The sequence below is a fragment of the Triticum urartu genome, chromosome 7 (assembly GCF_003073215.2).
Source record: "Triticum urartu cultivar G1812 chromosome 7, Tu2.1, whole genome shotgun sequence".
NCBI lineage: Eukaryota > Viridiplantae > Streptophyta > Magnoliopsida > Poales > Poaceae > Triticum > Triticum urartu.
In genome coordinates, this window is record NC_053028.1 from 144,889,922 (window position 1) to 144,960,973 (window position 71,052).

The 71,052-nt window shown below is 46.1% G+C and overlaps 3 protein-coding genes across 3 annotated transcripts; 1 reads left to right on the forward strand and 2 right to left on the reverse strand.

Moving 5' to 3' along the window:
- Window positions 1-6,261: 6,261 nt before the first annotated feature.
- On the forward strand, window positions 6,262-9,930 carry LOC125523530. Its single transcript, XM_048688555.1, has 5 exons — window positions 6,262-6,844; window positions 7,838-8,613; window positions 8,706-8,927; window positions 9,015-9,133; window positions 9,212-9,930. Exons 2-5 carry the CDS (start codon window positions 7,840-7,842, stop codon window positions 9,255-9,257), a joined length of 1,161 nt encoding a protein of 386 aa, XP_048544512.1. The 5' UTR covers window positions 6,262-6,844; window positions 7,838-7,839; the 3' UTR covers window positions 9,258-9,930.
- A 22,813-nt stretch (window positions 9,931-32,743) lies between these two features.
- LOC125521641 lies at window positions 32,744-33,533 on the reverse strand. Its single transcript, XM_048686702.1, has 2 exons — window positions 33,290-33,533; window positions 32,744-33,223 (listed from the first exon to the last, which is right to left on the reverse strand). Exons 1-2 carry the CDS (start codon window positions 33,527-33,529, stop codon window positions 33,023-33,025), a joined length of 441 nt encoding a protein of 146 aa, XP_048542659.1. The 5' UTR covers window positions 33,530-33,533; the 3' UTR covers window positions 32,744-33,022.
- Window positions 33,534-34,885: 1,352 nt separating this feature from the next.
- On the reverse strand, window positions 34,886-37,498 carry LOC125521640 (sphinganine C4-monooxygenase 1-like). Its single transcript, XM_048686701.1, has 3 exons — window positions 37,132-37,498; window positions 36,604-36,899; window positions 34,886-35,709 (listed from the first exon to the last, which is right to left on the reverse strand). Exons 2-3 carry the CDS (start codon window positions 36,829-36,831, stop codon window positions 35,143-35,145), a joined length of 795 nt encoding a protein of 264 aa, XP_048542658.1. The 5' UTR covers window positions 36,832-36,899; window positions 37,132-37,498; the 3' UTR covers window positions 34,886-35,142.
- Window positions 37,499-71,052: the final 33,554 nt, after the last annotated feature.

The window sequence follows — 71,052 nt, forward strand, 5'->3', positions numbered from 1 at the left end:
TTTTTAGGAAGTCGTGCAACAAACTAATCTAGACATCCGATTGCTACAACAACCTCCAAATAGCCCTGAGTTTAATTGTTTGGACCTCTGCTTTCATAACTCCCTCCAGTATCTAACCGACTGCAAGTCACCTACAAACATCCAGGAACTGGTACAGGGTGTGGAAGAGGAATTCGAGAACTATGATCCCCACAAGTTGTACAGAAGCTTTATCACATTAGAAGCAGTTATGTTTGAAGTTATGAAAGACAAAGGAGGAAATTGTCACACCCTGATTTTCATGCCACAACACTTAAGCTAATAAATCATGATAAAATGTGGTTTGACAAAAACTTTTGAGTGTTTTGGACCTTACCTTGATTGGATTTTGTATGTTGTTTGCAAGTGCTCTAAAAATCAAATAAATCCTCCAACTCCTATACTTCATCTCCTTTCTCCAAACTCTTGAAACAATGATCATGCCATGTGTATAGGACATAAAAATAATTTCTTACAAAAATAATTTGGCCAAAAAGTATTTTCTAAAATTAGTTTTCCAAAAACCCTTGAATTGAGATTTGCACTGCAAGTACTTGATTTGAGGTGTGAAAAATATTTCAAAAGGTATATTTGAAACCTATTAGATATAGGATTCCCAGAAACCACAAAAATATAATTTTAAAAGTTATTTTCCTATTTTATTTAAAAGCTTTTTCTTAAGGCCAGAAATGGTCTTTAATAGGGAAAAATTATTTAATTGTTTCAAAAATATTTGACAAAATCAGGGAAACTCAGGGGGCATATATTTCCCATATATAAGAGTTTCAACACATGGTCATGTTCAAAATATTGGTCAAATCCCTCAAAAACCCTTTCTGGATATTTCAAGCTTTTGAAATATTTACAAAGGAAATATTCCCCAAAAATTCCAAGAAAATTCTATCATGTCTCATATGACATGTTTGATGAGCTTGCCAAGCCTCATGTCATGGAGAATAGTATAACCCCATGGAATCCCCTCAAAACCATTTCTGCCCATTTCAAGGATTTGAAATATTTCTACAGGAAATATTTTCATAAAAATCCAAGAAAAATCCATCAAGTCAAAAATGCATACTGTGATCACCCTGCAAAGCCTCATGTCAATCAAGGTCATTTTGGTTCACCAAAATGCCCCAAAACCCTCTCTGACCAGAATCAAGTTTGAACAAGTTTGTACTACCAACTTTCTCTCCTTGACCTCACCTTTTGTGAGCATGTTCATATGCCCAAATGAGGCCACTACACCAAGTAGTGCATCAAGGAGAAGTGTTATGCTCAACTAGATCTACACAAGTCTATTTCTGCTCATTCCTAGGGTTTACAAAAGTTGCATTGGCAACTTTGCCCAAATAAGCTCCAAATTGGTGGAAGGCCCTAATTTTATGTGTCATTTCACCCTGTGGAGTCTCATGGCAATTGGAAATCATTTGCTTGCCAAAACCTTTATCAAACACCTTCTGCCACTTATCAAAAATCACCATTTTGACCACTAAAACTATTCTCCTTGAGCTCCACTTTTTACCACAGCTCCTCCTAGACCTCTTCTACCTCCAGTAGCAATGGCTGCAGCTCAGGTCAATAATTGAGGGGTGAAACCACCTCTTTTACCTCTCTGAACAGCCCTTGCACCCCTCTTCCTCAGCTCCCTCCTCACTCCAGTGGCCACCCAAGGCATCCAAGGCTTTCCCCACATTCTTTACTCCTCCCTAGAGCTACCAGACACACTTTGTCGTGCCCACTTTGCCAAAAAAATGGCATGCCGGCCATTTGCACGCTCTGGAGCGCGCTACAGTGCGCTCCCGCACTGTAGCCGCCCCCTGCCAACCGCCTCCGGCCACCTCGGGCCTCCCCAGCGTGTCTCACGAGGCCGCCTCGGCGTCTGGGACATGGCAAGCTGCCGGCCCCCTCCTAAACCTCTCCCCTCTCTCCTCCATGGAGCTCGCCCGAGTGCGCCGTAGGCCGCGTCCATGGTGCACCACGGCCCCTCTATTTAGAGGCCCTCCCGAGCTCTCCTACGGCTTCTTCCCGCTCTCCCTCTTCCCCAGCAATCTCCCAGACAAGACACCTCTACCCCTCGCGCCCTCCTGCCCCCTCCATGGCTGCCATGGTCGCCGTCGGCCTCCACCCGGCTCCAGCGAACCACTTCGGTGACGAACATGCGAGCTAGGACGCTTCCAAGTCAGAATGCCTGTAGGGTTAAGGAAGATGGCATGGGTCCAAGTTGTCAACGAAGATTTCCGCTGCGATGCTATACTCAAGACTTGACCATAATGGTCCTACTTGTGTAATACGGTATGTATGGATGTAAGACTCTTGTTATTCAGCTTCTGTGTGTTCAGTGAGCATTAATCTCTGGGATCACTGTACACATGCATTCGGTGATCACGACTTATGAGTCGGGGTCCCCACAGAAATCAATATAAGTTACCACACTTGCACAAGGATCGTATTCAGAATGCTGGCAGGGAAATAATCAGTGTATATTGCGACAGTCAGGTAGTTGTTGATACCAGGGCCATTATAGAAGAAATTGAAATTGCAATAGGAAAAGAAAAGGGAAGTAAAGAAGTAGTTGTAGAAGGGAAAAGAAGGAAAAGTAAAGGGAATGGAAGAACTAGCAATAGAAGGGAAAAGAAAGAAACATGAAGAGAAGGGAAGTGAAGTGTATGTCTTGTGAATGTCATGTGTATTGGATTATTGTAATTATTTGAATCTATTGGATTTATTTGAATTTATTTCAATTATCTGGATTTATTTGAATTATTTCAACTTATTTGAATTTATTTGTTGCTCGTCTACCCGTACTAGTATTAGTCCTACCAGTCACCTGTTTTGCAGAGGGTGACTGCACTTTTTGTTTAATATGGACATGTGTAGGGTGCTTGCTTGCATCAGGACATCAGAAAAGAACATACTCTCTTGTCTCTCTTGGGAGAGATTAACTTTAGTTAATCCATTTCTCTTGCGAAGCAAGTGCCCTGTTTTACTGACTGTCAAAAAGCCATAGTACCCCCAAAATAACTTCTGCTTAGTGCTAGAGCAGATCTTCTCAGCTAAGATCCTAATTACTCCTACTAATGATGATATCTCCTTGGGGCCAAGTGGTTGGCAGTATTACTCCTACTAGTATTTTCATGATTCAGCGCCATGCAAATGTATTCCATCAAAAACAGAATCAAAGACATAATGTGGGAGTAGTAGTGGATATTTATTGCCCATGCTGATTATTCACTTCACAAGGTTACCTAGTACTCCATCAAAAATAGAATCAAAGATGGCATGGCATGCTTGACGTGATGTAACTAATCTTTGTGCCATAATCTTTCCCATTTTAGAAATGCACTAATCTTTGCCATGGAGTACTATAGATATAGATTGAGTAACTAACGGTGTTACTAATCTTTGCCATGGAGTATTTCTAAAATGCATGAAGGTTATGTATAGTGAAGTGAAACTACAATTTTGTCATGGATTGGTGATGGTACTGAAATTTGTTGGTAAATCCTTCTGATTTGGCAGGATCCACTACTCACCAAGGCTTTTACTGCCCTTCAGGAAGCCAGCTGCTTTCCAGATCATCATTTAACAGGGGAGGAGGACACAGGATAGTGGTTGCCCAATGCTTTATCATCAACACAGCTGGTGCCAGATCATCTACTTTCCATGGCAATCCGTGATGGGAAGACCATTTTAGTGAGTTCAAGAGAATAAATAAGTTACAGATTTCATGCACAAAGTGCTAGACAGTAGACATATGGAGTGAGTTTTTTGCTCGTAAATCTGCTCTTGCTTAAGCAAGTTTTTGACTGAAACACCTTCAGTAGTGTAACGCCCCGGACACACCCGTTGGTGGTCGTTACTCCTGGTGGGATTTAGACTGGCCCCACAGATCAATACTAGTCTTTTCTACGCACTTTGTCCTCACTCGTGCGCACCCGGGAGCAACTTCCCGGTCGGTCACTCATCCTGAAACTACTCCAAGCTGAGCACGCTTAACTTTGGAGTTCTGTCCGAATGGGCTCCCCAAAAAAGGAGGAATTCCTTATTGATATGAGTAGTCTATCATCCCTAATAAGCCAGGCTATCACATACACCCCCACTCAGAGGAACCAACGTCCTCGTCGAGCCACAGGAACGTTCCCTCTTGGCACATACGTCTGTGCATCCAGTCCGGTACATGTACCATGCCGTGTGCCACGACGGGTCAAAAACGTCATGAACAACATGACCGCGCACCTGTCCGCAAACATCCGTGTAACCGCGAGGGTCGGCTCTGATACCAACTTGTAATGCCCCGGACACACCCGCCGGTGTCCTTACTCCTGGCGGGATTTAGACTGGCCCCATAGATTAATACTAGTCTTTTCTACGGACTTTTGTCCTCATTCGTGCGCACTCGGGAGCAACTTCCCGGCCGGTCACCCATCCTGAAACTACTCCAAGCTGAGCACGCTTAACTTTGGAGTTATGTCCGAATGGGCTCCCAGAAAAGAAGGAATTCCTTATTGATATGAGTAGTCTATCATCCCTAATAAGCCAGGCTATCACAAGTAGACACCACAAATCATGGCCTCACCTTTGCTTGTTGGTGCATTTCGAGCATCCTGCGGCAGTCCAGCCTTGCGACAAGGGCAAGCAATGATAGCCGATACCCTCGAAACAGCCTCACTGACAGCTATTTCCACTCTTTCCTTGCGGAAAACCTTGACGATGTCTTCTTCCTTGTCTTGGTCGATTGGCATCGTCCTGCCATTGATTCCTCGCAGACCAACGCCTTTTCGGGACCACCTCAGCATAATATTCTCAAGGATGCCAACACTTTGAAGTAACTTCTTGTACTTGTTTCTTTCTTGGTGAGCTCTGAACCGTGCCTATCAGAATAAACAGGTGGACATGCTTATGGACTGAACAAAATCCTCAAAACATTAAGGATGCACTAGTACACATCACATAATTACTCCACGCGTAATACAATGTTCTGTTCTGACACAAAGATTAGTTACTAAATCTAGCATTTTAGAATTAGTGTATATTTAAAATGCTGTTGAGACAGTACTAATTTCAGAGTTCATAGTTCATGACTGAATTTAGAGACAGTAAAAATCTTACTAAAAACAAAATTGTTCAGAGATCGAATGCTTGCAAAATTGTTCAGTTAACTGTGCACAATTGTTCAATTAATTGTGCAAAATACTCCAAAATCTAAACTAGCAGAACTAGTGCAAATATTCAGTAAATTTAGTAAATATGGAGTAGAGAAGGGAGGTTGACCCAGGCTGTAGGACTTGGGGTTGATCTACAGCAGTGCAGAAAACTTGTAGCCGCCGCTGCTGCTGCCAAGTGAGCAGGCGCAACCCACTGGACAGCCCAGCCGTGGTGTTGCAGGCGCGGGTCTTCCACCAGAGAAACAACAAAGAAGACCCAGCCGCCATCGTATTCCTCGTGGATTTGTCGTCGCCGTCTTCCACACTCGCAAATCCACGACCTTTAGCTTGCCGTTGTCGTCGGGCTCGTCAGCATTTAGCTTGCTGCATCTCCTGTCGTCGTTGGGCTCGTCAGCCTCTATGTTGTTGTTGGTGGTCCGGATCCAGCGCCTCCGGGATCTCCGATGGCGGTTCCGACGCAGCCGGAGTAGAGCACGGCAGTAGCTGGGGAAATCCAAGATTCTTTTCAGGAAGGAGGGTGCTTGGGCAGGCAGGCGAGCGGTAGCTGCGGCGGCGGAGCAGGAGGCAACCGCGGCAGGAGAGTGGGGGAGCAGGGGAGCTGCGGCGGCGGGGAGAAGGGCAGCTGCTGCTTCTATCGGAGGAGAACGACGAGGAGCACGGGTTTGGTCGGGAGAAACCAGATTTTTTTTGCAAAATTGCCCTCGCGACAAGAATTACAGGATGGAGGGAGTGTACTAGAGTAACAATTTTTGTACATTTCATTAACATATTTCAAAATTATGGGTTTTAAAATCATAATTAAATTATGTTTTAAATATATGTATTAATTTTTAAGCATTTTTGAAATTTAATCAGGTCTACAAAAGGAACAAAGTGCATTCTTTCGTTTTTAAGGTTCTTTTGAAAGGCTTAATTCTTCATTCACAGCCTACTGCGGGCCTCTGGTCTCAAATTTAGCCCAGGGGATCGAAATTTATTCCGAGCGGTATAGAAACTTAGAGCCCACTAGCCCAGCAAACCCTATTATCCCGTATATAACCCCCCCCCCCCAGCCGGCTCCCAGTCACTCCAGTCCCGCACCCCGCAGCCGCCGCGCGGGCGCGCACGCACTATCCAGCCCCTCACCCTCTCCTCTACACGCGGCAAACCCTAATCCAGCCCCGTCGCCCAAAGCCCCAAACCCTAACCCAGCTGCGGCGGGCGACGGTCGAATCTCCCAGCTTGCCGCGCATCCGGTCGATCTCCCACCTCTCGACACCTCGCGTGCGTCCACGGCGGCGCGAACAAGGCGTTGGCAGCGAAGCGAAGGCAAGGGCGCCCATCGAGCGACGGTCGGATCTCCCAGCTTGCCGCGCATCCGGTCGACCTCCCACCTCTCGGCACCTCCCGTCCACGGCGGCGCAAACAAGGCGGCAGCAGCTAAGCGAAGGCAAGGGCGCCCATCGGGCGACGCTCGGGTCTCCCATCTTGTCGCGCATCTGGTCGATCTCATACCTCTCAACACCTCGCGTCCACGGCGGCGTGAACAGACGGTGGCAGCAAAGCGAGTGCAAGGGGGGCGGCGGCGGAGCTCTCAGCCGTTCCCACATATCCGACCTGAACCACCCTCCTTGGCTCTCCAGCATTTCATCTCATCCGACTCAGTCCACGGCGTCGGGGTATGCTATTTTATCCTCATTCCTCATTATATCAATCTCTATCCTCTGATGTATAATTTGTAACGTGATGGGCAAATGCCTACAAGCAATTCCTTAGATTGATTTAGTATCTTTTAGTCCTTCTAATTTGTTATATGAGCCTCTCTATGTATTTGTATGTTGAGTTGCTGACAGAATGGATGATTGTATGTGTGCTTTACTTCTGTTAAGTGCAAACTATGATATGATTAAGTAATCTGTTATGAGGCCATTCTATGCATAGTTCCAGAGCTATGGCTTCACAAATTAAAGTAAGTTAATCGAAAGTAAATGGTACTCCCTCCGTCCGGAAATACTTGTCATAGAAATGGATACAAATGGGTGTATCCAGAACTAAAATACATCTAGATACATCCATTCCTTGGACAAGTATTTCCGGATGGAGGGAGTATTTATGAAAAAATCAGGTGTGCATTTGGTAGTCCTTTCGCTCAGAAAACGTTATCTGTTGGGTGAGCACTTGTATGTGCCTATGTGCTTAAGTTGTTTTTTTCTATGATTATGCAAGTTTCTGTACATGTTGACATGATGAAAATAACTTGGTTAATTTCATATACTTAGTAACAGTATTGTCCTGGTTCATTTTATTCTTGTCCACAAATAGTACTAGATGTAGGTGTTATACCGCGGCATTATCAACAACCCTATCCTGGTAATTGCTGTTAAGCTGTGTTTTTCCCCATGGACTATCAAATCTTGAATTGCTGCTTTAATATGTGGTATACTTTAGCTGTAGTTTACAGCTTTTTTAGTTTGTTCTAATTCTGGCTTTTGAGTATATTTTGATACTGATTGGAAAATTTGTGTTGATTGTTTGATTTCAAATATGTGCTGACTGTCAATGTGTGTTGATTGTTTTATTTAAAATAAGTGTTGTCTGCCTGCATTCGGGTTACTTGTTTTTTTGCTTATGTCTGATAATATAAGAATAACATTACGTTTTCTGCTTTTAAGGAATGGATCAAGCCCAAGCCTTGTTCTTCTTGCAATGGATCGGCGCCCACCGGACCCAATTGACTGAATTTTTTGATCTTTACTTTGGAGATGCTGCTGTCATATGCAGCAACATTGGTCGCAACTATCTGAAGAGTGCCTACCGGTTTGTCATTGATACATTCAATCGAGGGTATTGCTGGCATGGATCATTTTCTGTACGCAATTTCCTGGTCGCTGGTGAATTATTTATGATGGGCATACCTGCACTCCACAAGACTCTTGGTTTTCATGACCTCCTTATTGATCTTAGAGCCTTGAGCAATGCTTTGCTGCCATACTACTGTGAAGGAAACCAACCTGGAAACGTGCCTGCACTATTCACATACCATCTTCATTATATTACCACTAATGTCCCATTAGGAATTGGACCATCAATTGTGTTCCAATCTAGGTTCATTCGTCTGATATACCATCACTTCTCGTTCTCATTGCCGGATCATACGTATTCGCTGTTTTCAGCACTTGCAACAGCAAAAAATCATCTTGGGCAGGATGACGTATGCGCATTTAATACTCTCCTTCGACAAGCTTGGAATGATTTACTGATTGACCAGATTGCAGTAGTTGGTCAAAATTGGCCTGATCAAGCCGAACAAAATCCGATCTTTTATGAAATTATGTGGTGGCAGAGCAGGCAGGCAGGGGTACCTCCAAGGACAGGATATACAGGTACACCTGAGTCATTATACAATTTTGGAAGAAAAAACAGAGTTCATGCACCTGAAAAAACAAAGGTATACATATTACTATGTTTGTTGTAAAAAAATGTCACATTTGGGCTGGAGACAAAGCAACGTTGTAAATTTTACCTCTTCTGTCATTTCAGGGGCCAAGGGGAGCTCCGCTAGGGGAGATTCAGCAAGTGCCACCCCATGGTGCAGGGCGTTGGCGATGGATGATCATTACTCCTGAGGGGGAATGGGGCTGGGTGTGGCAGCCTGCTCAAGGGCAGTGGTTCTGGCCGACGGTTCCAGGTGATACCCAGTGGCGAATGACCAAGTGGCCAAATGCTGCACCAGTGCTGCCTCTACTACCATTATCTGCCCAGGTAGTGTGATGAGATCCCTTGGTTTCATGGATACATAAAATTTGAGGCATATACATTAAACAGTGTCTTTACATGCAAACTACACAGGACCAGAAAATGGATAATCTAGAGAATGTGGGCCATATGGTAGGGAAGGAGTTTGGGATGTTCTTTGCTCATGCCACGGCCTTTGTCCTCCTATTCTTACAGTGTGGAACTCCAGAGTAGTAAGTTTTTTCTTCATATTTGTTCAAATTTGGCAAAGAAAGTGCATAGAAAATAATCAAAATTTCTTCTGAATACAGTATTGATCAGCCTCATCAGAGATACAAAGAGGCAATGGATAGTTAACTGCAGAGTAAGTACCTTGTACACACTTGTATTTTCCGACCAGTGAAGCTTGATGTTATGGTCTGATGCCATTTTTTACACTTGTACATGTGAACATAAATCACATATGTATTTTACATCATGGATTTATATTCTTGTCATTCAATCTGCTAGAGCCAATTTTTAGTTGCGAAACAGGCCTGAGATAATGTCCTATTTTATGTGAGTTTGAATAGGGAACATGAAGTTTACTAGCACACAATTACTAGAGTTTAAAGTGTATTGTCAGGTCTATGCTTCTCTCGGTGTTAGTTTTTTTGTTAGCTAAAGCTTGCCATTCTGATGGAACTTTGTACGGCACATATATTTTGAGTAAATTACTTGAATTACAGACTCAATGTACATACTATACCTCACTTACCACTACGAGCTACTATTTTGGGAGAATTTGTGTTGCTAAAATTCCACGTGTAAAGACATGTTTCGTAGATCTACATGTCTAGATTCTATTTGTTTTTAAAAAGTGCAGTTTTATGTTGCACTTCTTTATTGAATCCAGGCCTGCGTAGCATACCCCGAAAGTCTTAAATCTGCAGCTATGTGGAATTGGCTCTTAATTTCGTAGCTCTGTAATTTTTGTACTTAAACAAGTACTCCCTCCTTAAACTAATATAAGAGCATTTAGATTACTACTTTAGTGATCTAAACACACTTATATTAGTTTACAGAGGGAGTAGTTTAGTAATGCTTTGTACTTTGGGGATGGGGACACATTTCACATGATACATGTAGGGATCCAAGTTACGGCCCTGCTAGAACCTGCTTTATTTCCTTCCATCACGCTAATCCTTTGTTAAGAAAGTTTGATCTTAACATTTGCCTTTTAGGCTCTGTTTTAGGGTGTTCTCCTTTTTGGGAATATGCAACCTGGGCTGCCCAAGCAGTTTGGGTATAGATGGGACCTTGGAAAGGGTGATTCAATGTTTTGGGAGGATAAATGGATAACTGACTATCCTTTATGCACCACTTATTTGAATCTTTATAATATCTGTAATGAGAAGAACCATTCAACTTGTCTATGATGAACAATTTCTCTTTGGATAATGGTTTCTGCTGTTGGTTCACATTTCTCTTTGGATAATGATCCCCCCAGGAGGATGTTGCATTCTGCTGGGGTGTATACTGTGCAATTTATTTAGAAGAAATAGTTTGGCTTGTCGTTTATAACCCATCTGCTCTACAGGTCATGCTATTTTCTCCCATTGCCGAGGCACAGCTGAGAGGAGTTTCGATGTTCCAATGCTGGCAAGATTTAAGTTGAAGGCTGCGGCTACGAGCTTGTGGGCTGATTCGCAATGCGTTCCAGTTTGATCAAATTCTCCAAAAGTTGCACTAATGAGCCAATGCATTGCTGAGTGAATCTTTTTGTAATTTTCTGTTGCTTAGGTCTACTTACTGAATCAGTGAATCTTATTGATTCATGTTGCTCATGACTTCCTTGTAAAAAATTAACATACTATAGCATCTTACCGGATCTTTTTTTATCAATTGGCGTGTACTGTTTTGTACTGCCTCCTTTTGGAAATATTTGTCGGATAAATGGATGTATCTATAGGTATTTCAGTTCTAGATACATCCATTTTTATTCATTTCCCGGACAAGTATTTTCGGATGGAGGGAGTATTATGTTTGAGTTTTGGAATGGTAGTGTTTTCTTCAAGTAGGAAACTGATAGCTCCTACTCCCTCTGTCTGAAAAAGCTTGTCCCAAGCTTGTTTCTCAAATGGATGTATCTAGAACTAACTTGGTGCTAGATACATCAATTTGAGGGACAAGTTTTTTCTGACGAAGGGAGTAATAAGGATTTCAATTGCAAAACAGCAGTTTAGACTGAGTTTGGTTGCTGCATTCGTTTAAGATCATTATGATGCGTTTGGATGTTTGTATTTGGGCTTGGAAACGTGATTTGGTTTTGGTAGGGGTTTAATTCAGATGATCGAATGTGCTTTGTGGTAGAGCCTGGTAACCGAGTAAAATGCAGGTATGGTATACATATCACGTATGCCACGTCGGCCAAGGGCCCGCAGTCAGACGACTTGGTCATCACTAGAAGAGGGTGAGATAACGAAGTTGTTTCCTACCCTAGCCGCCGCCACCAGCCAAGCGACTAGGGAGGCGATCTCTTTCCTCCTATCTCCACCGGCCGAGGCGCTGGTCCCCTCTCCCCTCGACCGCTGCTCCGGCGGGAGGGGGGACCCGTTCCTCCGCTTTTTAAATATATTTAAAAAATAAAGTATGCTATGTCGACACTTCTCACTGCACCACTTTTTCTGTGAGGTGCTTGGGCACTTTGGCCTGGAATTTTATGAGACCATGTTCATCATCTATTATTTCAGTGAAATCAGCTGATTTGTCTGTGCACTCGATTGCCCAGCCCAGGGCCTAAGCAAACAACACAGGTCCTTTATCTATGAAACTGCCGTCATGGCCACGTTCTCCTTGGCGAAATGGCCTATCCACCAATGATGCTCATCGTTTGGGACCCCATAGTGAAATCTATGAGTACCAGGTCAACTGATCAGTAATTTTAGTGAAAGATGGCAGTCACAAGACTTCTTTCGACATAATATGTTGATCAGCCAAGTGGATCGTTCATTACTGAGTGATGGAGTTCCAGAATGATTATGGGCCGAGCAGGTCGTTCAATCCTAATACCGTGGTGGAATTCTCAAAAGCGGAAAACCCGAGAGTAACCGCTCATCTGAAGAAGCCTCAATCTCCTCAAAATTATGATAGTCTGCTTGAAGTGACCTAACCATTGGCGAAAGACTCTGTTCTGAAGGTTTTGACCTCGTGCCTTGGCTCGTTTACTCCTTCCTCCGCCTCGGTGTGGCTTTAAATATATTAAAAAAACATGCTATGTCGACACTTCTCACTGCACCGCTTTTTCTTTGTTCTGCCTTTAGCTCGGAACCAGCCGCCGTTGGCGAGCTTGCTGAAGCTATCGAGGAGGGGGGGCATTGATATGAAATATAATTAGTCTTCGAGCAGGACCGAACAAGGTGTCCCCTTGTGAGCTGATCTAGTATCTCCAAAAAAACTAAATGCAGGAAAATAGACCCAGTTGGTATTACTTTCTCAAGCAGGTGCAAATTTGCTACATCTTATAGGCGCAATCTTCAGGCCATCGTCGGAACATCAACAAGCGGTACTCCGGTAGGGGGTGAGGGTACATCCCGAGAGGAACGAATCCCCCCTTGAGCTGGTGGAGAGGAGTGTACTGCCGGGTTGCAGATGCAGCGGTTGAACGTCTCGGAGCGGGGGTGGTAGAAGAGGAGGAGGCCGTCGCAGGAGGCCTCAGTTTCCAAGCAGTGATTACAGATGAACGAACCCTCTAGTCGCGCCACGGACTAGAACAGGTCGGCCGGGGTGACTCCTGCACGGTGGTCGAATGGGACAATGTCTAGGAACCAACCGCTGTTGGTGAGTTTGCTGAAAGCTATCGAGGTAATGGTCGCTCTCGACTTTGTTCTTCGGAACAATGGAGCGAGTTAATAACTTATTGGAAATGATACATACCGATGTATGTGGTCCGATGAGTGTTGAAGCACGTGGCGGGTATCGTTATTTTCTGATCTTCACAGATGATTTGAGTAGCTATGGGTATATCTACTTAATGAAATACAAGTCTGAAACATTTGAAAAGTTTAAAGAATTTCAGAGTGAAGTGGAGAATCATCATAGAAAGAAAATAAAGTTTCTACGATCTGATCACGGAGGCGAATATTTGAGTTACGAGTTTGGCCTTCATTTAAAATAATTTGAAATTGTTTCACAACTCACGCCACCTGGAACACCACAACATAATGGTGTGTCCTAACGTCGTAACCGCACTTTATCAGATATGATGTGATCTATGATGTCTCTTACCGATTTACCACTATCGTTTGGGGGTTATGCATTAGAGACAGCCGCATTAGGTTTTGGATTTATAGGTCGTGGTGTGTCGTTGGGGTGGTGGGGCCAACGCTCGGACGAATAAATCTGCTTCAACTCCACTCCCACACCAGTGATGCCTTTTATGACGGTGTCTCGGAGTTGATGGCATCGTGTCTGCCGATCGCTCATATCGTCAGCATCTGGGTTCATGGATGGTGTTGGTGAGGCGGCGGCGACTCCATCAGGTGTGTCTCTCCTTTTGCTCTGTCCTCGTTGCTGTGGCGTTGTCTCCGACGTCATGGTGGAGCAGAGAGGTTTGTCATTCAGGAGTACGCGCAGGCGGTTGTCTACGCAAGTGATAGCTGGAAGATGGAGTATCTTGTGCTGGGTCTGTGGTTGAAGGTTGACAGTTCTGTTTTCCTCCTCCGACGTCGTCGTCATGCGGGGGTGTCAGTTCTGAAGTACGATGACGTGTCCGGGGACATGTTGCCCCGTCTGGTTCTTTCAACGGCTATGATTTTGCTTCTGGCAAACTACTTTGGAGGTCCACAAAGCTGTTGATCAACGAAGGAGTCGCGTCGAGCTTGGGTGAAGAGGTGATCTGTCTTTTACCCTTTGGTGGTCGCTTCGGCGGTGTCGAAGGAGAGGGACAAACGCTTGTACTTTGCATATGATTTTCCTATCTTTTCAGTCATTGTTGGTGTTTACATGCCATGCAACTTGATCTTTATTCTATATATAAATGAGACATGTATTACCATGAAAAAAAAAGACAACTTGCTCATCCCCTGGTCAAATCGCAGTCGCTATCCCCAATCATCACGGCGTCAACGTTGCAGACAGTTCGATCTTCGGCGAACCTCCCATCGCCGTTGGCATCCTAACCGCGCCTCCCCCTTCCGTTGCCGGCGGTGGATCGCGCCGCGGCTTGCTGGGGCAAGCTTTCCGCATGAGGCGTGACAGCGGGGAGAGCCCTGACGGCTCCTAGAGGCGGGCCACGTGCGTTCCGCTTCCATGGATGAGCAGATGGTCGTGCGGGCACGTCCTCCTGGCGACGGCTGTCAGAGACTGTAGCGACGATGTGACGCCCGCTGCTCTACTGACCGCCATGGAGGTAAAGTGCAGCTTCCTGCCGTCGGATGTTTAAGATTGCAATGCTATTCTGAATTTGAAGGGTTGTGTCTGTCGACCATTGCTATGCAGGGTTATGACATGGATTTGTTATGAAACGAAATTTCTTTGTGTACTGCAAGTAATTGGTGGAGTTCTGAGACCGCTTTTGCTGTGAGAGTGCTTGTGCTGTGTAGTATAACTGTGCCCTTTTGCTGAATCATGAACTGAGAGTACTTGTCTTGTGTATGGCTCTCTCCATTGCACATATTTATTTGAGTATGACTGTGCATTTTTGCTGAATGAAAATAAACAGTTTGAGACTACTTTTGCACATACTTTTGCACAGTTTATGACATGGCTGAGCTGAGAGTTCTTGTGCATGAAAAGATATCAATACATGTGCAAGAATATTGCAATTGAGACTGAACTGAACTTGTGCATTTGTAATATCAGCGCAACAGTACTTGTGCTCAAATGATCTGAATTTGACCAAATCTGCATGAACCACAACACATCTGAAATGAAGATAATAGAAGTTCATATATATGACTGAATCCGCATCGAATAGAACATTGTTTAACTGAATTTGCCTGAACCGCACCACACATGTAGGTCCTGGATAGTACATAAGCCATAATTTAGGAAATAAAAGAGAGATCCAACAGCCTGATCATAAGCAGAACACAGCCATTACAAGCTCTGTAGGTGATCATAAGCAAAAGACAGAAACACTTCTAGTAGTTCATTAACAAAAGACTGAAGCACGTGCATTTTACTCCTGCAAACCTCACCCAATACAGAGCCGAGGTGAAATCCGCGCGGCCAGCCGAGGTCGACGCCTCTCCTCTGCCCGCAGGAGAGATTCTATCTGTTTGACCGGTCGTCATCATGTTCTTCTAGCTAATCTGGTTGCCTTCCTAGTTAAATGTTGTATCTTCTGATTCTTCTATGCTATCCGATGTGCCATTGGATTGATCTCCAAGAAGGTAACAGCACTAGTTTGGACTTTGGAGGCCATCAAGATTCCCCCTATGCATTGCCACCTCTGCGTTCACCCACTCTAGATCCACTGAAGATCTCAAAAGAAGAAGAAAATGTGACGCGAATTTTGAGGACATGCGGCCACGCGAGGTCGTTATCTCGTGGGTCGGCAGCGCGTCGCGATCGGCAGCTAATATAGCAACTCCTCCCCACTAGCAAATACGGCACAGTGTTTTATTTGTTCTTAGCCGGGATACGCCCGCTATACGCTCTCATTTATGGGCCAATATGCATTTACTTTTGTACAAATACAGCGTTGTCCGTTAGCTAGTCGACACGCTAGGACACCCGTTCGGTGGTGTGGTCATAAACACCCTGACGTCGGGTCCACCATCATTTAGCAAGCGGGCGAGCCGTCTCCGACCAGTAGCACTGTACATCTTCTTGAAGCTGCGCACTGGAGGAGGCGCAAAGGGGGGGAGATGGCATGGCTTCAGCAGAAACAGAGAAATCCAGGTAATCCCCGGCAAGATCCATATGAATACCCTTGTTTTCTCAGCATCATAGTACTAGACGAACTGTAATCGACCCCCCTGTCTTACATAGCATGCCGCCGATTATGGGGGAAAGCAACGGATCTGTGTGCTCGCAATTATCGTGGGCGAGTGCTAGTTACCCCGATTCTGCTGTTTTTGGCGTCGATTCGGAGAGGCTGAGCATGCTGCGAGAGGTTACCGAGGACGACCCCAGTGGCAGATTTGCGGATTTGATGGATTCTGTTGACGTTAGGTCAGAAACAGGCAATGTGGATCTAGATGACAATAGGGCTTCGAGGATGGAGAATAGATATATGACTCTTGATGACAAAGTTGGATGGGTTACAAGGTAACTAGTTCCTGCCACAAGTTATCGTTTTCCTTCACGCCTCTTTAGATAAATCATACATGGGCTCACTTTCCTTGCCGTGTTCAGGAACAGGAAGGTGGCAATGCCAGACGAGAGAGCAACAAGTGCTGAAAGGGTGACAGCCCTGGAAACAGCACTCACAGGATTTGCCGAAAGAAAAACAGACACGGTGGTGACACCATCGGTTGGGCTGACTTTTGACTCTATAATCGAGGCCTACGATTTTTACAATCTTTATTCCTGGGAGACAGGGTTTGGCATCAGATATGCAAAGAGCAGAACCAATGTCAAAGGAACGAGATGCATGCAGGAGTTTGTGTGCTGCTGCTCAGTGAGTAACCACAATATCATGCTGATTCTTGCTTCATGTTCAGAAAGGTCGGACATGTCACTTACCAGCTTTTGTTTTTTTTTGATAAAATCAGGGCAAGCCAAAAGAGGCGAACTCAACATCATCACGGTGTCAATGCCAAGCCATGATAAGACTCTTGTGTACAGATGACAATGGCTGGTACATCAACGAATTAAGGTCCAGCCACAATCACTCGATGTTGAACACATGTGCTGAGAAACTCCACTTCCCTTCACATAGGCATATTGACAAATATACGAGAGAGCTAGTATCTCAGCTTAGAGAGAATAATGTGAACCTGAGCAAAGTTTACAGCATTCTTGCAACTTCTTTTGGAAGGGTAGAAAACGTTCCGTTCACCAAAAGATGCTTGAGGACACTGTGTGGGAAGCTGAGTAGGGAGCAGGCGGACGATGATGTGCAGAAGACTATGGCCATCTTTTCAGAATTGAAAGTCCAAGACGGCGAGTTTACTTACAATGTGCAGGTAGACGATGAAAGTAGGATACGCACTCTCATGTGGACAAATGGGCGTAGCAAAAAACAATACCATCACTTTGGCGATGTGGTCACATTCGACACAACATACAAGACCAATCTATACGATATGCCATTCGGAATTTTTGTTGGCGTGAACAACCACTTCCAGAGTGTGTTGTATGCTGGTGTGCTCATGCGAGATGAGACGGTCGACACTTTCAAATGGATTTTTGATGAGTTTGTGAAGATGATGGGAGGGAAAAGACCAATTACAATTTTGACAGGTAAAATGAAATGCATCTGTGTTATTCCCTTTTAGTTGCGTGAAGATCTATGATTGACTTGTATGTCGTGTTGTGTAGACCAAGCCAGGGCGATGGAATTCGCTATTGAGGAAATATATCCAGATGCAACACACAGATGGTGCAAGTGGCACATCCTGAAGAAGGCCAAAGAGAGCCTGGGGTCTAATTACACAAAGAAGTCTGATTTCAGGGCAGAATTCCACAAGTTGGTCCACGAGATGCTCACCATCGAGGAGTTCGAGGACGGGTGGGCAGCGTTGCTTGAGAAGTACTCACTGACTAAGAACACGTACCTGACGCAAATTTACGAAACAAGGCAGAAATGGGCCAAACCATACTTTGCAGGAAAATTCTGTGCCAGGCAAACCAGTACTGGAAGGAGTGAGAGCGCAAATCACATGTTGAAACAATATGTTCCACCTTCTTGCTCAATGAATCTTTTTGTCAAGCAATATAACAAGCTGCAGTTTGACCGTGAACAAGAAGAAGGGTTCCAGGAGAAACGAACCAGGCTGGTATGACAAATTCCACATAATGTCCGCCCGACAACCAAAAACTCGTGGGGCATTTAACGACATATATTTTCTCTCTTGTTGTTTTACTGCAGAGTGGAGCTGTCTTGAAGGTCAACACCCCACTAGAAGTGCACGCTAGCAAGATTTACACCAGGAAGATGTTTGAGATTTTTGGAGGAATATTGTATGAATCCGGAAGCTATGATGTAGAAGAGATCATACCAAAGCAGAAATACATGGTGACCCACGTCAAGGCTGAAAAGCGAGAGAAATGGTTCAAATGCCGATATGAGGTCAATGTGTTTGATAATCTGGGGTATTTCTCGTGCATATGCGGCCTGTTCGAGCACATGGGTATGGTCTGCTGTCACTCGCTGCAGGTTAGCAAGGTGGCAATTCTACACCTAGGGATTTCATCTCACCTCCAATATCTGAATAAGCGGGAAACTGACTACCTAGGTTTTTTATCATGCATATGTAGCTCCCCTACTACTTGGGCGATGCACCTTCTGATATTATATGTTCTTCACAGGTCATGAATGTGCTCCGGCTTAGGGAGATTCCCCACAGGCACATCTTGAAGAGGTGGAGCATACATGGCAGAGATAATTTGCCGGATCATCTCAAACATTACCAACAGGACATGGGCCCGCCGGACGCACCCACTTATAGACATTCTGCTTTGTACATCACTGCCCTGGAGGTGGTTAAAATGGGCGACAGAAACCTAGAAGCATACAAATTCATGTTGGATGGATTGGTGGATCTTAGGGAGAGAGGAGCTGAGATTAGCGCACCAAATGATGGCCTAGGCATCGTTGAGCAGCAGGTCTCGAACAATGGAGTTGCGGGTGGTTGCAGCAAGAAAACCAAGACTTGTAAGGCGGCGTGCTCTGTAAGAAGTGTTGAAGGGAATCACATAACGGCCATAGGAGAAACATCGGTGTCGGTTCATCCACCAGCAAACCAAGGCGAGGGGGCACCGACGTCCAAAGACATGGCATCAGAAGGATCCTGTCCAAATGCAGATAGCTACAATTCAGACTTTTCTGAGGCTGCATCCAGGTTTACTGTCAATCTGGATGAGAGTCTGCTTGCACCAGAAAGGAAAAAGAAACGTGGCCGGCCAACAACAAGCAGGGACAAGGCTCCATATGAGAAGGGAAGCAACAAAAGATCAAGGTTTTGTTCGATCTGTAGGGGCAAAGGCCACAAGTCAAGCACCTGCCCCGACCGTGGTGACGCCCCTAGAAAAGAAAGGAAAGTGGGCACATGCAGCAAGTGTGGAGTGCCTAGGCATAGGAAAACAACATGCAGCAAGCCGCTCTTGTCCTCGATGGCCGGTGTTCCTCCATCTCATTAGTTTTTCCAAAATGTTTGTCTGAACTTCTCGTCCCCTGTATTTGGCTGTTCTATTAATAAAAGTTCTCGAACATTGTTGACTTCAAAATGCATCTCGGTAGGTGCCATGTTTTTTTGTACAGTCACCCATCATCCAACTGGAGCACATTGTTTTGCCACAAGGTTGGCTGTGTCCATGCGTGTCTGGCTAGAGCACGTCTGTAACCTGGTGCGCCATGGGTAAATTTGAAAATGGCATTTAAGCCCGCGTCAGGTCGCGGAGGTAAATGAAGCATTCAAGCTTACAGCTATGTGGGGTCTGCAGATTTCAAAATTCAAACATATCCGCCTGCGCCTAGAGCGGGGGCTATATAAACACCTCGTGCATGTGCTAGATGGGCACAGCAAGCATCATGTCGAGCTCGTCTTCAGCTAGCTCATACTCAGGAGGCAGCACAGAAACAATTCAGGTGCTCGTTCGCCTCTTCTTTGTTTCTTTCAGCGCGCACGTTTTGTTCCCCCTCCTCATGCATTACGTTTTTTATGTATACAGCGCGAGGTGCGTGCAGTTAGTACAGAAGGGCAGTTGGGGAGACAAGGTGTTGCTCAACCTCAGAACGATGTAAGCTTTTTCCGATGGTTGCATTCTCAATGAACACGATGCTGGCTTTCATGGAGTCTTACAGTTGGGATGCACAAACTCTATGATTTCAGGGTAGCGTGCGTGCGGCAGATATCGGAGGTGAGAATGAAGAATGCGTGGCAGCAAATGCATCCCTGGATGCAGAAGTTTATGATTTAACAGAAGGGTCGGGCGAGAACGACCCTCATGAGTCTGCAGAGCTAGCGCAAGAGATAAAACCTGAACCTGCTGGGGATCGACTATTTCACGCTGTAGTATACAGGTGGGCGTGGGCTTCATGGGAAGACGACGACGAGGTCGACAGCGTTGCATGTAAAAGGCCCAAACTGTATTGATGCCCAATGGGCCAGCTGTGGTAACCGGTTCGCGTGCGCCCAGGTGTATGACGCTTGTACGACTCATGAATAAAAAATGTCCGACGGCGCAAAAATTCATTTCTTGCCTATGGTTTTCTGAACACAGCGAATGCATCGTACAGGCCTACCGTCTGATCCTAGGATTTAGGGTTTGAAAAAAAATGTAAACAGGCTGTCTGTATATCCGTTGGGTGTGTGTAAAAGACGGTGTGATATTGCAAAAGGCAAAAAAATAAAAACTGCATTATAGACAACACACAAAAAGTTGGAAATGAAATGGCGTCGTTCGTTAAATAAAAGTTGTAATGAATGGCGTCGGTTCGTTTTAAAAAAAAGTCGGAATGAATAGCGCCGTTATGTTTGTAGCTTTCAACATAAAAGAAAACCTAATTTGAAAGATCTATTAATTCTGGGGGAAAGACAAACCCTGGTGACGCACGTTAGGCGTAAATTAGCCAGGGCGAGTTTTCCGCAAAGAAGAAATGACTACACCCACCTTTTGCGTTGGTTTCGAAAAGGAAGGGGAGAACCTAAATCGAATAATCCAGATGTCGCTCTTCAACGAATCGACAAGAAAATTCCGCGTAGGAGTGGGTGCACGTCAAGATAGAAAAGGAGAACATAATTTGAACGGTCCATTCTTTCTGGGAAAAAGCCGATCCATGGTCACCCACGTGAAGCAGAAAAAATGCGCTGGTGAGATTTTCCGAAACACGAACAAATGTGTGTTCCCACACATGACTTGCACTCGTGAAAAACCTAAAGTCGAATAGTTCATTTGTCGCTCTTCAGCGAATCCACAATAAGTTCTATTGGGCACAAAACAGCCGCGTAGGAGTGGGTGTATTCTAACCACATGCAATTCTCGGAGGCTCGAAGGCGACATTTTCAGTTCTCGGTGTAAAAAAAGAAAGCCCGAGCCTACCACAATGTTTACGAGAGGGCTTGTCCTTTTTTCGGACAATAGGTTTGAATCTAAACTGCCCGCATGTTTTATGAATGCTAGCGTGGGGCATTTTATTTGATATGGCAGTTGACACAACCGCCACCAGCGAGAGTGTCGACGGCCGATCATCAGACACGAATCTCAGCGGGACGAGAAATCGATGATACGACCGGGGCACGTACACCACCACCCTCCCCCCCCCCCCCCCCCCCACCCCCGGCGTCACCGGTTCCACTCCGGAAGAGATGAAGAAAGAGGAAACTAAATGTTGCTGCATAAAATGAATAACCCCAACTTTCTACTCTCTCATACATCTTCACGGGTCGGAAACCAACTGAAGATTACCAATGACATGGACCCAGAATGTCCAATATAAATAAAAAAAGTGTGCCTCCCCGAAGGAAAGGTTAGTCAAAATGTGAACAGTGGTGTGCTATGGGGGGGTGGGTGGGTGATCTTGCGCTAGGATTGCGTGACCTGCATCCGTCATCACAACAGTGGCTCTGGTTTTACAAATATGAGCGGGGGTACGGGTTTTGATGGGTGGCCATGCTTCCTCCGGTTCGCTGTGTCTTGGGCTGCCTAGCAATTTAGTCCCCGGTTGTCATCTTGCGCTTGATCGCGCGATGGGTGGTTTGCATACATAAAGAGGCGTCGACCTGTATAGTGCTGTGAGAATTGATTAGGCCGATTTACTCCGTAATTCTTTTTTTTCATATGGATTGGTGTGAACGATTTTCAAACTCGCCGCAGCGGTGCTCAATGCGTGCATGTGTGACCGGATCACGTGTGGCCGCGTGTGTAGTGGCCCTGGACAGCCGGCTACGTGCTTGCAAAAGGTTCTTCGTACCGAGCGTGTAGTTTAGTTTAATACATAGACATGGTATGCTAGGAGATCCCGGTCGGATAGAGGACGTACCACGCCTTGAAGCCATGCTCAGCCAGCGAGCACAGGCCATCATCGCGCTTTGCCGCCCTGGCAGTCCGATTTGACGCGAGTAGACAGAGCTGTTTAGTCAGGCATTACTCTTCTGTACTCTCTACCCCCTCCCCTCCGCGTGCATAAGAAAGAGCTTGCCCGAGGGGGAGTCGTCTGAGGGAAGCCATTCATCTATCCAAGAACTAGAGTACTCTACCACTGCGAGAGCTCTGCTACTGGAGCGAGCGCGTCGCTGGAGCGGCGGCCAACTACGAGGTGAGAAAAAATCCCTTTGCTAGATGTAATACTTTCTCGCATTTGCTTGGATGTATACTGATGGGGCGCTCTTGTTTCTTGTTCCCTGTTCTCTTTTGCTCTCCTATCCTTTGTTTCGTTTAGATGTCCGGGTCTAGCCGTCCACGTTGTAGCAAGGTTTATGAGTCTAGGAAGAAAGCCGCGCAGCCAAAATGCACAGTAGACAGTAGTTTCGCTCCCAAAGATGTGTACGAAGCGGCTGTTCTTTTTACTGATGAACAGAGAGATGCTATAAGGGAGATTGGTCTCGGGGGGATGCTAGCTATAGGCAACATAACCCATGTGGATCGGGAGAACTGCTGGAGTTTATTCCTAGATGTAGACCTTGAGCGTGGTGCACTCAAGATAGATGATGGCGTTTACGTCACATTCAATGAGGTTGACATCCACAACATCTTAGGAATTGCACTAGGCGGAGATATAGAAATAGAAAAGAGAGATGTTGCGCCTTCAACGGCATAGCTAGCGCAGATCAGAGAGTATCTAGGGTTGCACCCGTCGAGCTTTTACATAACTGTCGGTGACATTAGATGGGCGTTGAAGAAACCATGCCAGACCACCCTGTCTGAAGAGGACAAGATCAGGATCCAGGTCGGTTTTGCCATGCTTTGCATGGCAACTTGTTTTAGTCCTAGGGAGAGGAGGCACACTGTCCCAACGGAGGCGTATGCTATTTGCATGGAGCCGGCTAACCTGCACAGGGTGAACTGGGGAAGATACGTTCATTCTGAGCTCATCGGCGCAGCCCAGGCGGCCCATGCAATACACAGTGAAGGGAAGAGGCCGCAGTTGTACGGGTGCCCGCTAGTGTTGCAGGTGAGGTGCCTGTTTCCATCGTGCGTAGGAATTTGAATTAATATTATGTTTGTTCAGGGCTTGAACTAAATTGAGTCGGTTTGCTTCCGTGGCAGGCATTGTATTTCGACTCGGTCGACACTTCTGCATCTGTCTAGCCTGACCCGCTTGTGCGCCCCAGAATAAAGTTCTACACTGCCTCCAACTTGTCAAAACTGATACTCAAAGATACAGCCATAGGCAGCGTTCCGAAGAGATACGGTGTGATGAAGGTGATCATCGGCCTTCATCCCATGTTTCTTTTTTTGTGCACACCACCCTTGTTCTGACCCATGCATGCAACAGGCCAGGCGTATGACGGATCAAAGCTTGCCATGGAACAGAGAAAGTGTCAGGAGACAAATCCAGGAGGTGATTTCATTAAACCCATTCTTTTTAGCCACCTGCAGAAGTGGTGCGCACTAACCATTGTGTTTGGTTTCAGGCAAAAGCTTTCATAGATCGCTCACTGAAAGAGCACGCGCTGGCTAGTGCTGAGCGCAATACTTTGTTCTTTCGCAACTTAACTGCACTTAACGACGGGACAATCACCTGCATGAACGAGAACATGCACAGAGAGATTGAAAGGCACCTTGCTAACGAGAGGGTGATGACAACGCGGGACATGCAAGCTTTGCTCAAGTACGTGGATGGGTTGGGCCTGGGTGATTCAGTAAACGAGCTTAAAAACCAAGTGATTGTAGTCGCTGCGCAATCAGGTAACTAGGACAACGCACGTACTCTGTATCTACCGTTGCATTAATTCAGTGTCTGTTCATTTTTGGCAAAAAAAACAAATGATTGTTGGTTTTAATGCGCAGGTGCGTACCAGGGGGTGCTTCCGGGGAAGGATGCAGTGGAGCACAAGCAGGAGAGCCTGACGAAATGATCCCCACGGCAGGCGTCCTTCGTCCTGGTAAGTTTTCCTCTTGCAGTGTGATAGATGCGGTAGATGTTACCAATTTATTGATGCCTGCTGAACAAGGAGTACGCGATGCAGTTGCCGTCCGTCCAGTGCCAGTTGCTCCCGCGAGCTCTGCCCATGGCCACATTGAGCACGCCGAGACAGGTGAGACCCAGCATTTATGCATATACCAACAGCGCCGATGCTTACTTCAGTGAATTAAATGAGAAACTGGTTGCTTCCCCTCCAGGTCCGTTCCTTTTGCTGCCTGGGCATCCACGCGACACCCACCACCCCGGTTCCGTTCTGCCGGGTGTGCCAATATTCATGTCCATGGGGTCTTTTGGCCAGTTGTATCTAGATGGTGGATTAGAGAATGTGGTGCAGCCTGTCCGGTGTGGCCAGCATGATGCAGGGGCTGGGCGGCCGATTGGTGAAAATATGGCTTCGTGCAACTGGGGAAGAGGAAAGAAAGGGAGGTGGAGGACAGCAACGAGATCATTGTTTACCAAGGTAGACGTAAGTGGTTCCTGTGAATGGAATTTACTTATGTCAGGATACTGAATTTGTAGTCGCAGCTGAACGACGCTTGTCAATGCAGGTGCAGCTATTCGTGAGTTAAACTTGTTGGCAAGGTTTGGTGAGGAGGGAGATGGGAGGAAGATCGTTATCTCCACGGAGAATGGTGTCTCACCATTCAACATCCCGGAGTTCAATTACGAATTCGTGTCGCCTCTAGTCGCCCACGCCGCTTGGGTACAAATACAACAGTTAGCCCCAGATGTATTGAACAGGTACTGTTGGTCCCAGTGCGTTTTGAGAAAACACTGAATTTATCGCATGTTGTCTGTTCAGCAGCTAGCGTTATATCTAACTGATCGCATCCCCGCCTTTTTACAGTGTCTGGGTCGATCAACAGGGTCCGCCTCATGTGAAAATGACTGGCTATGAAATTTATGAAAACTTTTGTCAGACACTGGATGACAAGGGTTTCGAAGTCGCAAACATGATGATGAGGGAACAGGATGCAAGGTGGTACGATCCTTCAGACAGGGCGCGTTTCCATCACCCAATGCCGCCTTACTTTGCGGTACGTAATTCGAATCGGCGATGTTTAGTTCAATGATCCATACATGATTGTCGTGGCCTGAGCGTCTTGTTCCTTGTTTCGTGCAGTCCCGGATCATGGAGGTGGGCGACGGTTTCTTGAGCGATCCTTACATAAAAAACTTGTTTGTTGGGGAGCACCTGGGATACGATGTGGAGACATGCCGCCTGGTAATCCCCAGCTGATCCGTAGATCGTTAGTTCATAACCATGTTTTAGCATGTTACGTGACAGCTGCATGTATGTGCTTTTTTCAGATAACCGTGCCGTTCAAGGACGAGGGAGGTTTCTATGTGCTCTATGTTTTCGACATGCTGAAGAAAATTGCTCACGTGATGGATCCGAGACGTACCCAGTGGAACCTTCTAGAGCTGGAGAGGCAGCACGCACGGGTCCTCGACAGGATGCTCTATGGGCTGTGCAAGTGCATTGACAAGTTTTTCAAAGGGTGGCATGTCCGAGAAGATGAATTCAAAAGGGCGGCTCACCGCCTGATGCATGAGCCATCGAACAGGTATGCGCCCCCCGTCCATCCGCTTTGGTGTTTGATCTGCAGCTTAGAATATCAAATTTACGTATAACTTGTGCTCGGATGCAGCGGTGACACTCCGTTCTACACTCTACACTACACTATGTGCTTTGATGGGGAGTTCATGACAGAAGGGATGTGGGCGGTGCGTGCATTATCCTAGCAACTATTTATTCTCGGAGTGATGAACTCTTTCTGAATATTTGTTTGGTTTGTGTTGTCAGGACAAGATGCTGCGGTTTAAGCAGAAGCTCATGATGCTGGTGCTTACTATGCCAAGAAACAACGCCCTGCCTCCAGCCATCGTGTTAAACCCACCTGCCTGAAGCCTCTAAGGTTGTCAATTGTTCGGACTCCAAAAATGACTGCTGGATCTACTTTGTAATATGAACTCCAAATATTATTTGTATAATTAGAACTACCCATGCCAAGGGCTTTAGTTGTCAGTGCACTCATCTTCGTTGTGGAAGGCGCCTATCGGGCGCAAAGTTTCGTATCTTCAACTTGTAGACCTGAACACCGAATATTATATGTATAATTAATTTTATGTCATGTTGTCGGAAGCATCGGGACGAAAGCGTGTGTTTGGTTTGTTTCTTTGAATATGTTTTAGACAAAGTCGTGTGACCGCGTCTTCTTTTGGGTTATTGGGCGGTTTAGCTTCAAAGCTTTTTTCCTTGGAAGAACATCCACTCAAACACCAATCATCAACGGGAGTGGCACTCGTTTTAATAGAAACAGGAATGGTTTATGCAAGAGACCATGCAATTAGTTAGAAAACCAGATAATTCAGTGTATGTTTTGGGGCTCATTTGTTGTTTGAGAAGTTAAAAAATCCTCTTTGGTTCAATTCGTGTACGGCCAAACCGGTTTACGTAGAAACCGCTCATCCGGTTCATCGACGGGAGTGAAGCTCATCTTGATATAAACGGAAACGGTTTACGTAGAAAACCACGCGATTAGTTAGAAAACCGATGAATTCGATGTATGTTTTCTTTCTCTCTTCACCGCTATCATGGTGCCGGAGGTGTCGCGAAGAAAAGATGTTTGGTTTTCTCTTTGCTTATGTTTTAGATAAAGGCGTGAAACGTGTGACCGCACCAAGGGGTTAAGTCATCAGTGCACTCATCTTCATGGTGGAATGCACCTATCGGGCGGGACTTCTGTTTCTTCAACTTGTATAATTAATTTTATGGTGTAAGACAAGTGCCGGTCATTTGTAAAACTATGGTGTATGACGAATGCCCCATGTTTGGTTTTTTAATACTTTTAGAAATCCTCTTTGGATTGTTTTCTTGTAAACATCACGAGGCATGTCCCACCATTTTTGTGTGTACCTATAGACTAGAGCTATGTTGTACGCAAAATGCCCCTCTTTTGAATTTGGAGATTTAAAAAAAATCATCTGTTGTTTGAGTTCTTGGATTCCAAGAAGCTATTCTCCTTGGAAGAACATCCATTCAAATACCAAATAATGTTGCGGGAAAAAAATGTATGGTGTATGACAAGTGGCCCTCGTTTTGTTTTTTTGGAAAATGAGAAAATCCTCATTGTTTCAGTTCGAGTACGGCCAACACCCAATCTTGGGGGATTGGGTGGTTTAGCTTGGAAGCTATTCTCCTTGTAAGAAAATCCACTCGAACACCAATAAAAATTGCGGTGGAAAAAGCTATGGTGTATGACAAGTGCCCCTCATTTGTTGTTTGAGAACTTTGAAGAAGCCTCTTTGGTTCAATTTGTGTACGGCCAACACCCAAACCCACCGAAACACCAATTTATATTACATTGGAAAATGTTATGGGGCTCATTTGTTGTTTGAAAAGTTAAATAAGCCTCTTTGGTTCAATTCGTGTACGGCCAAACCGAATCATCGACGGGAGTGAAGCTCATCTTGATATAAACAGAAACGGTTTACGTAGAAAACCACGCAATTAGTTAGAAAACTGATGAATTCGATGTATGTTCTCTTTCTCTCTTCACCGCTATCATGGTGTCGGAGGGTCGCAAAGAAAAAATGTTTGGTTTTCTCTTTGCTTATGTTTTAGATAAAGGTGTGACCGCGCCAAGGGGTTAAGTTGTCAGTGCACTCATCTTCGTGGTGGAATGCACCTATCGAGCGGGGGTTCTGTTTCTTCAACTTGTAGAACTGAACACAAAAATTTATCTGTATAATTAATTTTATGATGTAAGACAAGTGCCGCTCATTTGTAAACTACGATGCGACCATGCGAATAGTTAGAAAATTGGTTAACCATGTATGTTTTCTTTCTCTCTTGAAAGTTATCATGCTGTTGGAAGTGTCGCAAGAGAAAAAGTGTTTCGTTTCTTGCATTCCTAAAACTTAGAATGTGACACCACGAAGCAGGCAATTTTTCCAAATGCCCCTCATTGGGGTTTGGAAATCTTCAAAAAATCTTCTCTTGCTTGGGGTCTTGAAGACATTACCGGGCACGTCCCATGTTTGCATTCCTAAGAGAATGCTTAGTATGTAATTTGTGTATGAAGATATGTATGAACAACATCGTAATTTTAGTTTGGGTTTTGTCGTCACAGAACACGTCGTCACCTTTTTCGTTGAACCAGTGGAGATTGTTTCCTGGTCTCGGGCAAGAGAGCTGTCGACCACGATGTGGACCGGAAACAATGGTGCTGCCTCCTCGTCGTGCGTGTGTCGGAAAAGTCAGCCAGCTAACTGCATGTGGACGCCACCGTTTCCGTGCGGCAGAGATATTCTGAGGCGCACGCGAATCTAGTTTTATTGCTCAGCAGTGCAACAGTACTGGCGCGACGGGAGGCGACTGTGCTATACGTCTGGGGTAGCTTGTAGCGTTGCAGGTAGCTAGCGCGCGTGTTCGAAACCCATGGCGTTTATACTTTGACCAATCGAAGCCCACAGTCTTTGATTATATATTACACTCACCGACTCATTACACGCATTAGAGGGCGAGTGATTATTATATATTACAATAATCGGTCCTGGTTGCCCATTACACGCATTATAGTACATAGATATTTGTTTACAGCCCCCGAAACGGGCTTGGTTGGCCACTAGACACATTACACGTACTAGGGTGCAAGCCCTGTGTTTATTTTATATGGAAGGGCAGCCAGCACGCGAAACTTAGAGCTCTTGGGTGGGCCATGAGGTGATTAGGTTGGTGATGCTATCCGGCAGGGGGGCCATGTTGCCCTTCATTTCAACGAGCTCGGTCAGAATCTCCTGCCGCTCTCCTACGATTGATCCCTGTGTGGTTACGAAATGCATTGTTAGATTGTCAACTAGCCAGTCCACTGGTCGCAAATCCAAAACGCACGTAAATCGAAAAACGCACCTGTGACATATCCGCAAGAACCTGGTTGCCATCGAAGTGTTTTGCCACGCGGACAATCCAAATCCCGGTGTCCTTCCTGCGATCGGATTAGTAATTTAACAATGGATTGTGCGTAAAACCGTTAAGCGAGAAAGATAACTTACTGCTTGACTGTGGTAGGCGAAGTGACGTGGAAGATTTTCTCCCATCTAATGCAATCCACGTGCCAGTTGTTGAACAGCTTGTAAATCGTGGTGAATAGCGCCACGTGGAGCTTGTCGGCGACGGCTTCCAGGAGGTCCGTGCGACGCTATGTGGTGCAGCTCCCGTATGACGGATCAAAAATATTAATATCCTTGCGCTGCATATCCCAGTTGTACAGGCACCATCCAAAGTCGAAAATGGTTGGCAGGAAAAACTGCAAATGTCAAAGAAAATGGAGTGGTAAGCAGCATGGTCTGTATTTTTCGCATATCGTTAAACGGGGTGGGTTATTGACGCGTACCATTCTGCACTCCGCGATGTTGTGTGTCAAATGCGGCCCAATGAACTGTGCCGTTGCAGGAACAAGTGTCCAGATTTCTTCTCCAGCCAAAGCGGCAGTCTAAGATAGAAGGTTGTCAAATTCTAAGCAGAAAAATGAGAGCGCTGTTGGTGATAAGGTGTTATTCATAATTTAGATACCGACCGATATATCTGGCTCTAGGAATAAACGAAACCGAGGCTGGTTGTTCACGTAAAGTGACTCGCCATCGATCTGATCTTGACGTTGGAATATAAGAGAACATACTTCGTGGTCTAATGGGTCCTTTCCTAAAATCTGGGTCAATAGTGGGCTTGGGGTGATGGAGATGTACCTTGGCGTGGCATGAGTTACAAAAGGCCTACGGACAAAAAGTGTTAGTTCATGCGTGAAGAACATTACTGGTTTTGGTACGAGGATTGACGAAGTGGGTTGCATGTACCTTTCGATTTCTTCAATTGAGATGCTCTTCAGGAATCCGTCGATGGCTTTCCATACAGGGACTTGAAAACTTGGACGGCATTTGCCATCAATCCAGTGCGACACGGCGAACCCCGCGTGCGCCCGCTCTTGCTTCGGTGGCAATTCAGATGAAGCCTGGCCGAACAGGACCGCGTCGGCCGGGTGCGCTGCATCTCCGTCCATCAACATAATCAAACCTGCGAGCCCGTCCCACCACCCCTTCTGCTCGTCTGCTGGTGATTGACTTGTGAACAAGGTTTTGGCTTGTGTGGGCATGACAAAACCCGCCGCGCTGGTGGTCTCCTGGTCTGCCGGGAAAGATATGTCTAATCAGTAAAAAGGCTTGTCCCGCTTAGCACTAAGAAAAGAACATGAAATCGCGAAATCAATCGGTAAAAAAACACACCTGGGACAAGTGGCCCTTTCCTCTTCTTAGGCCCGGACGAGGCCGATGACGTGAACTTCTGACCAGAAGAGCTTTCCCCTATGAAAAAAAATGAAACAAAAGGGTTTATTCGTCTAGCCGGCGGGGGAATAATTAGGCACGAGTGCAAGTAATGGACGTACCATTGGATTCGGTCATTTCTAGCTTGCGACGGTAGATGTTCGTGCACTGCATGCGGAGAACCCGAGGGGGCAGGTGTGGTGATGATGCATGGTACCGATCGGAGGCTGCAGCATATGCACCCCTCGCCGAGCTCACTAACTAGCGAGTTGAGAAACTGAGTGTTCTCCTGTATTAAGTCAGTCTTGAGGGTGTTTGCAATCCTAAAAGTGGTGGCGTTGTGCCGCTTCATCAGCATCCCGACACTCGAACTTGCCTGGGGCAGACCAGTCAAGCCTTATTTATCAAAGTCGGATAATGTGGCATGCCCGATGAAATAGATGCGCGCATGCAGCAAAAAAATGATCGTTGATTACAAAATGATTGGCATACCAGTTTTGGGTAATTATTCTTTAGATACGTAGAGAAGTCGCCTCCGGTCGGCATGCGTGGGAAAAGAGGAGCTGGTGTGATTGGAGTGGGTGACGCTCCATGCGGCACTTGGGGCAGCCTGAACGAGATCTGCTGCGGATTAGCGATGGTGTGGGTCCCGTGTGGCCTAGCTGGCGCCCGTACTCTGTTGCATGGTAGGCCGGGCAGCATGGGAGCCGCGCGGCCAACTGGATCTGGTGGGGTGTCCCACGCACTCCTGGTATAGCACACCTGATCAGCCTCGCGGATCTGTACAGTTGATATAATTGCGGTTGAAGGATCAGCACGTGGGTTCGTAAAATCAAAACGTGGTTTTTAGAGGTGAATAATAAAAATCGGAAATTCAAGAACAGGACCATTGCGCCGGAGAAGTCTGTACTGCCTTTCCCCCCAACGCTGCACTGTAAAAGCATACGCCTGAACTGCATGTCGTCGAACACAGCTATTCGAGGGAATGTAGTGTGCGGTAGGTTGAAAACCCCCAGATCAAGGTTGTCTAGGTAAAAGACCTATTTACATAAAATAAAATGTTAAACGTGCGTATGGGCACAATTGATTCTAGCAGTAGAAATCCTGAAACTAACCTGCAAGAATAAATGGCAGGCGTGGAGATACGTGACAGGCCGTCCTGCCTTGAGATCTGCTTTTACTCTTGAACATGCAACCATCAACTCTTCTATCACGTATTCGCACCAACCAAACTCGCTAACGTGGTCTATCTGGACGAGTGCCCCCCCCCCCCCCCCCAGTAATGTGTGTTTGTGTGATCGTGGGTCGTCGACGGGGCAAGCAGATGCCCCATTACGAAAATGACAAATGCCATTTTGAAACTGTCTATCTCGAGTTTAGAACTTGACTCGTCTATTGGTCTAACTAGTATTTTCTCGACAGCATATAATAGGTTTTTACCGCTCGAGTTTATACTTAGCACATCGCGCACGTGGTTTGTCTCGGCGATCGACGCTTTCTGTATATGTACGCGGCCAGACGGTACTCCAAAAACTTTGAACACGTCCACTGCCCTGAAGGACATTTGTCTGCCAGGACGGATGTAAATAGTTCTAGACAGCTCATCAACTCTAGCCATGATCCATATACTTAATCTCAGGCTAATCCTTGGCAAATGTGGCACCTCCAGTATGCCTTCAAAACCCATCTCCTCGACAAGAGATTGTTTGAAGTCATCAAAGGAATCAAGCATGGCACGTACTTTTGTTGGAGAGCAGCGTGACGTTGGGGAGGGGTTGCTCGTGTCGTTCGTGCCCTGGGGGTGCATGGGTTCATCCATCTGCATACACACGCACACACACGCGCGGACAAGGGGGATTGATTACACCTTCACGAGTACAGAATGAAAGAAAGGTGCAACGAGAAGAAGATGCTTACCTTACCATTACCGGTGTCCGGCGACGGCCACAGCACGGCGACGGCGGTGGTGTTTACAGAGACGGTGAATCACGTGTTTGTGGCTGTGTGCTACCAGACGAAGGAACCATGTGGTGTGTGGGTCGAGGCTCGGGCCGCGGGAGCTCAATTTATAGAGCACGCGTGCCCTGGCGTCTTCTGCTCCGTTGCAGGCCGTCGTAATTGGAGCAATCAATCATGGGTGTGGCATTGATGGGGCGCATTGCCTTCTCTTATTGGTGCATTCAAGTGCATGGCGGACGACGACTGGGCGATGACTCATGACTCCACTCTCTCTTACAAAAAATACGTGTTTGCATCTGTTTCTTGATTAGAGACAGTCTAATTACGACGGCGGGGTACATAATTAATTGCACTTAGCAGCTCCCGCCCTTGCATGGGCAAGCTGGACGTACTAACTGATACATGCAGATCGCTAGAGATACTGTAACATACGAAAAGGAAACAGCATTCCCTACGCAGAGGGGATACAGCCCATGTGTGACTACGACATTGCCCTGTTCATGGCCATGGCAATGCGGTGGGTACATCAAACTCCACTGAGCGGCAGCAAGACGAAGGCATGTATGAGTACGACACTACGTACGCAGGACGGGGTGGTGCTTCAGAACTTGAGGAGGAAGATAGTGACCATGACCACCAAATTCGCGAGGCACAGCATCAATATGTTCTTCAGGAATGCATGGTTCTGCTCGAGCAGCGCGACGTGGCGATGAACCAACGCGTGCGAAATCAGATGTCCCCACCGCTGGCTTAAGTACTGTATGTACTTGTTCTCCCACTTCCAAAACTTGCACCCTCCATGCTGCAGAATGAACAAGAATCAGCATGCCCCGGAGAACATGAGCTGCGAGGATATGAAAAAACTTACCCCATGCCGTTCGCACTTGTAGAAGTGCCTCCCTGGGTTTAGTTCTGTCCCGGAGACAAACCACAGGACGTAGCCGGCGTTGCATTCGGGGCAACAGATGAGCGGGAGTGGCGGCATCTGGTTGCTCGTGTGATGAGATGGCGGTGGTGTCGCACTGCTACGGGACATGGACGAACACATGCTTTGCAAGCCCAGATAATCTGAGAATAATGGAGAATGGGAGAAGCTTGGAATGGCCATCCAAAGCAAGGAAGGATGGCGTTTAAATAGCCAGCGAGGAGCGTCGCCCAGCTAGCCGTTGCGACTGAACGGTGACCAACGCGATCTCCCTCACACGCCTGATGCGGGTAGCCGTTGTCACTGCCGGGCAGTAAATGCGGTCGCTGCCTTCTGTTTCAGCTAGCCGTTGTCACTACCAGATGCCATGTGGGCCTTCACTGATGCGCAGAGATTAATACGAGAGCTATACGAGATGGGATACGCTGCCCAATGGCCTTTATACGCGAACGTCGTATTGGAGTTAGCATGAATCGTGTGGGGACTACCGGTGCGGATAACGACCTCGCGTGGCCGCATGTGCACACGCGATTTATCGTTGTCATTGGCTCCTATATTCTTCACCAACTAACTATGCGCAACATGAAGATTGGGGAGGAGACATCTCTTCCACTCTTAAATCTATCCTTTTATTAATCAACACAGCTCTTAAAAAAACGTTAGCCAAATACAACTCATATCATATTATTCTAGTGTGTTAACTTCCACAGATTCTTTAGAAAGCAGGAACCATTTTCATGGTAAATATTTTTCATATATGTGATTTTTTTTCATTATGTACTACGCAATCACAGTTTTGGCACAAGACTAACACGGGCACATCTACGTGTTTTTTTTTTCAGATTTTGTTGTTGTTGCGGAAACAGATGTTCTTTTTTCATGGTGCACTTGTGTGTGTTTCATACTGCTCAGTATTGCGCCCAAATATTTGTAAATATACATCGATAGCAAGACTCCAGAAATGTTCACTCACGTACACCTAAAACAGCACTCGGTACACTTGAGAATAACAGCGAACCAGATTTGTTATTATTCTCCAACAAGCAACCTGAAATAGCAAAATACTCCCTCCGTCCCATAATATAAGAATATTTTTGACACTACACTAGTGTTAAAAACGCTGTTATATTATGGGACGAAGGGAGTAATGCTGAATGCACATAGCACCTATTTGACTAAGCACATGCGTGCAGTTATTCAAACATAAAAATATCACAGATACACATGCCCGCAGTAGAAACTGCTGTGTGTTTCCTGAACTTATTTGGAGGCTGCGTTTCCCGTGGGCTCTCTGCTTCTTTTAGGTCACCTCTGTGTGCTCATGGCTGCCCAATGCTAGGTTTGCAGACAAACAGAACCACGTTCTTTCAGGCTGGCACTGTCCATCAGACAGCCTGGTCCATACAGAAATTAACAACAGCTCCTTTTAAAATCTAAAAGAGCCCAAGCATCAGGAATCAGCATTAGTCGGAGAGACAATGTCCATGACAGCACAGAGAAGCTTTAAGAATGTGAGGGCCAACGCACTGCTGCATAATGTATGTAGTGCTAATAATACCAGCTCACTTTGGCCATCATCAGCATGAGGCTCACACACAACCAACCCACATGAGCAAATCAGAGTGGATCATCTTTACACAGTGTTTTATTTGCTATACCTTGGTACACAACGGCATTCCAGCAAGATGCTTTATCTATATGGACAGGAAAAGAATTCTACAACACAAATGTAGTTAGAAAAGATCAGGTAGAGCATTCTTCACCGGGCAAGTGAAGACCGGGAGAAAGTGAATCACTTAGTCAGACTTGCTCTGCGCTGCGAGTCCGAGATTAACAGGGCGCGCCTCCAAACCTCCTCCCTTGCGCTCCTCCAGAGTGTATGGCATGTAGGTCCCGAGGATCTTGTCCCACATGACGAAGAACGGCTGCGAGAAGTTGTACTTGTTGCCGTAGAGCTGGTGGTGGATGTCATGGTAAGCGCTGTTGTTGCTGAACAGCATGTGGAGGATATTCCCAGGAAGCCACAGGCCGCAGTGATCGTCGACGGTCTTGATGGTTGCGAATGAGAAGAAGAATATGGACGTCCTAGGAGTCATTCCGGCGACGAGGAACGAGAGGGCGCCACCAATCGTGTCCAAAATGAGGCCCTCGAGGGGATGGTTGTAAAGAGCGCCAAACGCGTATGGAACCACAAGAGTGTGATGCTTCGAGTGGATATGCTTGTACAAGAACTTGTTGATGTGCATGTATCTGTGCATGAAGTACTGCCATGTGTCCATAACAAACATTGCGATGATACATTGCAGTGCTATCACCAGGGCGGGAGGCTGCTTTCTCACAGTACCGCTGTCATCACCAATGATCTGCATTTTATCACATTTGCAGATCTTAGGTACAGTTACCCGTGTATGAAATTTCATCAGGTAATTCTGAAATCAGTGTTAAAAGCCAGACTTTGTTCAAAGAGAGAAAAATAACTTCCACTGATAATGGAGATATATCTGTACTATTTAAGACTCAATTTCCTTTGGAAAGCACGACCAGAAGTTCTGGAATTCATTAAATGAAGAACTAAAATGTTTGAAACTCGCCAGGCCTAGGTGCATAGTTCACTAATCCATCTACAAAACAAACAGCAAAATGACCGGAAAATAAATCTAAGCCTTAGTTTTAAATCAACAACATACACTGGTTTCAAGTCTTTCAAGATCTACTTCAACCAATAAAATCACGGGAAGCAACTTTACTGCCTTGAAATAAATTCCCCAATGTGAATACGACCATTGTGACTCTTGACAAGAGAGCTAACAGTTCATACATATTCAATCGACAAAAACAGCACTACATCCTCGTGGTCCATAAGTAATCTAAGACTCTCTTTCAATCTCCATATGAACACTAGACTGTTTGCTACTCAGCTATTTTTTCATGCTAAAACTGCCAACAGCAAGCTATTCCGTAGAAGGGTCTGAACTTGCTTGTTATTTTCAACAGAAAGGTTTGAACTCGCTGGTTTAACCATCATTCAGAAACTGTCAAAGACTTAATCAAAGCCTATGTTTCAAAATTGTTCACTGTGTCATGTCTGATTTAAACTGAATTTTAACCCAAATAGACCAATAATCTTTCTAACCATCCTGTATGTGGACATCCTATGAAGCTAAACCAGCACAACGAATCAGTCCACCATGGATTTAATAGCATCACAACAAGAAGTTTTCCATGGTAAAGATCATAATGTCAAGAGGATTATTTACCGTGAACAGGAGAAGTGAGACCGCAATCTGAAACCCCTGCTGCACAAGGACACCCTTGACGACCGTCCACTTGGAGACGACGTTCTTCACCTCCTCCTCCCCTTTGGGGTGGAGCCGGTAGTCGTCAATCTCCATCCTGTCCATCACGATGTACAGCCCCGAATAGAGCCAGTACACCGCAATCGGCACGAATGTGCCCAGCAGCTCGTCGGAGACCGCAAACGCCATCCCAGTGTGCTCCCCCAGCTCTCCAAATCTTTACTGCCTGTAGCCCGTCCACTATTTGAATCCTTCCGCTGCAAACACCCGGACAGTTAAAACTAGTACCAAATCGGGGACGGAGATAAAACGGGTGAAAAAAACCCAAATCTTGAGCCCAAACGCAGCATAAATCCAAAGGGGAGGGCACCAGCGCCAGCGTCGCCGCCAAGAACCGCAAATGCGCAGTCCTGGATGCGGTTCCGCAAAGCTGGAGCCCCAAGAAAGCGTTTTTGTCTGCAGAATCTGACAAACCAGGTCGGATCTTACCAGGCCGGAGGTAGGAAAGCTCCAGCAGCTCGCCGTCCAAGTGGCAGCGGGAGAGAGGGGAGGAGGACTTCCTCGTGCTGCCCCTGCTCGGAGGACGGCAGGAGACGCTGCAGACGGCAGCTTATTAAGGGGCTAGTTTAAAGCGGGGGCGGCAATGCGTTGGGTCCGCGAAGGCCGGCGAGACCGGCGGCTGGCTTAGGGGGGATACCAGCCTGACCCGAGCGGCGACCGCGAGGAGGAGACCGCGTGGGAGAGGAGAGGAGAAGATAATTTGCGGCCGCCCACCCCTCCTATCGGTTCCTGTTTTGACTGATCTGAAATGCCATGGGCTCTGACCAGCTGACTGACGGAGGCGGCAGCTGAGCTGGGCAATCTTTTAACCCTAACGCCGGAGAAAATAATGGCGGCCGGCACGCGCACGGGATTCTCTGCGGCGGGGCCACGTGGGCGGAAGATCGTCGCAGCGAGATCGTGCGCCGTGCTTGCTTGGTGGAGTAGAGGATCCGTGGTGGCGAGACGATGAAATCCGCCGTCTCTTCTGAAGTTTTCAGGAGGTTCCAGATCTATTAGTAGAAAAAAAAAATTCACTAGAAGTATAATCATCTTAGAATAATAAAAAACACTACTCCCACCATGTTACTTTATACAGTACATTTGTCCGGAAATACTTATCGAAGTAATGGATATTTGCAGACGAAGGGAGTATAAACAACGTCAATTCTTATGGATTGAAGGGAATACATCGAGTTCTCTAGGTCATGAAACAAGCATTATTTTACAAATAAAGTTTTTAACTTTGACGAACGACCGTACAACATATAAAAATTAAACCATAACTTTTACATGTGAATACTTTAAGATTGTGTACATATTGACCTGGTTTTAGATCATATCAGATATAATATAATCACTCAGGCTTAATTTAAATTTGCAAATCTGGAGCAACCAGATTTGTATGCCTTAACTAATATGAGTGCATTTCGCTTGTTTAAGAAAAAGAAAAACAACATAACCAAGGAGCGAGCACGAGATTAGAGGGGAGTTTTGAAATAGGGCAACCTCAAGTTGTTACATACCCTTTACTCGCAATTATTCCGGACAATCTCTTCCAAATATCGCTCGGATACCTCTCCCGCTCTCTCACATGCATTGAAATTAATAGATCGATTTAGTGTGCCCTGTATTTTATCTGTCCACCTCCTTTGCATGGATGGTAATCGTACAACTGATCCCCTCATGCACTGCCAATTAAGCTCTCATGGATCACCAATTTTTCATTAGGAATTGGATTCATGGCACCATTATGGGAAATTTCATCCTTGGCTTTGGGCTTGCAAAATTTCCAAATCTTTAAAATTATCCCTCTTTTTGCGATTCATAATTTTGTATCTGTCTACTTCCAATTCCATCAGCAATGCCTTCTTTCGATCTAAGTCAACAATCATATTGTCAATTAGACGGCGCATGCGATGGGCATGTGGCGGTGTCTGACGTGGTATTGCTAATGAGCCGAAGGAGACGCCCCTAGAGTAGATATGGTCAGACTTGGGAGAGACCCACTAGGTTTAGCTGGTCTCACTCATGGCAGATGGTGGCCCATCGGTGATATAGCCTAATTGACCGCATAGGTGGATATCTTTCCCTCTCAGCCTGGCTAGTCGTGGATGTGGTTCCTTCGATTTCATCCCAAAGCGAGTAGCTCATGCAGCATAGAATGCGGTAACCATGGTCTTCTTGGCCTAGTTGGGTGCTCTTGCGGATCATTTGTCCATGGGGCAACTGTGAGCTCGTCTGGTGGCAACGGAGGTGTAGTGCATGGCCCTCTCAGTCCAACCGGCCATGGCCACCAACTATTCGATGTTTGTTGTTTGATGATTGATGAATGCATTTTACACTCAAATTTACAAAATTTAATATTGATATAACTAAGGTATTGTTGGGTAACGCAGCAGAAATTCAAAATTTTCCTACGTGTCACCAAGATCTATCTATGGAGAAACCAGCAACGAGGGGAAGGAGAGTGCATCTACATACCCTTGTAGATCGCTATGCGGAAGCGTTCAAGAGAACGGGGTTGAAGGAGTCGTACTCGTCGTGATCCAAATCACCGGAGATCCTAGTGCCGAACGGACGGCACCTCCGCGTTCAACACACGTACAACCCGACGACGTCTCCCATGCCTTGATCCAGCAAGGAGAGAGGGAGAGGTTGAGGAAGACTCCATCCAGCAGCAGCACAACGGCGTGGTGGTGATGGAGGAGCGTGGCTATCCTGCAGGGCTTCGCCAAACACCACGGGAGAGGAGGAAGGAGAGATGCAGGGCTGCGTCATATAGAGGAGAGGCACTCGCGTGTTATGAGCAGCCCAAACCTCAACTATATATAGGGGAAGGGGAGGGGCTGTGCCCCCTTTAGGGTTTCCACCCCTAGGGGTGGCGGCCAGCCTAGATCCCATCTAAGGGGGGCGGCCATGGGGGAGGGGGAGAGGGAGGCGCACCAGGATGGGCCTTAGGGCCCATCTGCCCTAGGGTTTGCCCCCTTCTCCTCTCCCTTGCGCCTTGGGCCCTTGTGGGGGGGCGCACCAGCCCACCTGGGGCTGGTCCCCTTCCAAACTTGGCCCATGAAGCCCTCCGGGGCTGGTGGCCCCACTTGGTGGACCCCCGGGACCCTCCCAGTGGTCCCGGGACGTTACCGATAAACCCCTAAACTTTTCCGGTGACCAAAACAGGACTTCCCATATATAAATCTTTACCTCCGGACCATTCCGGAACTCCTCGTGACGTCCGGGATCTCATCCGGGACTCCGAACAACATTCGGTAACCACATACAAACTTCCTTTATAACCCTAGCGTCATCGAACCTTAAGTGTGTAGACCCTACGGGTTCGGGAACCATGCAGACATGACCGAGACGTTCTCCGGTCAATAACCAACAGCGGGATCTGGATACCCATGTTGGCTCCCACATGTTCCACGATGATCTCATTGGATGAACCACGATGTCAAGGATTAATCAATCCCGTATACAATTCCCTTTGTCTAGCGGTACGATACTTGCCCGAGATTCGATCGTCGGTATCCCGATACCTTGTTCAATCTCGTTACCGGCAAGTCTCTTTACTCGTTCCGTAACACATCATCCCGTGATCAACTCCTTGATCACATTGTGCACATTATGATGATGTCCTACCGAGTGGGCCCAGAGATACCTCTCCGCTTACACGGAGTGACAAATCCTAGTCTCGATTCGTGCCAACCCAACAGACACTTTCGGAGATACCTGTAGTGTACCTTTATAGCCACCCAGTTACGTTGTGACGTTTGGCACACCCAAAGTATTCCTACGGTATCCGGGGAGTTGCACAATCTCATGGTCTAAGGAAATGATACTTGACATTAGAAAAGCTTTAGCATACGAACTACACGATCTTGTGCTATGCTTAGGATTGGGTCTTGTCCATCACATCATTCTCCTAATGATGTGATCCCGTTATCAACGACATCCAATGTCCATGGTTAGGAAACCGTAACCATCTATTGATCAACGAGCTAGTCAACTAGAGGCTTACTAGGGACATGGTGTTGTCTATGTATCCACACATGTATCTGAGTTTCCTATCAATGCAATTCTAGCATGGATAATAAACGATTATCATGAACAAGGAAATATAATAATAACCAATTTATTATTGCCTCTAGGGCATATTTCCAACAGTCTCCCACTTGCACTAGAGTCAATAATCCAGTTCACATCGATATGTGATTAACACTCAAGGTCACATCCCCATGTGACTAACACCCAAAGAGTTCTGGGTTTGATCATGTTATGCTTGTAAGAGAGGTTATAGTCAACGGGTCTGCAACATTCAGATCCGTATGTACTTCGCAAATTTCTATGTCATCTTGTAGATGCAACTTCTACGCTACATTTGGAGCCACTTCAAATAACTATTCTACTTGGAGCTATTCTAAATTGTTGCTCCATTATACGTATCCGATATCTCTACTCAGAGCTATCCGGATAGGTGTTAAGCTTGCATCGACGTAACCCTTTACGACGAACTCTTTTACCACCTCCATAATCGAGAAAATTCCTTAGTCCACTAGTTACTAAGGATAACTTTGACCGCTGTCCTGTGATCCATTCTTGGATCACTCTTGTACCCCTTGACTGACTCAAGGCAAGGCACACTTCAGGTGCGGTACACAGCATAGCATACTGTAGAGCCTACGTCTAAAGCATAGGGGACGACCTTCGTCCTTTCTCTCTATTCTGCCATGGTCGAGCTCTAAGTCTTAACTTCATACCTTACAACTCAGGCAAGAACTCCTTCTTTGACTGATCCATCTTGAACACCTTCAAGATCATGTCAAGGTATGTGCTCATTTGAAAGTACCATTAAGCGTTTTGATCTATCCTTATAGATCTTGATGCTCAATGTTCAAGTAGCTTAATCCAGGCTTTCCATTGAAAAACACTTTTCAAATAACTCTGCATGCTTTCCAGAAATTCTACATCATTTCTGATCCATAATATGTCAACAACATATACTCATCAGAAATTCTATAGTGCTCCCACTCACTTCTTTGGAAATACAAGTTTCTCATAAATTTTGTATAAACCCAAAATCTTTGATCATCTCATCAAAGCATACATTCCAACTCCGAGGTGCTTACTCCAGTCCTTAGAAGGATTGCTAGAGCTTTGCATACTTATTAGCATCTTTCAGGATTGACAAAACCTTCCGGTTGTATCACATACAACCTTTCGTCGAGGAAACAATGTTTTGACATCCTATCTGCAAGATTTCATAAATAATGTAGTAATCTCTAATATAATTCCAACAGACTCTTAGCATCGCTACGAGTGAGAAAGTCTCACCGTAGTCAACTCCTTGAACTTGTCGGGAAACTTCTTAACGACAAGTCGAGCTTTCTTAATGGTGACATTTACCATCATTGTCGGTCTTCCTGTTAAAATCCATCTGTACTCAACAGCCTTACGACCATCGAGCTGTTCTGCCAAAGTCTACACTTTGTTTTCATACATGGATCCTCTCTCGGATTTTATGGCCTCGAGCCATTTATCGGAATCCGGGCCCACCATCACTTCTCCATAACTCGTAGGTTCATTGTTGTCTAGCAACATGACTTTCAAGACAGGATTACGTACCACTCTGAAGTAGTACGCATCCTTGTCATCCTACGAGGTTTGGGAGTGACTTGATCCGAAGTCTCATGATCAATATCATAAGCTCCCACTTCAATTGGTGTAGGTGCCACAGGAACAACTCTTTGTGCCCTGCTATACACTAGTTGAAGTGACGGTTCAATAACCTCATCAAGTCTCCACCATCCTCCCACTCAATTCTTTCGTGCGAAACTTTTCCTCGAGAAAGGACCCGATTCTAGAAACAATCCCTTATTGCTTTCGGATCTGAGACAGGAGGTATACCCAACTGTTTTGGGTGTCCTATGAAAATGCATTTATCCGCTTTGGGTTCGAGCTTATCGGCCTGAAACTTTTTTCACATAAGCGTCGCAGCCCCAAACTTTTAAGAAATGATAGCTTAGGTTTCTCTAAACCATAGTTCATACGGTGTCATCTCATCGGAATTACGTGGTGCCCTTTTAAAGTGAATGTGGTTGTCTCTAATGCCTAACCCATAAACTATCATGGTAATTCGATAAGAGACATCATGGTATGCATCATATCCAATAGGGTGCAGTTATGATGTTAGGACACACCATCACACTATGGTGTTCCAGGCTGTATTAGTTGTGAAACAATTTCCACAATGTCTTAATTCTGTGCCAAACTCGTAATTCAGATATTCATCTCTATGGTCATATCATAGATCTTTTATCCTCTTGTCACGACGATCTTTCAACTTCACACTGAAATTACTTGAACCTTTCAATAATTCAGACTCGTGATTCATCAAGTAAATATACTCAACATCTACTCAAATCATCTGTGAAGTAAGAACATAACGATATCCACTACATGCCTCAGCACTCATTGGACTGCACACATCAAAATGTATTACTTCCAACAAGTTGCTTGCTAGTTCCATTTTACTGAAAACGAGGCTTTCAGTCATCTTGCCCATGTGGTATGATTTGCATGTCTCAAGTGATTCAAAATCAAGTGAGTCCAAACGATCCATCTATATAGAGTTTCTTCATGCATATCTACCAACAAACATGGTTTGCATGTCTCAATCCTTTCAAAAATGAGTGAGTCCAAAGATCCATCAACATGGAGCTTCTTCATGCGTTTTATACCGATATGACTTACGTGGTAGTGCCACAAGTAGGTGGTACTATCATTACTATCTTTTGGCATGAACATGTGTATCACTACGATCGAGATTCAACAAATAATTCATTTCAGGTGTAAGACCATTGAAGGTATTATTCAAATAAACAGAGTAACCATTATTCTCCTTAAATGAATAACCGTATTGCGATAGACATAATCCAATCATGTCTATGCTCAACGCAAGCACCAATCTCGATGGTAGAGGGAGCGTACGATATTTGATCAACCTTGGAAATACTTCCAACACATATCGTCATCTCACCTTTCAGCTAGTCTCCATTTATTCCGTAGCTTTTATTTCGAGTTACTAACAATTAGCAACCGAACCGGTATCTAATACCCTGGTGCTACTAGGAGTACTAGTAAAGTACACATTAACATAATGTATATCCAATATACTTCTATCGACCTTGCCAGCCTTCTTATCTACCAAGTATCTAGGGTAATTCTGCTCCAGTGGCTGTTCCCTTTATTACAGAAGCACTTAGTCTCGGGTTTGGGTTCAACCTTGGGTTTCTTCACTAGAGCAGCAGCTGAATTGCCGTTTCATGAAGTATCCCTTCGTGCCCTTGCCCTACTTGAAACTAGTGGTTTCACCAACCATTAACAATTGATGCTCCTTCTTGATTTCTACTTTTGTGGTGTCAAACATCGCGAATATCTCAAGGATCATCATATATGTCCCTGATGTATTATAGTTCATCACGAAGCTCTAGCAGCTTGGTGGCAATGACTTTGGAGAAACATCACTAACTCATCTGGAAGATCAACTCCCACTTGATTCAAATGATTGTTGTACTCAGACAGTCTGAGCACAAGATCAACAATTGAGCTTTTCTCCCTTAGTTTGCAGGCTAAGAAAAATCGTCGGAGGTCTTATACCTCTTGACATGGGCACGAGCCTGAAATCCCAATTTCAGCCCTCAAAACATCTCATATGTTTCGCGACGTTTCAAAAACGTCTTCGGTGCCTCAATTCTAAACCGTTTAACTGAACTATCACGTAGTTATCAAAATGTGTATGTCAGATGTTCGCAACATCCACAGACAACGTTCGAGGTTCAGCACACTGAGCGGTGCATTAAGGACATAAGCCTTCTATGAAGCAATGAGGACAATCCTCAGTTTACGGACCTAGTCCGCATAATTGCTACTATCAACTTTCAACTAAATTTTCTCTAGGAACATAACTAAACATTAGAACTGAAGCGCGAGCTACGACATAATTTGCGAAGACCTTTTGACTATGTTCAGGATAATTAAGTTCATCTTATGAACTCCCACTCAGATAGACATCCCTCTAGTAATCTAAGTGATTACATGATCCGAGTCAACTAGGCCGTGTCCGATCATCACGTGAGACGGACTAGTCAACGTCGGTGAACATCTTCATGTTGATCGTATCTTCTATACGACTCATGCTCGACCTTTCAGTCTTCTGTGTTCCGAGGCCATGTCTGTACACATGCTAGGCTCGTCAAGTCAACCTAAGTGTTTCGCGTGTGTAAATCTGTCTTACACCCGTTGTATGTGAACGTTAGAATCTATCACACCCGATCATCACGTGGTGCTTCCAAACAACGAACTGTCGCAACGGTGCACAGTTAGGGGGAACACTTTCTTGAAATTTTAATGAGGGATCATCTTATTTACTACCGTCGTTCTAAGCAAATAAGATGTATAAACATGATAAACATCACATGCAATCAAATAGTGACATGATATGGCCAATATCATATTGCTCCTTTTGATCTCCATCTTCGGGGCTCCATGATCATCATCGTCACCGGCATGACACCATGATCTCCATCATCATGATCTCCATCATCGTGTCTTCATGAAGTTGTCTCGCCAACTATTACTTCTACTTCTACAGCTAACGGTTAGCAATAAAGTAAAGTAATTACATGACGTTTAAGTTGACACACAGGTCATAAATAAATAAAGACAACTCCTATGGCTCCTGCCGGTTGTCATACTCATCGACATGCAAGTCGTGATTCCTATTACAAGAACATGATCATCTCATACATCACATATATCATTCATCACATCCTTTGGCCATATCACATCACATAGCATACCCTGCAAAAACAAGTTAGACGTCCTCTAATTGTTGTTTGCATGTTTTACGTGGCTGCTATGGGTTTCTAGCAAGAACGTTTCTTACCTACGCAAAGACCACAACGTGATATGCCAATTGCTATTTACCCTTCATAAGGACCCTTTTCATCGAATCCGATCCGACTAAAGTGGGAGAGACAGACACCCGCCAGCCACCTTATGCAACTAGTGCATGTCAGTCGGTGGAACCGGTCTCACGTAAGCGTACGTGTAAGGTTGGTCTGGGCCGCTTCATCCCACAATGCCGCCGAATCAAGATTGGACTAGTAACGGTAAGCATATTGAACAAAATCAACGCCCACAACTACTTTGTGTTCTACTCGTGCATAGAATCTACGCAATAGACCTAGCTCATGATGCCACTGTTGGGTAATGTAGCAGAAATTCAAAATTTTCCTACGTGTCACCAAGATCTATCTATGGAGAAACCAGCAACGAGGGGAAGGAGAGTGCATCTACATACCCTTGTAGATCGCTATGCGGAAGCGTTCAAGAGAACGGGGTTGAAGGAGTCGTACTCGTCGTGATCCAAATCACCGGAGATCCTAGTGCCGAACGGACGGCACCTCCGCGTTCAACACACGTACAACCCGACGACGTCTCCCATGCCTTGATCCAGCAAGGAGAGAGGGAGAGGTTGAGGAAGACTCCATCCAGCAGCAGCACAACGGCGTGGTGGTGATGGAGGAGCGTGGCTATCCCGCAGGGCTTCGCCAAGCACCGCGGGAGAGGAGGAAGGAGAGATGCAGGGCTGCGTCATATAGAGGAGAGGAACTCGCGTGTTATGAGCAGCCCAAACCTCAACTATATATAGGGGAAGGGGAGGGGCTGCGCCCCCTTCAGGGTTTCCACCCCTAGGGGTGGCGGCCAGCCTAGATCCCATCTAAGGGGGGCGGCCAAGGGGGAGGGGGAGAGGGAGGCGCACCAGGATGGGCCTTAGGGCCCATCTGCCCTAGGGTTTGCCCCCTTCTCCTCTCCCTTGCGCCTTGGGCCCTTGTGGGGGGGGGGCACCAGCCCACCTGGGGCTGGTCCCCTTCCACACTTGGCCCATGAAGCCCTCCGGGGCTGGTGGCCCCACTTGGTGGACCCCCGGGACCCTCCCGGTGGTCCCGGTACGTTACCGATAAACCCCGAAACTTTTCCGGTGACCAAAACAGGACTTCCCATATATAAATCTTTACCTCCGGACCATTCCAGAACTCCTCGTGACATCCGGGATCTCATCCGGGACTCCGAACAACATTCGGTAACCACATACAAACTTCCTTTATAACCCTAGCGTCATCGAACCTTAAGTGTGTAGACCTACGGGTTCGGGAACCATGCAGACATGACCGAGACGTTCTCCGGTCAATAACCAACAGCGGGATCTGGATACCCATGTTGGTTCCCACATGTTCCACGATGATCTCATTGGATGAACCACGATGTCGAGGATTCGATCAATCCCGTATACAATTCCCTTTGTCTAGCGGTATTGTACTTGCCCGAGATTCGATCGTCGGTATCCCGATACCTTGTTCAATCTCGTTACCGGCAAGTCTCTTTACTCGTTCCGTAACACATCATCCCGTGACCAACTCCTTGATCACATTGTGCACATTATGATGATGTCCTACCGAGTGGGCCCAGAGATACCTCTCCGTCACACGGAGTGACAAATCCCAGTCTCGATTCGTGCCAACCCAACAGACACTTTCGGAGATACCTGTAGTGTACCTTTATAGTCACCCAGTCACGTTGTGACGTTTGGCACATCCAAAGTATTCCTACGGTATCCGGGAGTTGCACAATCTCATGGTCTAAGGAAATGATACTTGACATTAGAAAAGCTTTAGCATACGAACTACACGATCTTGTGCTATGCTTAGGATTGGGTCTTGTCCATCACATCATTCTCCTAATGATGTGATCCCGTTATCAACGACATCCAATGTCCATGGTCAGGAAACCGTAACCATCTATTGATCAACGAGCTAGTTAACTAGAGGCTTACTAGGGACATGGTGTTGTCTATGTATCCACACATGTATCTGAGTTTCCTATCAATACAATTCTAGCATGGATAATAAACGATTATCATGAACAAGGAAATATAATAATAACCAATTTATTATTGCCTCTAGGGCATATTTCCAACAGGTATTTCTTAGAAATATCACTTCAAGATGCATACTACTCATTATTTAAATGCAAGATAGGTAAATATCCTTGGTTTGGAATATGTTGTTGATCAGGTGGGAAAAGGGGAAAATGGACACAAATCCATGACCCATTCTAAAAATGGAGCATTTTCCATACATGGATCATCACTAGCATCCAATCCATCACACAAGCCGAGCATCGGTACGACTACACTCGGTCGTACTAGTGATCGTACCAGACGGGGTCCACTCCCTCGAGTCGAACAGAGGAGCTTTCATTAGGAAGGAGATTGTTTGTTCCACTTCATCAGGAAGGAGGTTGTTTGTTCCACTACATAAGGAAGGAGGTCTTCATTTCCATAACCACTCTATGCACAAGATCCATCTTCTAATCCATTATTGTAATCCCAAATGGCAATATTACAAGATGATTTTAAATCATTCTGTCGACGGTATGTTGCAAGGTAACCAAAACAACGACCCAGTAACATCAGTGGATTTGTGTGACAACGGTACATAACATCAAGTTACCATAAGTACATAAAGAAGATTTTACCCAGGTTCAAGCCTCTATGATGCGAGTAACATCTTCTGGCTGCAATAGAGTTGGGAGTCAAATGGAAAAGTTGGATATCGTAGAATCCAAAACTAAGAGAAGAAAGAGAGACAGAGGAAAATTCACCCACAAAGAATATGGTTACTGAGAACCACCACGCTCAAATCCCCTAAGGCGGGAGGGACCTTCGTCGACAAATCAACACCCAATGGAAATAATCCCAATGTCGCCTTAACAAAATTAGTGACAGATTTGCGACAAACTAGAGACACACTAAAGGGGGTGGTGATGAAGAAACAATGGTGGGAATTCTGGCAGATGCAAGTGGTTTCTCTGAAGAAGAGACAAACCCCCAAAATAGAACGAGGGGCCTTAGGAAGGAGCGGACACGACCTTAGCGGCTGTTGATGGCTAGGGGGTGAGCTCTCGACACTGGAAGGGTTCTCAGCGGAGTCCATGTAAGAGGGATGCAAGTAGGTAAATTAGGTAAACAACAGAGCGTTGGAGGAAGAAACACGAAATGAACAATGGCAAAACAGGGTGTTGGTATAAGTATTGGGAAGAGTGACTGGGAAAGCCAAACAACGTTTAGAGAAATTGAACAGGGATGTGCGACTTCTGAAAATTTTATCAACACCCATAATTCATCATAAGGAACTGCTCCTAAATGGGACAAACACATATAAACAAATAAACACCCGTTACAGGATAGGGTAAGCCCCGCAAGTGTCGACGACAAGTGGTGTTAGGCCCACATTGTTGGTGCGTGAGTCCGAAGGAATCTTTCGTAGGCTTCAAGGCTGACATCAACAAGAGTCCGCAGCCAGAAAGGAAAGGCACAAAAGAGGCATGACTCAGACCCCCTCAAAGGAGGCAGGAGGAACCACGACAAAAGGGAGGTTAGCCCGTCCGTGGCCAGGAGACCTGGGAAGGAAGGCGCCACACTGACTAAAGCCGAGTTCAAGTACCTGCACATCAATATCGACAGGGGAAAACTTCTACCCCGAGATCGAGGATGCCAAAGACAATGACCTAGTTCTATACCTAGATTAAGTCTGATCTTATACACCCCGTCGATATCGGCCACCAAATATCCCAACAACTTTGTGTAAAAGTCACTGGACCCCCACATTTTAGTCGTTGATATCTATAATTTCAAACAAGCGGGATTAGGGTAAAATCTTCTTTATGTACGTATGGTAACTTGATGTTATGTACCGTTGTCTTCTTTATGTACGTGGTTCCTCCTGGCTCCTCCTGCCTCCTTTGAGGGGGTCTGAGTCATGCCTCTTTTGTGCCTTTCCTTTCTAGCTGCGGACTCTTGTTGATGTCAGCCTTGAATCCTACGAAAGATTCCTTCGGACTCACGCACCAACATATGTGGGCCTAACACCACTTCTCATCGACACTTGCGGGGCTTACCCTATCCTGTAACGGGCGTTTATTTGTTTCTATGTGTTTGTCCCATTTAGGAGCAGTTCCTTATGATGAATTATGGGTGTTGATAAAATTTTCAGAAGTCGCACATCCCTCTTCAATTTCTCTAAACGCTGTTTGGCTTTCCCAGTCACTCTTCCCAATACTTATACCAACACCCTGTTCTGCCATTGTTCATTTCGTGTTTCTTCCTCCAACGCTCTGTTATTTACCTAATTTACCTACTTGCATCCCTCTTACATGGACTCCTCTGAGAACCCTTCCAGTGTCGAGAGCTCACCCCCTAGCCATCAGCATCCGCTAAGGTCGTGTCCGCTCCTTCCTAAGGCCCCTCGTTCTATTTTGGGGGTTTGTCTCTTCTTCAGAGAAACCACTTGCATCTTCCAGAATGCCCACCACTGTTTCTTCATCGCCACCCCCTTTAGTGTGTCTCTAGTTCGTCGCAAATCTGTCACTAATTTTGTTGAGGCGACATTGGGATTATTTCCATTGGGTGTTGATTTGTCGACGAAGGTCCCTCCCCCCTTAGGGGATTTGAGCGCGGTGGTTCTCAGTAAACATATTCTTTGTGGGTGAATTTTCCTCTGTCTCTCTTTCTTCTCTTGGTTTTGGATTCTATGATATCCAACTTTTCCATTTGACTCCCAACTCTATTGTTTTTATCTCTTGTTTTCTCCATGTGAGGCATTCATTGGAATTCCGCCGGATTTGGATAGTTTTTTCTTTGATTTTGAGCTGAAGGTGAACAATAATGGTGACCCCGACACTATTCCTCGCTGATGTCAATTTTGCATTCGTCGTAGAATGAAAGGGGGTTTTATACCCATTAAGTTGCATGAGTCTTGGAATCTAGGGGACGCCTGTCCAATTGAAAGTGCAACTAATCCCCGAGTGGTTTTGGTAATTCATAACAACATATGTATTATTGATCTAATGCTCACTGAAAATAGATTTCAGAAAAGATAAATTATTGGCATGGCAAAGACATGAGAATGTGGACCCATCAAAATGCTAAGGACATGTATTGGCAAAGCTTCAAGACTCTACATTTTTGGTTAAGTGATCCAAGATCACATTGAGTCCATAGGAAAAAGGCAATACTATTAAAAGGGGATGATGTTTTGATCTTGACTCAATTGCTCAAGTGCTTGATGATATTGCTCCAAAAGCCTCGACCACTTTCTCTAATTCAGACATGTACAAACCCTAAATATTAACTTCGGTCCCATTGAAAATGTCTATCCCGGACCCGTGATGTCGCTTGAAGCTACGTCGGTATTTTCCCAAAGAGGAAGGGATGATGCAGCACAGTGGCGATATGTATTTCCCTCAGATATGAAACCAAGGTTATTGAACCAGTAGGAGAACCAAGCAACACAACGTAAACAGCTCCTGCACAAAGATAACAAATCCTCACAACCCCACGTGTTAAAGGGGTTATCAATCCCTTTCGGGTAACGGTGCCAGAAATTGGTGCGTGACGGGAAAAAGGTTATAAATATTGATAGATTGAATGCCAAATAAAATAAATTGCAGCAAGGTATTTTTGGGTTTTTAGATTAATAGATCTGAAAATAAAAGCAAATAAAAATAGATCGCAAAGGCAAATAATATGAGAAAGAGACCCGGGGGCCGTAGGTTTCAGTAGTGGCTTCTCTCGAGAAAAATAGCAAAGCGGTGGGTGAACAAATTACTGTTGGGCAATTGATAGAACTTCAAATAATTATGACAATATCCAGGCAATGATCATTATATAGGCATCACATCAAAGATTAGTAGACCGACTCTTGCCTGCATCTACTACTATTACTCCACACATCGACCGCTATCCAGCATGCATCTAGTGTATTAAGTTTATGGAGAAATGGAGTAATGCAATAAGAACAATGACATGATATAGACAAGATCTATCTATGTAGAGATAGATCCCATCGTTTTATCCTTAGTAGCAATGATACATACATGTTGGTTCCCCTTCTGTCACTGGGATCAAGCACCGTAAGATCAACCCACTACAAAGCACCTCTTCCCATTGCAAGATAAATATATCAAGTTGTCCAAACAAAACCCAAATATCGGAGAAGAAATACGAGGCTATAAGCAATCGTGCATAAAGAGATCAAATAAACTCAAATACTTTCAGGGAAAATTTTGTTTTTGCCACTCTAGATTTTGTCAATTTTCCTTATGCCACTCTAGATTTCGACATTTCACTTTTGCCATTATTAGCTTTTGACAATTATCACAATTTCCATTCCGTGTCAAAAGCAAAATAATTTTATATCATTTTTGCCACTCTTAGCTTTTGAAATGTATCACAATTGCCACTCTGGAAATTTTACTTTTGCCACGAGAATGGCAATTGTGATAATTGTCAAAAACTAAGAGTGGCAAAAGTGAAATGTCACAATCTAGAATGGTATAAGAAAAATTGGAAAAATCTAGAGTAGCAAAAACAAAATTTTACCTTAAATCAAAGAGGAAAGTGTCTGCAACATGCCGTCCTTCTTGCACTGCATTAAAATAGGCATGGTCGTGAGGACAAAGTTCTTCCTGAATTCGTTTAGGATTTGGTTCCACGTCGCACAATCGGAGTATCTTGCAAATTAATATGTATGTTATGTTTGGCATCAATTTTTCAATCACGTACTAATTTTTGTCAAAAGAAACCCTGACATTGTGGACGACGCTCATGATCTCGTGAGCATCAACTACTAGGACATAGGGGTATGCTAACAAAGCACAAGAAATAACGCAGATCGGAATGTGCTTATCACATTGTTGTTTAGTATCAGCTTCTACGATTCGAATATCATATTCTACACAGGTTGAATCAAAGAGGTAAGTATCTGCAACATGTCGCCCTTCTCGCACTTCATTAAAATAGGCAAGGACGAGAGGACAAAGTACTTCCTGAATTCGTGTAGGATTTGCTTCCGTGTCGCACATGGGGAGCATCTTGCCAATTCATATGTATGTTTCATCAATTTTTCAATCACGTACAATTTTTTTTTCAAAAGTAAGCCTGACATAGTGTCTAACGCTCCTGATCTCGTGAGCATCATTGTCAAAAGTAGGGGAGCAACCAGGTTCGCTAAAACATCAATGATCTCTTGGTCTAAATTACTGAAAGAGACATCAATGATCGCTTGGTCTGAATAACTCAATCATTTTTTTCCTAGACATGCACCTTTTATGTTCAATGGTCTCTTCGTCTAAATAACTGAATATCCTTTTATAACATGTCTGTGACATCAATCCATTGCTTCAAGGTAGGCTGTTCCATGCATTTATGATTGAAGTGTAGCAATTAGTACATGCACCTTTTATATTACTGTTGGTAAAATACATTACATGGCTGATGCTCCCAGGAATGTCTCGGTGGCAGAGGAAGAGAGATAAAATATCTCAGTGATGAAAAAAATTATGATCTCGAAACATTGAGCTAGGGAAGTGTGCTTTTTTCTCCTGGTGCAACGCACGAGCATGTTTGCTAGTAATGCTTAAATGCTAGATGCACCCAGATCTGTGTACACAATAGTGTACCAGAGGTTGACAGGTGGGCCAGGGGGTCCCAGTTGACCAGTCAACGTTTGACTGGTCAACAAGGGGTGGGACCCCTGTCAATGTCACATTGACTTAAACTAAACAGATTAATTAAATTAACATAGGATTAGGTTAATTAAGTCAATATAATTATGTTAATTAATTAATTAATAATTAATTAACATATTTTTATATTTTTTGTTTCTTTTTCGTTCAAAAAAAGGGGGCCTGGACTCCATCTGTCACAGGCTCAGAGCCATAGCGGGGCGGGCACAGGCACGCAGGTGCCAGGGCATGAGCGCCCATGGGCAGCCGGCAGAGGCCACGACGAGGCCTGGACAGGCGCGCACGGCCGGCCGGGACCAGGCGGCGTCGGCGAGCGGAGCTACAGGGCAGGGGGCAACGCGACACGGGGCTGCGGGCAAGGGCGCGCAGACGCCCAGCGAGCGGCTATGCGGCGAGGTGTGCGTGGCCGGTGCGTGCCGTGTAGCAGCCGACGTTGGCCGGGCGCGGCCAGGACAGGTGCTAGCGCGCGAGGGCGCGGTCCGACGCGGCCAAGGGCCAGGGGAGGCCGCGGTGACCATACGAGGGCGGGGAAAGGGGCAAAGGGCTCACCCCCGTTGCAGGGGAGTTGGGCGGCGAGGCGCAATGGCATCGACGGGGAGGAGGACGAGGCGAATGGCGGTGTGGTCCGGGGTCGCTGGCGATGGAAAGGCGGGGCGGGGCAGACCAGCGAGTGGCGAGGCGTGGTGGCGCCCGGGGACGGGCGCCGGCGTCAGGGGCACGGGGCGGCGCGGGATCTGGTTCCTCTTCCTTGGTCCAGATAGGGGAAGGGGAGAGAGGCATGGGAGTGGGGATCGTGTGGGGGGAGTGGGAATCGGGCCTAGGGTTCGGTGGAGTGGGGGGTAGATATAGGAGGGATGGGCCGGCCTGGCTTGGCCTTGGCCCAGTTGGGCCAGGGTCTAGGGGGTTTCCCCTTTTCCTTTTCTTCCTTTTCTTTTAATGTTTTAATTTAATTTTAGCTTCTGTTTTATCTGGTTTAGAGCCTTTAAACACTTTATAGAAATATTGGGTCACTACCATAATTTGCTATGGAATATTTACCACACTTTGAACATTTTAGTTTGCACGTTTGAAAAAAATTGAATTTTGACTTTAAACTCGATTTCAATTTGAATTGCGATTTGGATCAAGCAAAGATTAGCAACGGTAATATGATGACATGGAATCATTAGCAAAAGATTAATGTAGCATAATTATCCAGGCGTTACAGATGCCAGATGGAGCATCCACCAGAGATTGAAGGATCGAGCATCTACAGGGTGCCGTTTGTGAGGGTGCCATGCTAGAGCGAGCCGGTGGAGTCTTCGTCGACCGAACCCAACTGCAAGAGGAGAAAAGCAGTTGGCCCGACGACGCTTCCCCGCCATCCTCTCCCACGCCATTCACATCATCTCACGGGGCGGCTGTCTGCCGCCGAGGAATAGGAGGGGACTGCCCCCCAGCCCAATAGTCGGGCAGGTTGTGAATTGCCAAGAGGAGCTTAGGGTTGTCAGTATTTGCAGGTTGTGAATTGTGTTTTGTGTTGTGTATTTTAAGAGTACTTTGAGATATGAATGTATTTTAAATTTCAAATTTGCAGTATTGGGGATATGAAGTATTTTATGAATTCTAGAGATCTATTTTTAGCACTTAAAAAACGTAGTTTCATAGGAGTATAAAAGTGCAGACAATGTGATTCTCAGAGAAGAAACTGCAAGTTTCAGTTTCAGATAAGAAACTGCAAGTTTCAGAGGCAGAGCATTTATATTAACACGCCCTTTTAAAACAGGGATAACATCATGTTGGAAGTTTTATTCATGGTCGGAAATGAAACTACCAGTCAGTTAACATCATGGTGCTTAACATTCATGCATAGAACATCTTCATATGATGCATAGTCAAAAAGATATATGCTATTTTCAAAATGCCCACACAATGTCGAGTGTGCGAAAAAAGAGAAAATGAGGGACAAAGTTTTACCAAGTGTTGGACGTGATGTGCATAGATGACAATGGGGACCCACATGTCAATAATGGCAGAGGCAAAAAATGGAGACATTTTCCCTGCATCAGGTGGAATCGAACCCGGGCGGAACAGTGGTCGGGTAGTGTCACTTGGCCACTGGGCTAGTTCAGTAGTTTCAGTAGAAATAAGGCACTGCCTCCGGTGGTTCGTTCTCGTCCTGCGCCTTTGTGCGCTCACCGCGGCGCCGCTGTCTGCCGTTGTGAATATGCTGAACAAACGAGAGGAATCTGAAGAGGACTGTACGTGGAGAGGCGGACAGTCGGGACCCACCAGGTTTATGGCCGTACGCAAGCAAGTGCCTCATTGAAAATATACTTCCTCCTAATGCTATACTAACGTTGGGGCCCACGGGTTTGTCAACATAGTTACATTTTTAGGTGCTTCAACGTAGTTACTAAAGGAGATAAATTTACAACGAAGTCGGGGAGCTGGCAGGTATCATTTATTATCAGCGGGCCAGCAAGTATCAGCTGGGTTGTGGGCTGCCCCATTTAGCTTTTCTTTTTTAACATGCGCATCCCACAGCATGCCAGTTTGTATTTTCTTGAGGGTCGTCATGTATCGACCATCGTATGGAGCTCCCATCCAAGGTTTTATTTTTCTTGAAACATAGGCAGCCCAACTTATATTTATTTTTGAAAAAAACGCAAAGGTTTGTTCTATTTTTCTATATAAGAATATGAACATCAGGTCCGACTTATGTTTCTCTTCTAACTATATTATATATATTTAAATTATTTTATATGTTATTATATATTATTAACATCATATATTTAAAAGATAATTACATATATAAGAAAACAATATCCGAGATCTTATTAACTTATAAAAATAATTTTTTTAAAATAAAATCCTAGATTTTTTTACATTAAGGCAACGAAAATCCTGGTGATTGTGTACAAAAGCTTGGTAAGATTTAAGGACCAATGTAATAATAAATCACTTATTATTTAAATATATTTATAACAAAATGCTCAGCCTCTGTTTATTTTTTGATAACATTGCTGCGTCCAACCCAACATTATAATTAGAACTAGCCCAGTAAAATTATGTATTTCTAGAAAGTGCAAATGACCTGTAATTTTTTAGGAAAAAAATAAATGGGCTGCATGGACGCTACATTATTTGTTCAACCAGCCCAGCAAATTCGTGTATTTCGAGAAAGTGAAAATGGGCTGTAGTTTTTTAAAAAAGGGCCGCATTGACGCTACATTATTTGTTCACTAGCCCAGCAAATGGACTGTAATTCTCAAAAAAGATCAAATGGACTATAAATTCTGAAAAATGGGTTGAATATGTGTGCCACATTTTTGGAGGCTGAATTGTGGGCCAATAGGTCGAAGCCAACACAAGTAGTTGTCAACTTAGTCAACAAATGATTCTGACATCGTTAGCCGTTGGATTTACATCCAATGACCAGCATCCATCTTCAATCTCTCGTCTTATTCCTCCAGCGTCGCCGGGACCACCTGCTCCCGCCCCCTACTGCTAGCAGCTCTGCTTAGCATGCTTCGCTATGAAGCTCTACCCCACCGCCGGCCAGGCCATTACTCCACTCCTCCACACCTCCTGTTCTTCTTCATCGACTACCGAACCATGCCGCACCAGAACCAGTTAACCCTCGTACACCTCTCCATCTGCAACTCCACTCCCGCGTCTTCCCATCGCCGGCTCGTTGCTGTCCAAGGCCTTGCTCTTGTCCACCACCTTGGATGCGCTCGGCGCGGCGTGGTCAACGCACAAAAAATTACTCCCGACCCCTGCTAGCTGGGACCCACCATAGTGGGAGGCTGACTTGTGGTTCTACTAAGTTGACAGGGACGGAGGGCTTTGTCAACTTAGTGAACAAATGATTCTGTCAGCAGGGACCGTTGGATTGTTAACATCCAACGGTCGTCCTCCTTCTTCAACCTCTGGTTCTCTTGCTCCAGCCGTCCAAACCACCACGTGCTCTTGCCTCCCATGGCCGGCTGTGCTACCGCAGAGGCCTCACCGCCCCCTACTACTCCCACCGCTAGCCAGGCCATCCCTCTACTCACCCACACCCCCTATTATTCTGCGGTGACGGTAGGCTCACACCGCAGCCGAACCAGTCAACCCTCGTACTCCTCTCCACGTGGGCATCCACTGCCGCGTCTTCCCTGGCTCCGCGTCGTCCCCTTCCTAGGCCTCGCCGTCATCCACTGCCTTGGTGCTCTCGGCGCGGCGTGGTCAATGTGGTCAAGGAACGACTTCCATCGGAAGAGTACTGTATGTGCAGAGGCTGACAGCTGGGTCCACGGCCGTAAGAAAGGAAGTGCAACCTTATTACGCGCAAAGTAATGATTTCTCCACCTGACAGCAAGGACCCACCAGACGGGCCACCGTATTTTATGAAAAAACGTTTCCCCCCGACTGCTGGGTTCCACCAGCTACATCTTCACATGCAAGGAAGTGCCTCGTTATCCTCCCTGATAGTCGGGACCCACCTTTATCGAAGCGTATGTAGCGTTGTCATTCTGGTCGCGAACGTGCACGTACATACTGGTTGATCAGTTTGTCTGCAGGTTGAGCGATGAACCGTGGCCGAGTAAGGAAGGGCACATGTCGTAGTAGAGGCACACACGTAGCATGTACACGTACCTACAACCAGGGTGCAAGAAAGTAAATACGGCCACATACGTACATACGAGTGGGGTCTCGAACACCTACTCGCGCATACATACGGCCAGGGCTCGTGTACATGGAGAGGCAGCGACGACGTCCTATTCATCGGCAGCCAACCGGCCGGGTCAGAACGGAGAAACTACGTCGTCGTGTTCATCGGGAGGCAACAGAACGCGTGCTGTTCTTCAGGAGCCAACCGGCTTGGACAGAACAGCCGATCGAAACGAGGCCTGGTGTACCGCAGAACAGAGGAAACGACCTTGTGTTCGACCCCCTACGGTCGAAACGGGATCCTATTCACCGGGAGGGGTGTGGCGTACCGCAAAACGGAGGAAATAGACTTCTCTTCAACCTCCTACGGTCGAAATGGAGTCCTGTTGATCGGGAGGGGTGTGGTGTACCGCAAAATGGAGGAAACAGACTTGTGTTGGAGCGCTACGATCGAAACGGGGGTCCTGTTCATTGGGAGGGGTGTGGCGTACCACAAAACGGGACTCCACGGGCTACTGTTAATCTCCACCGTCGACCTCCTCCAGCATCCACGGGCTACTATTCATCCACCGTCGACCTCCTCCAGCTTGCACCTACGACTGTTCATCCACGGGCTCCTGTTCATCCAGCCTCCACCGCTCCTCCACCGGCTATTGTTCAACAAACCCTCTCAACGGGGTCCTATTCAACCACCCCTCCACGAGCTACTGTTCATCCAGCCCTCCACCGGCTACTGTTCAACTAGCCCTCCATGGGGTCCTATTCATCCACCCCAACCAGCTCGATCGGGGTCTTGTTCATCCAGCGGCAACGTCCTCTACTACCACCGGGAACTGTTCATCCAACCCCCAACAACGCTCATTGTTCATCAGGAGGCAGCACGTTCGATCGGCTTCAGTTAGCAGCACTAGCAAAGGAATCACTCTATCGGGTTCAGTTAATAGCCAGGGATCGATCAATCGCCCGGGTTTAGTAATGTGTAGATTGCAGTGCAATCGCTCGGGTTCAGTAGGTGAACGCCTTGCTCGGGTTCAGTTAGAGCCCAATGCCTCGCACCCACGCGTGTACGTGTACAAGAGAAACACACATCGCTCGGCCCTGACCACCCACCGTAACCGAGAACTCCCTGATATTTTCCTCGCCCTCGCGTTTACCATGGTTTTTTCTGTCATGGACGGCCCAAACAATGTCATTCAGCTGCGTCTCCAGTCCGCCTAAGATGAAAAGCCTATTTTCTGTCATGATTTTTTGTCATAGAAGTAGGAGCCCATGACATTTATGATGATACCGGGTTTTGTCACAATTATCGTCATAGAAGTGTCATAAGCATGACAGAAGAAAAAAGTCACTCGGCCCAAAATGGCACGGATGTGTCTTTTTTTGTAGGGAGTGATGAAGTTGAAAGCCGTATATTCTTTGACAGAACAAATATACGTTGGCGCTCTTCAGACACTTGTGGCCATCTCAAATGGAAACAAACCACTTACGCTCATAAAGACTGTGTTGGAACACTTATCCAAGTACCAGCCCAAGTAGAAGAGCTAAAGCTATCAGCCGCCTGCTCAGGTGTCATTACCGCTTTAAGCCGGGCCAAAGCTTGGCAATCAGAATTGGACCCAACAGAAATGGCTGGCGGGTGTCTAGATTTTAATGACGATGGGTTTGTCTTCGAAGAGACTGATTTTACCAGATGCGCCAAAGAGATGCGGCCCTTGGCGTGTCAACTCGCGCAAGAGCTGGATTTGTCAAAGTATCACGCGGCTTATGACAGCAACAATGTCCGCATTAAGGCGTTGTCTCACGACATTGTATATTTGACTCCGCCAAGGTGTAAGCACACTTTTGCCCCTGATATTGATCCCACTGTTGTTATGAATGATGAAGCCATCTTTGAAGCCTTAACGGGTATCAATTGGACATTGGGCAATCTTCAAATTTCCAGCATAGACCCGACACAAGATGACCCGGGAACCTCCAGCACAAGGCGCCAAGACGATGCTAACCCAGTGGGGTCTAACCCGGATGGCGCAGAGGCCGGATCAAGGGAGTGATTTAACTCCAAAAAACTTTGGCTGAAAAACTTTCAGGCTCAGCTGAGGCCTTGTAATAGCTAGTTAAAAACATTTATCTTCTATGTCATGCCTTCGAGCATGTTATGCCAATTGTGCTTCAGCGACTTAATCTTTTTGATCTTGCCATATACATGCACATCTGGTGTTTCAACATTGCCAAAATTTCTTGAAGGCTTGATATATAATTTGTAAAAGATCCATCAATGTTTTGTACTGGCGACTTATAGTCATAATCCAGGGCGAGTTAAATATCCCACCAATCCAGGGCGACTTATAGTCATATCCAGTCTTTAAAAAGATCACTTTGGTGGCTTATAGCCTCAATAAGCTCAACATGGAGCAATATAACCCAGATCGATATGATTCATCACCTGGACATAATAGACATAAAAAAATTCTGCAAAACATAAATAGTGAATATAAACATGTATATCTCAAATATTTGTTAAGCCGGCTTACAAGGCACGACCAAAAAGGACTGGTTTTGAAAAACTTAGTTTTTTTCTTCCAAGAAGCGTGGCATAAAATCCTTTCATCCCATAAGTCGGCTCTCACATGACATAAATCCATCGTTTTAACCTTAACTAGTTCAGGGTCTTCTAAGAAGATTGACTGTTAAGAGTACGAACGGGCCACATAGCGGAGAGACTACAACAGACATGTGAGTTTATCATAGCTCTCTGTAAGCCGGCTCTCACATGACAAGAACCGCTGTTTTAACCTTGATAGGTTCAGGGTCATATAAGATTGACTGTCAAGAGTACGGCAGGTCACCTGGTGGAGTAGCAAGTTGCAAACAGGCAGGTTTAACCCATAATATGGCATGGAAGCCTATCAAGAGGGTAAGATAGCTATACTCATTGAGTAGGAAGCCCCCAAGTGACCCATAATATGGCATGGAAGGCGATCAAGAGGGTAAGATAGTTGTACTCATTGAGTAGGAAGCCCCCAAATGACCTTATGATCAATCAATAAAGACTTGCATAGAAAATATGAGATGAAAACGACAGAGGCCCCAAAATTTGGGGATGCCGGCTTTATTATGTTGATCATAAAAAGATATGTACATCTATGAAGGTATATACAATGATGAGAGCCAATGACTCAAGTATAGTAAGGCCGAAGATGAGCAATATTCTAGGGCATGCAAGTCTCCTCCTCAAATGTGCCGGAATCGTTGCTCTCTCGTATGTCGATGAGGTAGTAAGACCTATTGTTGAGGATTTTGCTGACCACAAAAGGCCCTTCCAAAGGAGGTGAAAGCTTATGTGTCCGTGTGTGGTCTTGAATCAAATGGAGCACTAAGTCGCCCTCCTGAAAGGTTTGGCTTCGAACCCTACGGTTGTGATAGCGATGTAGGTGTTGATGATATATTGCTGGACGGGCCGCCGCAACATCACGCTCCTCAAGAGCATCCAAAACATCTTGACGTGCCGTCTCATTGTCATCCTCCACATAGGCCGCCACTCTGGGCGAGTCATGACGAATATCACTTGCGAGAACTGCTTCAGCTCCATAAACCATGAATAAGGGTGTATAACCCATTGATCTATTGGGGGTGGTCTTGATGCTCTAAAGAACCAAAGGAACCTCTTCCACCCAACAACCTGGAGTCCTTTTTAAAGGAACATGAGCCGAGGTTTTGATGCCTATCAGGATCTCCTGGTTAGCATGTTCTGCCTGACCATTGGACTAAGGATGTGCAACTGATGAAACGTCAAGCCGGATGTGCTCCCTTTGACAAAACTCTTTCATAGCACCTTTAGACAAATTTGTGGCATTATCAGTGATGATACTATGAGGATAACCAAAGCAGAAAATCAGCTTCTTGACAAACTGAACTGGAGTAGCCACCTCATAATTGCTGACCGGCTCTGCCTCAACCCACTTTGTGAACTTATCAACCGCCACCAGAAGGTGGGTCTTCTTATCTTTAGATATCTTGAAGGGTCCAACCATATCAAGCCCCCAGACCGCAAACAACCAAGTGATTGGGATCATCCGTAGCTCCTCAGCTGGCACATGAGCATGTCTTGCAAATTTTCGACATCCATTGCACTTACTAACAATATCTTCCGCGTCTGCATGAGCCGTCAACCAGAAAAATCCATGACGAAACGCTTTAGCTACTAAGGATCATCAGCCGTCATGATGACCATAGTCGCCTGCATGTATCTATTGCAAAATCTCACGACCCTCCTCAAGAGAGACACAATGTTGGAAAACACCAGTCACACTGCATCGATGTAACTAGCCATTGATAATAGTCATAGACTTAGAACGCCGTGTGATCTGTCGCGCCAAGTTTTCATCCTCGGGTAACTCGCCACGAGTAAGAGAAGCCATATAAGGTAGCGTCCAGTCGGGAATGGCATGAAGAGCAGCCACCAACTGTCCCTCCGGGTTAGGTATAGCAAGATCCTCCTCAGATGGAAACTTGACCGAAGGATTGTGTAAGACATCGAAGAACACATTAGGGGGAAATGTCTTACTTTGAGATCCAAGCCGGGACAACGCATCAGCCGTCTATTTTTTTCCGTCGATTAAATGTGATCCATGTAATGCCCCCAACTCGACCGTACACTAATCATACATGCAAACATGTACGATCAAGATCAGGAACTCACGGGAAGATATCACAACACAACTCTAAACACAAATGGAAGTCATACAAGCTTCATATTACAAGCCAGGGGCCTCGAGGCTCGAATACATAAGCTCGATACACAAGCAAGTCAGGGAACGTAACAATATCTGAGTACAGATGTAAGTTAAACAAGTTTTCCTTAAGAAGGCTAGCACAAAAGCAACACGGTCGAAGAGGCAAGGCCTCTTGCCTGGGACCTCCTAACTACTCCTGGTCGTCGGCGGTCTCCACGTATTAGTAGGCACCCTCAAGGTAGTAGTAGTAGTCGGCGGGGGTGGCATCTGGCTCCTAGGATCCACCATCTTGTTGCAACAACCGGAAAGAAGAAAGAAAGGGGAAAGCAACTGTGAGTACTCATCCATGTCGGCATTCTGGGAATGGGGGTCCCTAGACTTGCCTGCCTGTGGCCCACGGCATGGCTCTGCAAGCGGGGCCGTACGGCCCATCTTCACCAACAAGCATTCAAGACCCTCGCGAGGGGCCAAGCCTCGCGAGGCGGACGACACAAGACCTCCTCAGGAGCGGCCTCACCAGGCTGGCTCGCGAGGGGCGGAGAGATCAAGGCAAGACAAACCTCACGAGGTTCCAGTGACGTGAGCCATGACGACCAAGGCCAGGAGGGTGCTAGGCGGGTGCCAGTGCACACAGTGTCCTTGTTTCCTCTTTGGTGTTAAGGAGGCAAGCACAGACGAGGAGTACCGAGGCATCAAGCTAAGGTTTCCATATCGGTGCAACGAGACCAAGACCAGCAGGACGGCAGGACGGAGGTCACCGTGGAGCCCAAGACGGCGTCACCACCAGAGCCTTTGGCAGGTGAATACCACTTTTGTGAGGATAAGCTATACTAGTTGTCCCCTTTCAAATTGGCCGTTGTTGGCTCCCTTCCCGCTTAATATTTGGGGAGAGGACCAGGGCCTCTATAAATAGGACTAGCCACCACCGTAGCTAGGGGGACATCATATCGGACCGGAGCCAGTCCATCCTCACAACCACCAGGTCACCAAGCACAAGAACACCTCTCCTTAGATGCTGTTCTTCCCCTTGTATTGTTCATCCTCAGCCCAAGAGGCAATCCACCACCGCCACACTGGAGTAGGGTATTACACCACAACGGTGGCCTGAACCAGTATAAATCTTGTGTCTTGTGTGTTGTGAGTTCGTGTGCCTAGCCTAGAAATCGCGAAGTGTGTGAGGGCGTGATCGGAGAGGGAGATATCTTCGCACACACCCCAGTGTTCGAACCTTAAGGGTTTTGCCGGAACCCGAAATCCGACATTTGGCGCGCCAGGTAGGGGTGCACCGGTGTTTCCTTCTGTCGGTTCGCGCTCCACCATCTTCACGCCCATTCTCCATGGCTGGCGCCGCTCTTCCGGCTGGATCTACGGGCACCCACGATGACGCTCGGGGGCTCCGATCCCTTGCTCCCGCCCTGCGGTAGGTGCAGCGGCCATCCAAGTTCAGGTCGGAGATGCCTCCGCTCTACAATGGCGTGGCAGATCCGTCGGCTTTCCTGCTGGCGTATGAGGAGGCCGTCCTTAAGGACGGGGGCGACGACAAGGTCATGGCCAATTGGCTTCCCATGGCCCTCACTGGCGCACCGCGCGCCTGGCTGCTCAACCTCCCCAGATCCACGGTGGCGTCCTGGGAGGAGTTGCACGGCCTCTTCATTGCGCGCTACCCGACGCTGGTGCACCACGTGGTTGCAGCCCTCCTTGGCGGCTCACAAGCACCACCCTCGGATCGTCACATCAAGCCGTTCTTTCGCCAGATCGGCGCCAGTTCCAAGCGCCCGGGGGCTCTGCCGGGCTGTGCCACGCCCGAGGCCGACCTCACCTTCGAATCAGGGGATCATCCCGCCTCCACCGTCGGCTCGGGTGCGCTCCCAATGCTTTGCACGCCCACCATATGCCACGTGTCCATCACCAAGACGCTCATCGACGGCGGCACCAGCCTCAACATGCTCTTTGTCGAGGCCTTCAGCCTTCTTCACGTACCGCTCGAGCGGCTCCACCCTAGCAAGCCTTTCTCAGGGGTTGGTGGAGGCTCCGCCCGCTCCCTGAGGCAGATCCGCCTCCCCGTGACCTTATGCACGCACGACAACTACCGCACCGAGCTCATCGACTTTGACATCGCCCACATCAGCCTCCCGTACAACGCCATCATCGGGTACCCGGCCCTGGCTCAGTTCATGGTGGCGACCCATCCAGCCTACAACCTCATGAAGATGCCCGGGAGCAAGAGTGTCCTCACAGTAGTCGGAGACACCAAGGAAGCCTTGATGACGCTCAACCTCACCCTCAAGACCGATGCAACAGCGCGGCCCGCCAATGCGGATACCTCCAAGGCCAAGGGAGCCGCCCCAACCAAAAAGAAGCAGTTTTTCACTCAAGACAAGGCAGAAACCAAGAAAATGCTAGTTGAGGAGGACGGGTCCTCAGGGGAAACCTTTACCATAGGCGCCAACCTCGAGCCTGATCAGGAGGAGGCGCTGGTGAGGTTCTTGCACACAAACAAGGAAGTGTTCCCTTGGGAGCCCGACCAGCTGGTGGGGGTCCCGAGAGGGGTGATAGAGCACCACCTGAAGGTGTGCCCCAACGTACACCCCGTAAAGCACAAGGCGAGGCGGCAGTCCACGGAAAAGCAAGCTTTCATTGTCCAAGAGACCCACATGTTGGAGGCTGCGGGTGTCATTCGCGAGGTTCGGTACCCCGAGTGGCTAGCAAACCCCGTCGTCGTGCCCAAGAAAGGCAGGAAGGAGCGAATGTGCGTTGACTTCACCAACCTCAACAAGGCCTGCCCCCAAGATCCGTTCCCTCTTCCACGCATCGACCAGATCATCGACTCCACGGCCGAGTGCGACCTGCTACGCTTCCTGGATGCGTTCTCAGGATATCATCAGATCAAGATGGCGATAGAAGATGTGGAGAAGATAGCCTTCCTGACCCCGTGTGGGTTGTACTGCTACACGTGCATGCCTTTCGGGCTGCGCAACGTAGGCGCAACCTTCCAGCAGCTCATGCACATCACCTTGGGTCGGCAGCTCGGAAGAAACGCTGAAGCCTACGTCGACGACAACGTGGTGAAGTATCGGGAGGCAAGGACCTTGATCCAAGACCTGGAGGAGACCTTTGAAAGCCTCCGCCAGGTGGACCTGCGACTCAACCCAGAGAAGTGCGTGTTTGGCGTTCCTTCCGGCAAGCTACTGGGCTTCATTACGTCCCATAGGGGGATCGAGGCCAACCCAAAGAAGGTCAAGGCCATTGAAGACATGAGTCCACCGCAGACCCTCAAGAAAATGTAGAAGCTTGCTGGATGGGTGACTGCGTTGGGACGCTTCATTTCCAAGCTAGGAGAGCGCGCCCTACCCTTCTTCAAGCTGATGAAAAAGAAGGGCCCATTCCAGTGGACCCCGGAGGCCGACCAAGCATTTCAAGACCTCAAGTGATACCTGACCAGCCCTCCAGTGATGGTGGCGCCACGACCTCTCGAGCCCCTAGTGCTCTATCTTGCCGCCAGTCCCTACTCCGCCAGCGCGGCTCTAGTGGCGGTTCGGGAAGAACACCAAGCTAAGGGCGCATAGCGCCGAGCTACACCCCCAGCAGAGACGACGCAAGATCAGGAGGGCACCACAAGGGCCGCCGCAGCAACAACAGAAGATCAAGCTCAGCGGGACGACGCTCCCGAACCCGCAAAGGCCCCGACAAGCGATCAAGCGTTGGGGGCTCTACCACCTCAGGAGGCACCCCAACTCCCGGAAGATGCAAGCCTCATCAACACGCCTGCCCTCATCGAGCACCCGGTATACTTCGTCGGCACGGTGTTGCGGGATGCAAGAGCACGGTACCCCATGCCTCAGAAGCTCCTACTCGTGCTCCTGGTGGCCTCACGAAAGCTGTGGCACTACTTTCAAGGCCACCCCATCAAAGTCGTCTTGGCCTACCCACTAGAGAGGGTGCTTAGGAGCCCCAACTCCGCCGGTAGGGTCGCCGAGTGGAACATCAAGCTGCAAGCGTCCTAGTTGGAGTTCAGCACCACCAGGGTCATCAAGGGAGCTGTGCTCGCCGATTTTGTGGCAGAATGGACGGACGCCCCAGCGCATGAAATAGGCGAGGACTGGTCCCTCTTGCCGGGAAGTGAGGCGCCCGACGGCTGGGTCATGTATTTCGATGGTGCCTTCGCTGGCCAAGGCGAGAGGGCTGCAGCAGTGCTCATCTCGCCTGCTCGGGACAAGCTCTACTACGCCATGCAGCTCTGCTTCCAGCAGGGCGAGAAGGTCTCCAACAACATTGCAGAGTACGAAGGTCTCATAGCCGACCTGAAGGCTGCGGCGGCGCTAGGGGTGAAGCGTCTCATCATCAGGGGCGACTGATGACCCACAAGTATAGGGGATCTATCGTAGTCCTTTCCGTAAGTAAGAGTGTCAAACCCAACGAGGAGCAGAAGGAAATGATAAGCGGTTTTCAGCAAGGTATTCTCTGCAAGCACTGAAATTATAGGTAACAGATAGTTTTGTGATAAGATAATTGGTAATGAGCAACAAGTAACAAAAGTAAATAAAGTGCAGCAAGGTGGCCTAGTCCTTTTTGTAGCAAAGGACAAGCCTGGACAAATTCTTATATAGAGAAAAGCGCTCCCGAGGACACATGGGAATTATCGTCAAGCTAGTTTTCATCACGTTCATATGATTCGCGTTCGGTACTTTGATAATTTGGTATGTGGGTGGACCGGTGCTTGGGTACTACCCTTACTTGGACAAGCATCCCACTTATGATTAACCTCTATTGCAAGCATCCGCAACTACAACACAAGTATTAAGGTAAACCTAACCATAGCATGAAACATATGGATCCAAATCAGCCCCTTACGAAGCAACGCATAAACTAGGGATTAAGCTTCTGTCACTCTAGCAACCCATCATCTACTTATTACTTCCCAATGCCTTCCTCTAGGCCCAAATAATGGTGAAGTGTCATGTAGTCGACGTTCACATAACACCACTAGAGGAGAGACAACATACATCTCATCAAAATATCGAACGAATACCAAATTCACATGACTACTAATAGCAAGACTTCTCCCATGTCCTCAGGAACAAAGGTAACTACTCACAAAGCATATTCATGTTCATAATCAGAGGAGTATTAATATACATATAGGATCTGAACATATGATCTTCCACCAAATAAACCAACTAGCATCAACTACAAGGAGTAATCAACACTACTAGCAACCTACAGGTACCAATCCCGGACTTAGAGACAAGAATTGGATACAAGAGATGAACTAGGGTTTGAGAGGAGATGGTGCTGGTGAAGATGTTGATGGATATTGCCCTCTCCCGATGAGAGGAGCGTTGGTGATGACGATGGCGATGATTTCCCCCTCCCGGAGGGAAGTTTCCCCGGCAGAACAGCTTCGCCGGAGCCCTAGATTGGTTCCGCCAAGGTTCCGCCTCTTGGCGGCGGAGTCTCGTCTCGAAAGCTAGCTTATGAATTTTTCCTCATCAAAAGACTCCATATAGCAGAAGATGGGCATCGGAGGGCCACCAGGGGGCCCACGAGGCAGGGGGCGTGCTCAGGGGGTAGGGCGCGCCCCACCCTCGTGGGCAGGGTGTGGCCCCCCTCCGGAACTTCTTGCGCTCAGTATTTTTTATATATTCTGAAAATGACTTCCGTGAAGTTTCAAGACTTTTGGAGTTGTGCAGAATAGGTCTCTAATATTTGCTCCTTTTCCAGCCCAGAATCCCAGCTGTCGGCATTCTCCCTCTTTATGTAAACCTTGTAAAATAAGAGAGAATAAGCATAAGTATTGTGACATAATGTGTAATAACATCCCATAATGCAATAAATATCGATATAAAAGCATGATGCAAAATGGACGTATCAACTCCCCCAAGCTTAGACCTCGCTTGGCCTCAAGCGAAAGCCGAAATCGAAAAATATGTCCACATGTTTAGAGATAGTGGTGTCGATAAAAATAAAATACGGACATGAGGGCATCATGATCATTCTTAGAACAACAACTTATATAATTCTTGTCATATGATCTCTTATGCTAAAGTAACAATTCAATCACAATTTCAAGTATGAATCATAAACTTCATTGAAAACTAACAAACTATAATCTCAGTCATTGGAGCAATTGCAATTTATCATAACATAGGAAAGAGTCAATATGAGAGCTTTTCAGCAAGTCCACATACTCAACTATCATATAGTCTTTCACAATTGCTAACACTCACACAATACTTATGGGTATGGAGTTTTAATCGGACACTGAGAAAGATAGGGGCTTATAGTTTTGCCCCCCAATGTTTTACCTCAAGGGTAATGTCAACAATAATAGTTCATGAAAATTCACATCCAATTAGCCATACTAGCAAAAGAGCCCGTGCGTTGCAACGGGAGAGAAAACATAACACACATTCTTAACTCAACAACCATCACTCAAGACCACAATAGGTCCATCTCCTTTATTTTTGTGAGGCGTCATATTTGTGTTTCCGCTTATCCTCCTTCTCACCCTCGCCGGCGATGGCCTTGGTGTTCACACAAAACAACAAAAAACGTGTGTTGAATATGATTAATCCTAAGGCGTCTCTCTCTTCCTCTCTCCTTCCTCTCCACCTCTCTCTCTTGCTCGCTTTCTCTCACTCTCGCGATGAGAAATCTGTTGTTTTCCCCTGTGACATTTTTTAGAGGTATGCATGTGTAGTTATCGATATTTTCTTTTCCCTATATGGTTATGGTGGGGTGTTTATTTGCAATCTGGATCGCCGCCGGTATGAAAAAAATCGGATCTTGCGCTATAGATTATAAGTTTGCTTCCATAAAAATATTTTAAAAATATTTAACACGTAAAATTAACATCATATTTAGATTCCACACATTTTTCTAATAAAATTTCATATATAATATGTTAAAATCGAAGTTACGGTTTAAAAGATACAGATAATTTAGAAAATCATTTGGTTTGACTCAAATGTATTCCAAAATAATATTTATAAATACCTAACAGGTAAAAATAATCTCATATTCATATTCTACATATTTTTCTAATCAAATTTCATATATAACATGTTCAAATCGGAGTTACGGTTTAAAAGATATGGATGATTTTAAAAAGCATTTGTTTGACTTAAATATGATCCGTGAATGAATTACCTAAAACATTAGGGGGTTTTCGAAAAATGTAAAATAACGGTTCGGGTGTGACTTAAATCTAGACGGCGGGTTGATTTCAAGAAAAGACAGGGACTTTTGTGTAAAATACGAAAATAACGATTCATTTTTAACTTAAAACATGACTACGGGTTGAATACTTTAAAATAGAGGGACTTTTCTAAAAAATGCCATGACGGACGAAAGAAACCCAATTTGCTTTATTATTAGGTAAAGATATACCAGGATCTTTCCAACATGTTGTGCTTCCCAAAAGATAAAATTTAAAAAGGAAGGGTGAAGATCACCATGACTCTTATGCAAGGTAGGAGATAAAAGTAAAATATAGGCCCTTCGCAGAGGGAAGCAGAGGTTGTCATGTGCTTTTATGGTTGGATGCACAAAATCTTACTGCGAAAGAACGTCACTTTATATTGCCACTTGTGATATGGACCTTTATTATGCAGTCCGTCACTTTTATTTCTTCCATATCACACGATCGTATAAAGCTTATTTTCTCCCACACTAATAAGTCATACATATTTAGAGAGCAATTTTTATTGCTTGCACCGATGACAACTTACTTGGAGGATCTTACTCAATTCATAGGTCGGTATGGTGGACTCTCATGGAAAAACTGGTTTAAGGGTGTTTGGAAGCACAAGTAGTATCTCTACTTGGTGCAAAGAATTTGGCTAGCATGAGGGGAAAGGCAAGCTCAATCATGTTGGATGATCCATGACAATATAATTTATCTCAGATGTAAGAAAACATAACCCATTACGTTGTCTTCCTTGTCCAACGTCAACTCTTTAGCATGTCATATTTTAATGAGTGCTCACAATCATAAAAGATGTCCAAGATAGTATATTTATATGTGAAGACCTCTCTTTCTTTATTACTTCCTATTAATTGCAACGATGACCAAAACTATGTTCGTCAACTCTCAACAACTTTTATTCATCATACTTTTTCTATGTGAGCTCATTACTCTCCATAAGATCCATATGATCTCTTTTATTTCTTTTTATTCTTTCTCTTTTATTTTATTCACTCAAGATTATGGCAAAATAATCAAGCCCTTGACTCAACACTAATCTTTATTATAAATAGCTCACGGACTTGATTACATAGAAGGATCATAAAGCAAAACTCACAACTAGATCATACTAAAACATTATTCTACTAGATCAAGATATTATCAAAA

Bases quoted from the DNA above. Each gene is read 5' to 3' on its own strand.
- LOC125523530 (XM_048688555.1), top strand. From the start codon at position 7,840: ATGGATCAAGCCCAAGCCTTGTTCTTCTTGCAATGGATCGGCGCCCAC. The intron at 8,928-9,014 runs GTAGTGTGATGA...CAAACTACACAG, and splicing joins TACTACCATTATCTGCCCAG to GACCAGAAAATGGATAATCT. The intron at 9,134-9,211 runs GTAAGTTTTTTC...TTCTGAATACAG, and splicing joins CAGTGTGGAACTCCAGAGTA to TATTGATCAGCCTCATCAGA.
- LOC125521641 (XM_048686702.1), bottom strand. From the start codon at position 33,529: ATGGCCATTCCAAGCTTCTCCCATTCTCCATTATTCTCAGATTATCTG. The intron at 33,224-33,289 runs GTAAGTTTTTTC...TTCATTCTGCAG, and splicing joins ACAAGTGCGAACGGCATGGG to CATGGAGGGTGCAAGTTTTG.
- LOC125521640 (XM_048686701.1), bottom strand. From the start codon at position 36,831: ATGGCGTTTGCGGTCTCCGACGAGCTGCTGGGCACATTCGTGCCGATT. The intron at 35,710-36,603 runs GTAAATAATCCT...GATAAAATGCAG, and splicing joins TCTCACTTCTCCTGTTCACG to ATCATTGGTGATGACAGCGG.